The following is a 71288-nucleotide window of genomic DNA, read 5'->3' on the forward strand; positions in this document are numbered from 1 at the left end:
TTTACAAAGACCCAATAATTTCCCCGTTGAGTACAGTGGCAATAAAAACATTCCCTTTAACATGCAGGAACGTCCAACACACGAAAACAAAGAAAAAATGGACAGACAGATGGAAAAAGAGACACAAAGACAGACAGAGAGACACTTCCAGAGATGCAAGCAACAACAAAAGTAAGAGTAACGATAATAATATCTATAGTAATGTGAATATGACTCATATGTTATAACAGTTAATATAGAAGAATAGTAGAAACAAGTACAGCTAAGGTGATGATAATAATTATGGTGGTAAATATGATCAATGATGAGTAGTGGTAAATGACTGCCTTATATATCATTTTGATGCCAAACCTTTTGTGTAAACTCCCATGATGTTTGTGAAAATTTACAAATAAATTTGTAAGAGAAAGAAAGAGATCTGATTAATTATATTTCCAGTGCAAACGTTATTCTCACTGTATCATCAAACGTTTTTATTTTGATAGCAGCTGTTGCAAAATGGTGTTTCCTAGTGTTTAGACATTGTTATAGCTGTAAAGAAAAAGAAAAACCCAGCACTCAGAATTAGTAGAAGCAACACCACAGTGTAGATATACACCAGTGTAGTACAACTAAAAGAAAAGTAGAAGTACTCAAGCATAAGCATCCAAATATACTTAAAGTACAAAAAGTAAAATTACTAATTTGTCAGAATGACTAATTTCAGAATAATTCATAGTATAATATTGCATTATGATTAATGATTCAATAATGTGTACATTACTTTATTGTTGCTGCTTCTAAATATGAGTCCTACCTCAAAATTGTACTTAGTTATATACTAGTTATAAAATGCAGAGAGACATTAAATTGATTCAAAATTTAAGTCTGCAATTGAAGCACACTGTTAATACTGATTCCAGCTGTGGTTAAGTTATTATACATTTGGAGAATATTTCAATCACATTACATTTGCGAAGAAATTGGGCAAAATGAGACGTACATCAAGGCAATGCCCACATATGAATTGGCATTTAAATCTATATTTTAAAATGCAATTATAATTTATAGATTTGCTGGGTTACAATATGCACATGTCATCTGAATTTGATTGCAAAATTCAAGAAGTATGCAATAAATGTTATTTTTTTTAAAAAGCTAAATGGCAGCACATTTAAAGAGGTGCAACTGTGCACAAAAAACTTTATAACTTGGTAAAAAAACAAACACACGCCTGCACTAGTCACTTCATACCTCATTTTACTGGTCACCATAGCCTGTCTGACTACTTGCACCTTACTGCATACATAAATATATCCTTCAGGCCTATACCTAAATATCCTCAGACATACAGCTACTGCACAAATTACTTTATAGACTCTCATTGACATACTTTATATACTCTCAGTTATATTTTGTATTTATACTTCTCTAATCTTTTATAACACAGTTGTGTAGTTCAATAACTACGCAAAAATGTATGGTAAAAAAAAATCTTTAAAGTTTTTTTATTGTCCCAACAAATGAATATTTGACACACTGATGATGCATTATGGTTTACTAGTTTTCCATTTAATAATTATTATCCAAATAAATCCTAACATCCATACTTTCAGGCCCAAAATTGTGCAGGAATCATGTTATTAGAGTTACTGCACTTAGGCTTTGTAGGGCAGTACAGTTGTGTTGCGCATTGCACTACATGTTTGCACCTTGTTTTGTGTCTTGTTTACCTTGCACCTTATGTTAATGATGTTTTCTTTACTCCCACTGACTGTTGCATCATCCTTTCTGTTCCTTGCTGTATACAGATGGATAACAATAAAGTCCCTCATACAGTTTAGTTTTCAACTGAATGGAGTTATATTAGGAGCAGAGAGCACACAATTCACAATTTCCTTCGGGATTAATAAAGTTCTGTCTTATCCTTTCTTCAAAGTACCACCACAGGTATGGAAAAATGTTGTTTTCTGGGCATAAAGGACAGCCACAAATTGAACAAACACCAACAAACCCAAAGAAAGAGCCTTTACCCGTGTTCCTTATAAAACTAGATTGACATAACATCCAATAAGTATGGGGTGAATGTGGACTAAGGTAAACATTCAGGTCTCACAAGCCTTATGTAATAAAAATGCTTCTCTGGCTGGCTGCAGGAATTCCAAAGTTGCCGGTTGCTGATTGGTGCATTCAGCTGTCAGTAATCGCGCTGACGGCCAATCATCTGCGCTGAGCGGGGGGCGTTACTCCAGGCGTAGTCGTTTCCAGCCCGCTGATTGGCGCGGCCACACAGGCCGTGTTTGATAACATTGAAGACACAAACACTGGGACGAGACCAGGGTGGCGGTTATACTCAGTTATTAACAAGTTCTGTTCAATAAACCAACATAGGACTACGGCTTTTTAACGAAGCAAAACATCAAAGGTATGTTTTTTAGCCGATACACCAATGAAAGGTGAAGGAGAATCGTCTTGGTAATTTACAAACCGCGAACTTCGGGTTAATGCTAGCTACCAAGCTAGCAGGTCAGCTAAAGAAGGCTGTCTCTATGTAGCTCGTTAATGCTAACGCGGCCGACACAGAACGACACTGACTGTAACGTTTGTTCAATTGCGTTTTTCATAACTGCAGTATGTTCATGTTACACATGTGACACTTGTGTTATTATTATCGGGACACTGGCGAGAGAAGGGGCAGATTGTTGACTCGAGAGTTGCGTCATTCATGTAACGCCAACGTTCATAATAACGTTACTTTACGAATATCCGTTAGTAATAAATGTTATACTTAGTGCAATGCTTCAACTAATGAAGTGAAGCAAGACTATCAGGATTTGTAATAGTCCCTTTTTATTAATGGATGAATATTAAAAGTCATAAATGGACCAATAAACATATAAGGAATTACTTCTACAGCAAAGGAAAATCGCTCCAGGGGGGAAATATATAAGTATATATATATATATATATATATATATATATATATATATATAAATTGAAAGAATTACATTATAAAGTCATGCACAATATTTATCCCACTAATAAATGTGTTTCGAGGTTCGCAGATGGGGACAACAAATGTGAATTTTGTAAGATTGAAGAAGAAACTAGTATTCATTTGTTCTGGGAGTGTCAGTATACATAAAAAAATAGCTTTTTTTTTAACATTCAGTACATTCATTCCATTAAAATTGTAGGTAAAAGATGCTATGAAAAAAACAAACAATACAGTGAATTGTCAACTTAATAATTCTACAGGGAAAATTTCATATCCATAAAACTATATTCTCTAAATCTTGGCCAAACTTATTATTATACAATAATATATATACAAAATTATTTTGAGTCTATCCAAATTATTAATAATAAGAAATGTAGTTATACCGCTGATATATTACAAGATTTTTGTAAGGAAATGTAATAATATGCCCCACCATTTTAGGTTCATTTCTTTGTTTTTATCTATTTATGCTTCATATATTGTACTCTCTTTTGCTAAATTTACTTATGTATTGTCATTATAATTTAAGACTGTAATGTTCACTGAAAGGAGAAATGACTGCCTCAGATATACCTTTTTTTTGGTCATGTATGTTGCCGAAAAGATCTGCAATGTTTGTAATGTGATAGTTCTGAAAATATGCAAATAAAGTTTAAAAAAAAGTTACATTACAAAATATCTATCTGTCCTATGTATTTATTAGCAATGTTTGCAGACACATTTATAAAAAAGCATTTATTTAATAATAATAATATGAGTTTAATTATGATCAGTTGACAAACAAAGTGCTTATCCCCATCATTAAGACAAGCACTCTACGTTAAACATGTGTAATAAGGTTATTTGGGGTTCACCTCAAGACCTATGGGGCTGTAGCTAACTATTTTAATTATTATTGCAATAATTGGAGAGAGTGTACATAAAAAAATAGTATAGTATATTATACTCTACGTTTTTTGCAATTTTTTTACAGTTACTGAAAAGTTTTCTATCAGTCAACGCGCTGTTTCAGCTCTACTACCCCCCACCCTCCACACATCCTCTATTTGTCCTTTTTTAACTAGGTCACTGTTTTAAGAACCTTTTGTAAACAAGTATGTGTTTGCGGCATAACCTGTTGTGTTCCTATATATTTTGAGATAAGAGGAATCTCATTTACATGAGGATTTTTAGTTTTCTGAGGCAAAACAAGTAACTCAGGGCTGGTGGCATTAGCTGCAACATTTTAGATGTTCTGGTACTTTGGGGCCCTCCTGAACAAACAAACAATGTTTTTTGTTACGTTTATTAAAATTCTGCGTCGAGTCTAAATAACCCATTCTTCTTTATGTTTGGACAGCCGGTCACTACCTCTGCATCCAGTGCTTCTCCAGTATTTGTGTGGTCAGGGGGATGTCAGCAGCCTGCCTTGCGCGCCTGGCACGGTGCAGTGGTCCTCATATGGGACGTAGTGGTCTTTTTCCGATGACACTAGTCCCACTCACATCCCAGCAGGACAGCCACCTCCAGTTCACAGTCTTCCGGAGACGGCTTTACTGCCCTTCAGAAAAACGGAACAGCAACACACGCTTTGATGCAGACAGCAGTGGGCGCCCTACTACTTGGGATTCATTTGGCATCTGGGACAATCGTATTGATGAGCCCATTCTGCTGCCTTCCAGCATTCGCTATGGCAAGCCCATTCCCAAAGTCAGCTTATCAAGGGTAGGCTGCGCCTCACTCATCGGTAAACGCAAGGAGAATGAAGACCGCTTCCAGGTCTCACAAATGACTGACAGCATCCTCTACTTTGCGGTGTTTGATGGGCACGGGGGGCCAGAAGCAGCTGACTTTTGTGAAAAATACATGGAGAAATACATCAAGTAAGGAATTAATTAAATGTTACTTAGTTAGGATCTTTATTGTCCCCAAGGGGATAATCGTTTTCACACAAGTCAGTTCTTTTTTTCCTGGCAGCATACATTAAAAGAATTTACCAGTCATTGTCACATGATTGCAATGTCATAACTTTGTAGCTGATATTCTGATCAAGGAAGTGTTTTATTTTCAGGGATCTTGTGGCAGAGGAGTCCAATCTGGAAGTAGTTTTAAAGAAGGCCTTCCTTGAAGTAGACAAAGCGTTTGCAAGGCACTTGCACTTCTCTCCAAGTGGTAGGTTCTTTCATGTTACATGTACACAGATATACTGTGTATATATACACACATGTATTTATGTAATGACACTTTTTTTCTTCTCTCTTCGAAACCTAACTAGGCTTTGAAGCCTTGGATTGGACATGGCCCAAGCACTTTTGGTTAGAGATCTGTGATTTTACCCAAAGCTACTTAATAACTGATGAACAATAAACCAGCTACAAGTAGAGCAAACACTAGTACTCCACCGCTTCACTACACATCTACACATACAGAAAGGTAACAAATTAAAGGGAAAAAAACATGTGTATGTGTGAATAAACAAAAGTATATCTTTCCATGAGGGGGCACTGAATGGGTTTGGATTATTGTAATGAAAATCATGTAAATCATAAACTATGGTCTTAAGAGTCACCAGATCTCCAACCGGTTAAACACCAGTGGGAGATTGTAAACTGGTGTTCAGACAGTGTGCTCCACCTCTATCTGCAACCCCAAATGAGAGAATATCTTTGGAAAGAATAGCATACACTTCTTTAAGTGTCCGTTAATGTTGTTTTTTTTCCTTTAATTTGTCACCCAGCTGTTGATATGTTGTCAATCTGCAATTATATTGTTTAGCATTGTCTAGGGGTGCAACGGATAAAAAAAACTCTCGGATCGTTTCTCAGATCAGAGTCATGGATCGGATCAGCAAAAAAAAAATTAAAAATTCAAGTCAAATAAACATAATTTCGTCTTTTCCACTACATGTGCGAAGCACCCTATCTTTGGGCCTAATCCTGCCTCATTCAGGGCATTTGTTTGATTTTTGGCATTATCAGTTGTGACTGGGATATTAGTACTGGGCCTCTTTATCTTCCATTCCTCCACTGCTTGTGTCAGTACCTGCACAAGATGAGTGCCTGTGTGACTCTCGTTGAGAGGGGGCATGTCTGGAGCACCAGACTTTGCATCTCCCAGTCTGCTGTGATGAAGTGTGTGGTTATTGTCACATCTGCGTTCCCCTGGATGTCCACCCATCTGGCGTGAGCGCAACAGAGGATGCTCGAACACACAGATAGCGTTTGTGGTTGCTTTAGCTCGGTGGGATTGTGCAGCAAGGGGCTGCTTAAATGCCGCATTGATAAGCATTTGTTGAGCAGCTTTCGTTTTCATTCCGGTCAGAGAAACATTGGGGTGATGTTGCTTCAAATGCATGGCCATGCTTGATGTGCTTCTTCTGTAATATGGCTTTCTTGTGCCACAGTGCCTACACACTGTCACGGTTTTATCCACTAGCCTCTTTCCTCAAACATTGTACTTGACAGGGAAGCCAAAATGCTTCCATGCAGGGGATTTAAATGTCGTGGGGCATTCAAGCTCCTCCGTTCCTCCACTCGCCATGACCACGCTGCTCTTAACAAGTGTGTGGACTGAACATGCGCACAACGTTTTTCTTCATAAATCAATCCGCGGATCACGTGTGTTCCGAACCAAAGATATTGATCTGAACAGATCATGGATCAATGATGATCCGTTGCACCACTAGCATTGTCATTGAAATTGATATGAGGTGTAATTTGAGCACCGCTCAATCAAATGAATGCAAAACATTTTTCTTAATAAATCATGTGGTTTACATGTTTGCCCTAGTCATACAGAAATTCAGCTTGACTTTTCTCAAAAGGCATTATGTCTAATTTAAGGTTATTTGTTGATATAAAAGCTAGTATACCTGTAATGTGGCCATTCATCGGCCACGCTGTGTGAAATGTCCCAATATGCCTGTGTGTGTGTGTGTGCATGTTATCTACGGCAGCTGCTGACCCAGCTAAGAGCTGGAGGCCCTTGGCACCAATGTGGATGACGAGAGACTAGATATTGAAGGAGAGTCCAGCGGGTCCTAAATCCTGGACTACTGGAAGGTTCCCTATCTTTCTCTCACTCCGCTCTCTCTCTTCCTTTTTCTTCTCTTCTCTCCCCAAGTGTATGCAACACTTCTTGTGAGACAGTGCGTCAGTTTGACACGTTGTATGAGATGTCTGTTGTCAGTGACTGATCTAGTCCATGAGATGCACCATGTTTAACGTACAGATTATCCTGAAACAAACGCACACATCTTAAAATCTCCAGCTAGTCATCTTATTTACCTCTTTGGAGAGAGCATGGTCTAATGCAGGTCTCCATATGTTGGCAGATAAATCAAAGTAATGACATATGATGGTGTTTTATCAAATTTTTCACCCTTTTAAGGAACTAAAGTTAGTATTTATATGTAGTTAACCATTCTCCAGACACATAACGTTGGCTGTAACCATGCTGCCTAGTTCAATTTTAAAATGATCTTTGCCTGCATTAAAAATTATAGTTACAAATGACCATGTACCGAATAAATTATATCTTTTTATAATTTACTTATGAGAGATTAGTAGTAGAAGAGTACGGTATAGACGTTAGGAATTTGCGCTCCTGCTATATGGACTTTGTGTGCTTCTGCATCGCTCCTCTTCGCGCCTCTTGTTATTCTTGGAATCGTTTCAGTCTGGTTAAATCCGTGGTTAAATATCCACCACAATGTCTCTTTCTACACTGGAAAAAAACACCACAAAACAAACCAACAATTCAACAGAGAAGTATTTGTTTATAACTGTCGCTATGAAGCCTGTGTGTTTACTCTGCAACAAGCGTAAATCTTAATTGGTAAAGAAACTAGTGACTTAAGTTATCAGATAAATGTAGTGGAGGAAAAAGTAGGATGAATTGTAGTGTATTATATATATATATATATATATATATATATATATATTTATATATATATATATATATATATATATATATTTATATATATATATATATATATATATATATATATATATATATATATATATATATTTATATGTATATATAATAGCATGAAAAGAAAATACCCACCTAAAAAACAAGAGCCTCAAACTTCTCCTTAAAGATAAATATACATGTACCGTGGTATTATACGGTTATGTCTATGCTTTAAATTATACCGTGATATAAATTTTAGACCATACCGTACAGTCCTAATTAGTCGTCCATTTTTCACATTTATAACTAGATAAATGCACATAAACATAGTAAAACAAAACAAATCTTAGTATAAAGAATAGTAGTTAAGTAATTTAGAGGAGTGTATAAGATGTTTTTTTAATATTAAGATCACTACTGGACACTGATAATGCTGTGTCAGTTAACATTTATTATTTTTGTTTCAGACTTAGACTTAGCTGTAAAATTGGCTCTGGACCTCAACTCTGTTCTGAAACAGTTTGACCTGCATGTGTGACTGGCTCCTCTGTTTAATGTGTTATCTCTAGTTCACTATATGACTTCCCAGTTCCCTCCCATGTGTTAATGTTTTGATGTGTGGATGTGAGAGTGTGAGATACTCCATGTGGTTGTTGTGAACAGTGTGAACTTTTGGTGTGGACCTTTTTTATGGCGCCTTCCACCTCTGATGTTTCCTTTTATGTCTCTGTAGTACCTGGGGTGAATGTAGGGACCACCTCCACTGTTGCCCTGCTGAGGGACGGCATTGAGCTGGTGGTGGGCAGTGTGGGTGACAGCCGCGCCATGATGTGCCGCAAGGGAAAGGCCCTAAAACTCACTGTCGACCACACTCCTGAGAGGAAGGACGAGAAAGAGAGGTACCAAGTTGTTGTCATCTTTTGTTGTGTTGGCAAAGAACATCTGTGGGAGATGGTGGTATGAAAAGTCTGTAAAATAAGTATAAAATTTGATGTTGTGCCTGTTAAAAAAAGCATACATCTTTATATTACTTATTATTACCTGTGTAAAAGGGAGTAATAAAGTAATTAAAGTCATATCTGTGAGAAGATAAACATCCAGTGGTTAAAAGCAGGTACTGAACTGTATTTAGGCATTTTGTTTTTAGTCCCCATTAATTGTTTAAAAATTAATATTCCCCCCTGAGTAAAACCAGACCAACTGCCATAATCCCTTTTGTACCCCTCTCCCTCTCATCCTGTCTCAAGGATAAGGACAAGTGGAGGTTTTATCACCTGGAATAGTCTGGGACAGTCAAACGTCAACGGCAGGTTGGCCATGACGCGCAGCATCGGAGACTTTGACCTGAAGAACACGGGAGTCATTGCTGAGCCTGAGACCAAGAGAATATCGGTTTGTTTTACAAATGTATAAAATGAGAATACTTCACATTTGTTGTTTGTTTCAGGCTAATCTATACTGTATTTGACAGAATTATAACTTTAATCATGTGTGCCGGAATTCAAGAGATAATACAAATTCAGCTTCTCTTTTTTTTGTTAACACCGTACGTACGGCCTCATAATGGCAACACAGACTTGTAACAAACATGTTCACAGTGCTGTTTTTACAATCTGCATCTCTTGACATCCACCTTGAATGTGTTGGTGTTTATATTACAGTTAATATTGCACATCTGGATATATTTTGTATAGCTGTTCTTCTGAATAACCACTGATGCATATTTTCACATCTGCCTCAACTTGTTAATGCATAACTGGTTCACTGTATAATTAGGTATTATTTTAGGATTTAATTTGTTCTCTGCTTACGCATCAAAGTAGTTTGATGCTCAAGCATTGTCGAAATGTCTGCTTCCCTTGTCCTCAGTTGCACCACGCCCACGACTCGTTCCTAGCGCTGACCACAGACGGTGTTAACTTCATTATGAATAGTCAGGAGATCTGCGATGTCATCAATCAGTGCCACGACCCCAAGGAGGCAGCTCAGAGAATATCTGACCAGGTAAGATGTTCATACTTGGCTTTTAATACGCCAGTAGGGAAGCAGGAACTTCCTGTGTTTTGAATGGCTTTATGCCTCGTTAACATAAAGAGGGTGCTTATTGGCAGTTATCTTTGAATGGCATCAGATATTTATTGAAATAACGTGGATTAGCCTTCAGTCACAGTCATCCTCCTATGAAGAGAGTATTTTGTACAGTGTTGAAAGTCTTTCAAGAAATACTTCATGTTAGGGCAGTTCGATATATGGGGAACATACTGTATGTAATATGCGATAACAATATCAGTAAACTGCTTAAATAAATTTTAATTAAAAAATTTAATACATTCACGAAAGGCACCATTAAAAGAAGAACGATACTTTTATTTTAAAAGGCAGTTTTCTACTGATATTCTCTTCCAGCGGTCTAAAAAAAAACCTGCGTGTCTTTCCTGATGTTGCAGTCTTTTGAGATGTTTTTATTGCGCACGTTGATATCGCAATTAGTTAAATTATTTTTTGTGCAGCAATACTTTGTCTATCTCATGTTTTGAAATGTCCTACATCAAGTTAGTATTTTGCTCCTTTAAGGATAAGACAGTGGGCCACCAGTAAAATCCGCTCCTGCATCGTTTCCCTCACCGTGGTTTTGTGGTTGCTATGGTAACACAGCAATCTCAGACCAGAGACATTTTGTCTCCCCAGTACCCAAATTTACAAAACTGCATCATGAATTCACGCGATCTGAAGTAAAAGAATCACATGTTAAGTAAGGTTTTTCAGGTCAAGGTCTGCGAGAGAGAAACGCAGCATAAATAGTTCTGCACATTGCATCTGAGCTGAACGGACCAGCGTAGCAAAAAAGAACGCTCCTCTAGTTTATTTAAGAAAATCAATTCACATACCATAGCATTTTGATGCATTTTACTCTGCTGGTAGGCAACCCAATAAACATTTTGGGTACCAACCCTGACTTTGGGAAAGACTCCTAACTGTTGATGAATGTTGCCAACACACATATTGCTATACCTTGATTTAAATGTAAATAAGCCCTCATAAATATAGAAAGACCTCCAAGCTAGCAAATTTTACACATATGTTAATGTTTCTTTTTAATTGTTCTGGTCCTCTGCTCTCTCAGGCTCTTCAGTATGGCTCAGAGGACAACAGCACAATAATCGTGGTGCCCTTTGGTGCTTGGGGAAAGCACAAGAGCTCGGACGCAAGATTCTCCTTCAGTAGAAGTGTTGTGTCCAGCGGTCGCTGGGCCTAATCAGCGGGGCGTTGGATGAAAAGGTTCTGGTCTGTGGACCTAATTAATGTGTGCAATACAATCAAAAAACAGTGCCCTTGTGGAGACATGATTAGTGTGGTTTGCCCAAACAATAACACCTTAGGGTTACAACATGTTATTTAGAGTAGCATGATATTTATCAGCCTCTGTGAAGTAAGCGGCTCTAAATTCATGATGTCATGAAATTTTAAACATCCTCTTTATAAAAGGTTTTTATCTTCTAGCAAGCCAATGACCTTATAGGTGCTAAAAGCTGAGAAGTGTTTGATTGGCAGACAGGATAACATAATAACATGAATACTGACACCAGTGTGTATGTGGCCTGCTCTACATTAGCTAAGATTTTAAGACTTTTATTCCTAACTGTCTGCCATTCAGATATATTTTTACCTATTTAGCTGTAATGCCCCAGTTTGCACATTTTTATTTTCATGGTTAACTTCATGTGGACAAAGTCACAAAAATAATCTGTATTTTACCAGTTGTTTAAAGCCTGCAGTCCTTCCATGTCTCAGTGTTAAGGGTAGGACCGTATATAAAGATGAATGACGCATCTCCGCTTCCTTTAACTTTATAAAAGTGATACCAAAATATCCTGAATATGGATGCAGCTTTTAAAAAAAATTTACAACCAGAGTCTGCACAGTAGTGATACACCCGCCTGAACAATTGTGAGTCAAATCAGAGCTGTCAATCATGACCAGGAGTATTTTTTCCAGTCATGGAAAATGAGATAAAAAGTAAAATATCTAGGAAAACACTTTCAACATTGTTCTACCTGATTTGAAATGAGAATGAATTACTCGTCTATCGATCAGAGCTCCCCGAATGTTCAAGTGATGGTTCATGAACAAGAGTATTTTATATTGTTTTTTTATTATTCTAGTATTCTATGATCAATTTGTCATAATTTCTAAGCATGTGAGAGACAATTTCATATGGAAGTTTAGACATAAACTAATCATCTTTAACCCTTCCACACTTGAAAAACGAACAAACTTGAACAAACATCAACGTGGTGAAATCTTTGGGTAAAATATATATTTGACATGAACTTGGATTTTTTTTACGTTGGTCCATGTATCATCCGCTTACACGGAGGGGGAGGGTTATAACCATTACTGCAGTGAGCCACCAGGGGGCGATAAAGATGTTACGGCTTCACTTTTGGGCCAGTGTTTATCCAATCCTTCTATAAGGTATGTAAACAGCAGCACATGCAAAGACGAGAGTGGGAGAAAAACACAATAATAAAACTCCATTAATTTGTCAAATGATTAAAATGAATAGAACCCACGTATGAAAATAGAAAATCTACTGAAATGTACATAGAAATGTCACGACTTCTGGAGCAACTGGAATATAAGCATCTCGACCAAAGTAAGTCAGTGAGTAAGTCGTGATGGAGTTTCCTGTTCGTCTTTTGGGTCAAAGCATCCCATGGATGCATTGAAGCCCAATTGCACAGCCTTGATGGTTTGGGAGAAATAAACCCTGAATGATCTGTGATCTGCTGAACTGGTGTGAATGGGGTTGCTTAAAGGGATAGTTCTGTACGTCAGTCTGTTTATGTGAACAGCATTTCAGTGGCTGAATCTGACATTTATTTAAATGACACAAGAGATCCGTGTTTTTTTTTTCAATTTAAACAAGTGTTCATATCTATCGATTTGAAAAAGGTCTCTGAAGGGCACTAAGAAGTGTTCGGGGTACAGAAGTGTACAGTTTATGTTTTGTAAATAATTATATTTATGTACATCTGGAAAACTGATGGTCGACGATCTAAAGAAAGTCTCATATCAGAATATTTCACCCACGCAGGTCATTTTGCTTTGGTGCTCGTGTTGTGTAAAGCTACGTTGTTTTTGATTGTAACTCGTTTACAATCAGTAATTCCTCATTTACACCGTTTGTGTCACTCTGAAAGATAAACGCACACTTAATAAATCACTAGAGTTGTTCATCTAAGAGCTACGTTTGACAATGTGAATGTCTGCTTAAATGCCCTCCATGACTAAATATCAATCGACCCTGCGTGGTGTTGGAGTTATTAAGCTGTGTAAGTTGTCTTGGTTGACCTCATGTGAATGGATATATTTCCAGTGTAAGGCAGACTTTAACCATTCAATCGACTGTTTTTAACTGTTGCTTTTGTTTTGTGGTTGTTAAAGCTAGACAAACGCACCACTTCATATTTATCATCATTGATTTACAAGTGTTGTGTAGCCTACAGTTTTCCTTCAAACTCCATTTATAGGTGTTTTGTAAATACGTATGTTTTCGCGCTCTTTCACATATTTAATGAAACCTTGATTTATTGTAAGGACCTTGTCTTTATAATTAACACCTCCTCCTTACAAACCTCATCTGTTGAAGATATCTATGAGTGTATTCAGTTTTGTTTAATGGGTTTTGTTTCACTGCCTTTCAAATACAATCATTTTAGCTGTGGACCTGTATCTGGGACCTAAATGTGACTGTTTCAACAACACTCTGTTAATACTGTATTTTTGGTCTGAATGGATTGTGACACTTCAAATAAAAACTATACATAAACAAGTATTTTGTCTATGATGAAATTTACTGTATGTAGTGATGTCTTGTTTTAATGTACCGTGTCAGTCATCGAACCAAAATGATTTACATTGTATGTGTCGTGAACACATTTACCTTCTTGTCCAGTTCATCTAGGAATATATAAAAGAAATGTTTGATGGGTGTCACTTTTTATTTACATTCAATGGAAACTATTATAACAATTATTATCTTTCTGTTGCACAATCTGAATGAAGATTGGCACCTCAATTCTTCAGTGAAGGGCATGGTCAAAGGGCTTCACCCCCCACCCCCCAAATGCACGCCTAGGCTGTGATGTCAATTGGATTTGGGTCTTGCATGTTTGCTCTTTAGCACCCTTTCATAAATTTTAGCCTTTGAGTGCATTTTTGACATCAGGCGAGAATATACAGCGCCATGTGTTTATACATGTGCAGTTGGCTCCAAAGCCCCCCCCCCCCCCGACGGTCTTATGACAGAGTTGCTCCGATATATACAAAGTTCAGTACCCACATACTGTAGCTCTGATCATTTCTCACATATTTCACGCTGTCATTAGCTCGACCCAACCACAATTCGCCCGTTGAGTTTTTTTATTTAAAGATTCATTTTAAAAAATGTATTTTGGCAGTTTATTAAAGCCTTTTATTAGATAGGACAGACAGGAAATGGGGTGAGGGGGGGGGCATGCAGCAAAGGGCTGCAGGTCAGAGTCGAACCTGGGGCCGCTGCCTCGAGGACCTTCAGCCTCTTTACATGGGGACTGCTCTAACCACTGTTCCACCGTCCGCCCTAAGTCGGCCATTTTTAATTTTGTGTGTTTTTCATGTGGTTTATGCAAACATTTTTGCGCTCCTCCTCGAGGGATTATAGGATTTGATTCATATTTGGTTGGTATAACCCCCCGACGAATGTAATGCTCAATTGCAAAACCTTAAACTTGATATGTGTTGAAACTAGCTTGATTAAACTGTTGAGTTCAATAGTTTAAAGCAGTCCTCCCATGTCATGTGATATGCTACTTTAGTACACAACAAACATATATTACTGGGTCGAAACAAACACTTATTTGTCATTTTTATTTTTAAAAAGGGACAACGCACATTAATTAATAAGAGCAACAAAGTCACACATGTAAATGTGCCAGATTTAGCCATACAGGCTAATTTCCATCTGCAGTCCCTGGCAGGTTGAAGACATTTACGAAAATATTAAAAAGCACATAGACACAAGAACACATGAGCATGACAAATTACAGCAACACAGCAATTTAATATCCAGGGATTCACATGATAGACACCAACGCTGACTGTCCCTGTAACAATTTGGCTCCAGTTATGCACACTGTCCATGCACGGTGCAGCGATATACTAAGTCTCACACTAGTTTAGTTTTCAAACCATGATGTCGTGTTTGAGAGTTTGGATGTGTTTTTTGATTTCCATGCATTTGTGTTCAACAACAAATGAGCAGACTTCTGAAACTTGCTTAACTTGTGTCCATCACAGTCTGCATCAATAGTTCTAAATTACTTTAAAGGTCTGTTCTGCTCTACCAGGTATTCACAATGTAACCAAGACAAAAACAACTAATGCAAACTTGAGTTTCAAATGGCACAGATGTAGCACGTTTCATGTGTGAAAGTCAAACTGTCTCAATCATTCTGTTTTGAGTGGTGAATCAAGGGTTAAACCGTGGTGCAGCTTGGAGGCTGGACGGTGAGGCACCTGTCCCTGCTGTCATGAGCTGATGTTAGTCCGCCTGCACGGTCCCTCTGCTCTGCCAGTCTGCTGCTCCTGAAGGCTGCAGCAGGATCTCTGGACCAGCGGCCTCTCACAGTCTCAGCCTCACAGCCCGGTAAGTCACTGCTTAACCTTCCATTACTTTGCAACAGGATTTAATTAATTGTTTTAAATATCGACTCTGCAAAACTTGGTTTGTCTAATTCAGGATGGAGCAAGAGGAAATAGATCCTACAAGTTAATTAATGTTTTAAATCTATAATGGTGTATATTAAAATTAAGTAGTGTAAGAATTAGTGCTATAGACAGCATTTATATGTCCTGTGTGTAGTTTTTATTAGTTTTTTCCTGCTTTGGCTTAGAATAATTAACCCGTAGGCTTACACTAACAGTATTACTACTAGACGTATTTCTTTACTTCCTAAAGCTCCTTCACTGTAAAAACAACAACTTGTTTTCCAAATCGGTGGCTATTATCTTTCAGCAGCACACAAAATAACAAGCAGAATTTAATCTAGAAATCTAACATACTGGCACTGATGCCCTATATTTATCAAATATACCATTATGTCACGTTCCTCTAATAATAATGAGAATAAAAAGGGAGTGGAGCCTTGTCTTCTGGATATAACATATTCTGCAGGCTTAAAATTAATTATAATAAGTCACAGTCATAGGAAGAAGAAAGGGAGGAATTTGGAGCAGTTTATTAGTTAATTAGTTAATTTATTGTAGTTTCTAATTTATGTTTTCACTTATGACGCTATATTAGATCTATAAAATATATTTAGAAGTTTCAAGTCAACTCATAGAGTTGAGTACTATTTTTTCTATTTTAAAACTATACTATGGACACAGATGTACTCTACTTTGTTACTTTATTATATTAGTTAAAAATCACCCCATTTAACCACTTTTTCCTTGTTAACCGGCAAATGTCTATCCAGTGCTGACGTGAGGCTTTTTCTTTACTGCTCTGTCCTCCTTCAAAGTCTTTCATACATTAAGTAAACACAAATGTGACACCTCAACTGAGGATATAATGAAAGCATTTACTTCTGTTATGATTTGGACCTATAAATAAAATAGAATTGAATTGAATTGAATTGAAACGTGTTAAATATTTTTTAAATAAGGGTTATACCATCTGGGTTTCACTTCACAGCGTCCTTAAAACAATTAAATTCAAGGAATATTGTACAGGCAAACGTTGAAGAGAGACATTTGTTTGAAATTATTAATATCACCATAATGAATGATTGACCCATGTCTTTATTAGAATAAGTATGTTTCCCTTTGAAGTGTTAATAAAGGTAGATAAACATATTTTTTAACTGTGCTCCCTTTAAGGAGGCGTGAGTTTGAACATGAGAACATTTTACACTATCACGGTAGTTTAATAGCATTTTGGAAAAACTAATTTGGTTTTGAAACATTGGTAAAAAATTTGTGGAAGCTGAGTGTGTTTACTATTATCCTACTGTGGTGTGTGTGTGTTAGTGTGTGTGTGTGTGTGTGTGTGTGTGTGTGTGTGTGTGTGTGTGAGTGTGGTCCTAACCCATGACATGTTTTGGTTAATTTAACTAGTACTTCTGTGTCTTAAATAGTGACAATATATATAAATTCCATATCCATGTCTGTGTTGTTTTGCATCACTTCACAAATCTGTAAAAGATGGATTTCTATTAGATCCCTGTCATTTCACAGGGCTGTTCGCTCCACAGGATGATGGAGCGAGCCAGTCACGTCAACATTGCAATGATAGAAGACATGGGCACCAACGGGACGGTCAGGTCGAAGGTGGTCGCAGCCACGGACCAGAACAAGCAGCCGTGCGGCTCCATCGTGAGCTTCCACAACATCCAGTACAAAGTGAAGCTGAAGAGCGGCTTCCTCTGCAAAAGGAAGAGCAGTCCCAGGGAAATACTGGTCGACCTCAAGTCAGTTGTAAAAACAAAAAAAACAATAACACTCTCTTTATCTGTTTGTCTTGTCAGTTGCATCTGTCTCGTTCTGTGCCCGTCTTTGTCGGTTCTTAGCACTCATACGCAAAAATGCTGCAACTGTTACAGAGAAACAAGAGCCGACTTTACATAGAGATGATCCACACGTTTTTTGAACTGTGGCACATTGATCAGTCATTCTTTTCTTTAATTAATCACATAGACCAGTAGAAACACTATTAAGTTGTTATTGATATGGTTTTACAGGTTGTTGCTTATTTATTCTAACTTAACACATATTCTCACTCCCAACTTGTCACATACGGCGGCTTAGTGTCAATTTTCTACGCTCTGGGTACCCCTCTGGTGTCATTTTTCAGCATCCATGGTATGGTTAGGTTAAATGAGGGTACATATAGGTACACAACGTTGATGTAAGTCACATAAGTAACTCACCTAAGTTAAGTATGTAGCATTTTGGTTTCACATGGGACCTGAACGGTGGTCTCCTGAGTAAAATACCTGTGTTTGTTTGACCTATCTGTCTAATCCATCCACCCTGACATCCTCCTCACACAACGTATTCTCATCAACAGATCCGTATGATATCTTATGAAAACTTGTGCACAAAAATGTGCGTGATATCTTACAAAATATGAAGTTGAGGCAACAAAAGAGGACAGTTAGGGTTAGGCTTCAAAACCACTTGATATGGATTAGAAAAAATTGTTATGGTTTGTCTTAATACTTCCAGGACACGAACACTGGTCTCTCGGGTGAAAGTTCTGTGTTTTAGGACCCATCGATCAGCCCAGCCTCCCTCCCTATGCAGATTTAGTGCTCTTATACTACACCGCCTGATTTCCTTCTTTGCCCCGGACATAACTTCTACAGTATTAAATACGTGGATAACACCCAAATTATAGTTCATTACGGTTCATAATTATGTGAACGAACAGGGAAGGTCTTTATCACTCTTGATAATACGTAATTTTACAGTGCAGTGGTCAAAGACCAGTGCTTCTCATACAGACGCTCAAAAGGGCCTTGTGCGTCTGCATCAAAAAAAGTACTGTACATGCTGTCTTTGAAAGGCTGGAGAACGGGCTTCTACATGCACTCAACACTTTCAGAAAGCATTTTCTTAACAAACGAGAAAGAAAATATCATTAACATTAAGTAACACATAGCTGTTTTTATCATTCTTTTGCTCGATATGAAAATATATTGCAGTAATTCTTAATTTAATCTTAACATGTTAAAATAAAAGAGCGGTGGTTCTTCAATGCATTTCAATATGGATCATTGTATCCTTATTACTTATACAAAAATGGAATAACAGTGAATAGACTCTTACATTGGTTTCTTTCTGGTGGTATTAAATACAGTTGACATTTCCCATGGAAGAATGAATAATTTCACACAAGTTCTTGGGCCTCAGTGTTAATTATATGATATTAAGCATGGTTTCTTGCATATAATCTCTCTGATGCACTAAAGAGCAGTCTGCCAGGGAAACGAATTAAACACTGTCACGTGATCCGCTGCCAGGCTTTTATTCAAGACTTTTAATTCCGTTTTATATCACTGACTCTTTCTGGTGCTTTTGTTTAACTGTTCGCTCTAAAGACAAAGGATTTGCTTTTGAATCTTTGACACCCCAGTATAGGTTTCTTTTATTGTGAATGCAGCTTTCATGTAATTCAATTCTTATCGTGTTATCTTGTTCTTATCTGATATGAATTAAATATCCGTAACAACTGCAAAATCCTTTCGAGAACATTATTTTATTTGGGATAAGGGAGGGAGAAAAAGTGCTAAGTGCTTCTAAGTTTTATCACATGTCCAAGAATGACATTAATCCACTTTGTTTCACACTCGTCACTCTTTGTATCGTAAAACTGACACAGTGAAGTGAAAATCTAAGATTTTAAACCTAAAAAAATAATGTAAATCCTTTAACTAAGTCCTAATCGTTGTATTTAAATGAATTCCTCCATGTGAACCAAAATTAAAATGTAATGGCCCATGTATTGACCAGCTTATCCTATCTTTCTTCTTTATTTTTTAATCTTTATTTTTCATTATTAAGTGCTATTATAAGGACATACTGTCTCATTTTCATCTACCTTTTACTATGTTGGTAATTATGTTATTACAGTATTTTTTATTGTCCTTTATTATCATTATTTTTTAATGAAGTTAAAGTTTCAATTTGTCAGTTTTACTATTATTATTAATTAATTAATTAATTAATTTATTTATTTCTGATGATTTTTTCCCTTACATAAAGATATTGGTATTGCATTTTTCCAGTGTTGATGCTTATGTTTTGGCATGTTCTGTTGTGTTTTATTTATATTGTATGATAAAATTGTTCGGTTTGTTTGTATCATGGAGAACAAAGTATATGCATTTATGAAATGAGTCAGTAAATAAAAAGTAACAAAAATAAATACATTGGTCACAGATGTGTGTGTAACTGTCTTGCAGTGGGATAATGAGACCTGGCCTCAACGCTATTCTTGGACCTACTGGAAGCGGAAAATCCTCGTGAGTATCAAACTCATCCGCAAGAAATAAATATAGTCCCTGAGCTGCATTTGCTGTAGATATATTTATTAAGAAATGTTTAATTTTTGTTCAAAGCTTCTTGGATATTCTTGCTGCAAGAAAGGATCCTTCGGGTCTCTCAGGAGAAGTTCTAATTGACAAAGCTCCGCAGCCTCCAAACTTCAAGTGCCTCTCTGGCTACGTGGTTCAGGTGCTTTTTAATTATTTTAAATACTTAAACCTGCATTAAACTACATTTTCTGACCACCTGTTTGTGTCCACCTGATAAAATGTAAGTCCTATATTCTCTCTTTGGTCTCCACCAACTCCTGACCTTAGACAAATATCTGGCTCTTCAGCTGACACTATGTTTAGCAGCTTTAAATACAGAGTTCGCGAGACCACAAAAAAAAAAGATCTTCCCAGCCTTTGACCTCTGACCTCAAGCTCCTTACTCGTCTCATAGGAAGACGTGGTCATGGGCACCCTGACTGTGAGGGAGAATCTGCGTTTCTCTGCAGCGCTGCGGCTGCCCAGCTCTGTGCCTCAGAGCGAGAAGGAGGCTCGAGTCAACCACCTCATTAAAGAACTGGGTCTCACCAAAGTGGCTGACGCCAAGGTAATATACACACATTTTTTATCAGCCAAAGAAGCTTTTGCAATATATTGATTCTTTCCACCTGTATTGTCCATTATGATGAGTTAACAATATCTATTAAATTAAATATCCGTACAAAATGCAGAAATGTTTTGGTGTAATGACGATGACGGATGCTGTCTACCTGGTTGGAAGAACATCAGGAGGTGTATTTGTTAGGTATTATTAGTAACTTTGGTTGCTACTTTGGTTTCTGTTTTTTTTCTAAATGATGGTTTATTATTTATGCATGACATATAATAAAACTAGACCTGTAAGCAGGTATCAACGAGGTCAAAGTCCCCCACACAAGTTGTTAAGATATGCAACACTTCCTTGTTTTCCTGCAACCTACAGAAAGTCTTTCCTCTATAACCTGGGCATATTCCTTAAATAACTTTTGATTTTGATTTGGCACAGAGCTCCAATGGAGCCTGGGGAAGTCCTGAAATGAGTTTCGTATTAATCAGAGAAACTTTTCTGAATATATACAGTATTGAATTGTTGGGTCATCCAGCCCTTTCAGGCTTGGACCCCAAAAATCAGCAAATCTTACAGCAGAGTTAACCCACTTCCTTTTCTGCGACATCATCAACTACCATAACATCACTGGGTGAGAGTCAGGACAGACTTATGGACTTATGGGTGTTTTCCTCAGGTTGGCACACCGGTGACGCGGGGAATCTCTGGAGGAGAGCGAAAGAGGACAAACATCGGCATGGAGCTGATTATCGATCCCTCGGTTCTGTTCCTGGATGAGCCGACCACGGGACTGGATGCCAGCACTGCTAACTCCGTCCTGCTGCTGCTGAAAAGGTAAGAAACGAGCTTCACTGCCTTTCCTCTGATTTTATACTGGATTATGTTCAGCTTTGAGTCTCCAGCTTTGTCTGGACCCTAAAACTTCACCTGTCACCAATTATATGTCATTTAACACTTAAACACACTTTTAAATTTGTAAATTGTATGTACACGTAAATCACTTTATACTAACTTTTTTCTTTTCTTTATTCATTTGTGTATACACATGAAAACAATATGAACATACTAACAAAAACAAATACACTACAAAGCATAAGAGGAATCATATCTAGCTGGTCAGCATTTAAAAAATAAATAAAGTATTTCTAATTTACTCTCCAACACTCTTGCACACATATACTTGTTTCCTCAGTTAAATACCTTCTTTTACATTTATACTTGAGTCATGGCGTTAATTCACCAGCAGCAGGATGGATCAGAGAATTGTTGATTATATTCAATTGAAATATATTTAATTGAACTGTTTAATTTGTTTGTTCTGCAGAGCTGATTGTTGCTCCATTGATATTGACTTTATTACAATATCAACTAAATTTGGTCCCAGTCTAAAGCATCAATTGCAACAGTTCTTTGCCCTTTTTTCTTCCAGAGAAAGCGATTATGGGGTTCAATGTACTATATAATTAATTATATAATATGCTTATTTAGAGCTAAATATTAGACGAATGTTGAAGCAAAAAAGTTGCACTGAAAAGAAAATATGATGCAACAACTTTTACCATTTTCTTTAAGCTTAAGGGATGTGAAAACTGAGACAAAAGGAACAGGTGAGGTGTGTTTCAATACGTATGTGAGGAAAGGGGTTATGTTCGAGGCCTGGTCTTTGTTCCCGAATCAAATAATAAAACTTAATTTTTGGTGTATTGATAAATGTAATGTACTTCCTGTTCAATCTATGTTAATTGTTTATAATTCTCACCGAATTTGGACTTTTTTCAAAACAAAAGAAAAGTTCAATTTACATGCCTTCTCCTGTATGGACGGTGGAGTGTGAGATAATTACAAATTTTACAGAATTTTACAGTGTTTGATTATAATGCATTAACTGATACAGTTAGCACCAACAGCCACTTGTGAAAACATTGACAGTATTAATTGAATATAATGAAACAAAGAAGTTAAACACAGGCTGGTGTGCGAGTGTTTTTTAGTTTTAGCTTTAAAACTTGAATTAATTAAACTCTTTGTTTTTGCCGTTGGAAGGCATCTTTATTGTATTTTCTATTAATATATATTTTCACTATGTATCTTTTCAGAATGGCCAGTCAAGGAAGAACCATAATTATGTCCATTCACCAGCCCCGATACTCCATCTACAGACTGTTTGACACTCTGACTCTGCTGGTTGGCGGTAAGATGGTGTACCACGGACCAGCGCCAAACGCTTTGGACTACTTCGCCAACATCGGTGAATATGTGAAAACTTATTATCACCACTAACATCTGCATACTGTTCCTCGTATTGTGCTGATGTCTCCTGGTTGTGCAGCTTTATTATGGCAGTACATTAATCAGACAATGAAAAAGAAGTCTAAATAAAACTTTGGACATGTTTTGGTGTTAAACACGGATCACTGTGACCTGTGCGTGTTCCAGGATATCTCTGTGAGCCCCACAACAACCCAGCAGACTTCTTTCTGGATGTTATTAATGGAGACTCCAATTCTACAACCATGACCAAAGTGCACGGCTCTGAAGGTAACGCCATTTATGAATCCCCCCATATGAATACTGCTGTCACATTTTCTGTCTTTGAATTACATTTACCTATTTAGCTGAAGCTTTTTTCCAAAGCAACTTACAATAAGTGCATTCAACCATGGAGATACAAGAATCACGCATACCACTACCTTCATAATAGGAACGATTTGTCAACATATAAAAGCTGTCTGTCAAATAAAGTCCAAAATACCAAAAGAATCTTTAAAAAAAACAACTTTTAACCCATCGTCCCCATATGATGCTCATCTAATGATCCTGTACTGGACTGTGTGTTTTACCTTTTGTGTTTATTGCCTTTATTCACTACTTCAGCCATCAATATCAAGACATATTTGACCAGTGTTTTTAATAAAAAGACCAGGTGAGTTTATTTGTAACACCTTTCTACAGGGCCTTTAGATCAGAGATCAGATATAAACGACACGCAAGGAAATATGAAAAGACACACAAATTAGATGCTGAAAGAGTAGCAGTAAACAATAGCCTAAACAATACAAATTACTATTCAATTCAATTCAATTTTATTTATAGTGCCAAATCATAACAAGAGTTATCTCAGGACACTTTACAGAGTAGGCATAGACCCAACAATTCCCCCGTAGAGTACGGTGGCAACGAAAACCTTCCTTATTACAGGCAGGAATGTCGGACAGACCCAGCTCTGTGGAGGACGGCCATCTGTGTTGACTGGTTGGGGAGGAAGAAAAGGAGAGAGAAAGAGAGAAAGACAAAGACAGACAAAAGACAGAGAGACTGACACACTTCCATAGATGCAAGCAGCCAACGAGTAACAGTAACTATAACAATATCTATAGTAATGTCAACATGACCCACATGTTATGGCAGTCTGCACAGCAGGGCAAGAGCAGCTACGATACAGCAAGTCATACCACTGATGGTGTTTTTATGGCTACAAATTTTATAATTTAAAAGACTAGTGACAGAATAAATTACTAGTAGTTATAGAAGTAGCAGGAAGCGTCATGCAGGACCACGGCAGCAGGCACCACCACCTGAGGAGAGAAGTCCTAGCCATATAATTTAGTCAGGTTATTGTGAAGTAAACATGAAGAAAGTGCTCGCTGTACCACAAAAATATTTCAAGCATTTTTTGCAAATGGAAGAGCGAACTTGTTTTCCTCATAAGGCTCTCTTGTAAAAATAAACAAACTTATATTCATTCATTTCAAGTTGAGTCCACACCATGATTGTTTTTTAAATCCAATGCTTTATGGGAGTATTGGTGTCTATTGTATTAAAGTATTTCCGATGTATGAATCTGTCATTTTCCACCTCTGCATGAGCAGATTTGGAGTTTGAGGAGCTCAGTAGCTCCAGGCAGAGCATTGAGGAGCGGCTGGTGGAGGAGTACAAGAACAGCAGCTACTCCAGCGACACAAGAGATGAGCTGGACCGCATCGTCCAGGATAAGAAGTGTATCTCGTGTTCAAAATCCCGCACCATCACCTACAACAGCTCCTTCCTCCATCAGCTGCGTTGGGTTCTCAAGAGAACCTTCCAGAACCTCATGCTGAACCCCCAAACATCTGTGGCCCAGGTAAACACCTCCAGCTCTCACTTAAACACACACAACTTATCAGCTGGCAGTCATGAACTTAAAGCTCTGTGTTGTTTGAATTACAATGGCTGACTGGACATATACATACAAATAACAGTAAAAAAAGTGCCTCTTTGATAAATTCCCCTTCTCTTTTCCTACTTTTGTTCCAGCTTGCAGTTACCAACTTTTGATTCATACGCAGATACTTCTTGCAAGCCGCCTTCGTTCACTGTTTGTACGTCTAACTTCGAAAAGTAATTCACTGTAATCCACGTATTTATTACGGTAGAAGCTAAGCTAGGCCACGCAGGCTGTAGCTTTATATTCAGAGTGGTATTGATCCATCACCAAAAAATTAATAAGCGCACTTCCCAAAATGTCAAAGTATTCCTTTAAAGTAACATTCTCTAATATTCTCATTCAAATAAATGTCTGTTAAGTCACTATCTATCGCCCAATGACGTAACACAACGGTGATTGAGTCTGGCCCACTGATGAAAGCCCTTTCATTTGCAGTATTATGAACTTGGTGTCTATGGTGGCATTCCTGGGAAAAATCACAAGCGGTGCACATTTAGTGGTGTGTTTTCCATCACCAGGCAGTGGTTGATCTGCCAGAGAGGGTAGGCAGAGCTCACTTGTGTGCGTTTGGCCGAACAAACACAGAAAAGAAAAGAGCAACGACTACAGATGATGAAGCCTTTCAGATCGCAACTTTAAATCACCTGTTTGTATATTGGGTAATGACGCCATCTGCAAGTGTTTTAAAAGTGGCATCCCTTTTACGAGTTTAGTAATTTTTTATATGTATATTTATTGATCTGAGGTCAAGTCTCAGCTTTTTTCCATCAAGTCTCAAATAAGTAATGTATTTTTTTGTCACTTTACTGCGACTCAGGTCCAAGTTCCAAGTCTACCGCTCGGACAGATAAATATCTTATTAACATCTCAATTTTCTAAACATGATTTTGTGCCATTATCACTTTGACTTTGTTCTTACAGTCCAAAGAGAGAAAAGAGCCAATAAATAATCAGTGCTGGGCTGTTATCATCATGAAGAGGATGTAGACAGCACTTTGGAAGGGTCAAGACTTAATGCTCTCATTAGTCACCCCATGGCGACAAAAGGCCGTCAGAAGTCTACTCACTTTAAGAATTATTAACAGCTTATTGGCCCCAAATAAGTCAAAATAATCCTACAAGGGGGGCTCTATGTGCCGTGGGTGCCGTAATCGGCTTTGGTGACTGTTGTGACCCCACTGTTGCCTCTTTGGGCCAGGATCTGAACTGATATCATATCTGGCCAAAGCCCCTTGGCTCTGGTCTGGGACTCATCACATGATGGCATCATGACCTATCAATCCACTGTCCCGCTTTCACATGAGGGGCTGCGGGGAATGAGGTGAAAAAGGCTCAACCTTATTAGCTTATCCCTTCACCCTGGGAACCGCTTAGTCCCGTCATAATCTGTAAATTGTTAGGATTAAAACTTGTGTCGCTTTAACTTTTCTCACTCTTTTCTGTCGTCCTCCCCCACCATCCGATCTGGTTGTTCCCTCAGATAGGCCGGTGTGGAGGAGGAGCAAGGTGTCCACTTGACCCCTGATCCAGAAACATCGGCTTTTCTGTCAAAAATGACACTACTTAAATTTTATTTCCATTGGACTGAATCACTGCACTAACCTTTGATCAACTCAGTTCCCTCATCGTGTTAAGTCTCTGAGCGGTTTTCCAGCATTTAGCCATTTACTTATGAATGTAGATAAACACAAGTATAGGGGGGGTTTTGGCACCTCCCCACCTATTCACAAGGTGCATGAAGTATAGAAAGTTGTCGAAACTTTAGCAAAACTTTTGACTGTGATAAAATAAGACGAACATCAAAGAAAAAGACTTATTCTTTTGTTTCACACTCATCATGCTCTTTGCAAAGGGTTGCATGATGACATTAAAGAAGGCTGAAGGCCGAAGGCCGAGTGTCAGACAATACATTTATTACAAGCATTGTTAGAGTTTTGACCCTGGCACAAAGAGACAGGCGCTAAAACATTAAAGCATGTAAACATGTTCTAGTAGAAACCCAAAATACAAGTATGAACCTTAAAATTAGCTTAATATGTCATGTTTTTATCTGTGCAGCTGGGAGTCCACATTTTCCTCGGCCTCATTGTAGGAGCCATTTTCTTCGGGGTCAAAGATGACCAGAGTGGTATCCAGAACAGGTGAGAGAGGTGTTCTCAGAAATCCTCTGTTTTTAACATCCTAACATCAATCCTAATATATTTACTGAAGTCATGTACTCTGTATTTTTTCTGGTAACAGGTGGGGTTTTGATTTGTGGCTATTTTATAGAGTAATGCAGTATTTTATTTTGTGAAAGGGGTTGGCATGGACTCATGACTTGAAATTCTATAATAATAAATAATACATAATATAATAACTAAAAAGTAATTCACTCAACTGTCAGGTAGCGAAATCAACAGGTTGACCAAAACTGTTAAATGTTTATGAAAGAAACAATAAAGAAACATGTTTCCTAATAATTATTCAGTCTTTTGAGTTTGTCACTTGCTTTTAATAAGGAAGTGTGAAACATAGAGCAGGTACTTCAAGGCTAATCCGCTTATTATGTTTTATTGGGCACAACCTGGTACTCACAAGCCCAGTGAGCACTTCAGAAACCTCAATGGCCTCCCTCTTTATTTCTGTGCACGGTTCAGTGAAATATAAGGACCTAATGTCATTATATTCATGATCAGTGCATAGGCAGTATGGCAGACACCAGTGTATGTGGCTTAAATGTCTCAGCTTATTCACCCCTCCTCCCTTTTCACTGGGTGCAGGGCCACAGTGGAGTCAGTCACCTTTTAAGTTCCTGTATGTACATATGGACCACATTTAGTACCATAATCTGTTTGACTGTTCTTGAGCCAACTCTCCGTTTAGAGCCAGCTCTCTGTCAGAATAATGGGCAAATCTATTTAATTTACATATAATTATACATTACAGTTAAAACAATATTTCCCACTCAAGAAATATCATTTCTATGTTAGTTACTCGACCCCTTACCTTGAATTCTTGAAGAAACAATTGTTTTCTCTGGCATGCCTCCGCGGTGAACAAAGAATCCCAAAGTGGAGCATGGAGACGTGAGAAAATGAGAAGATAAGATTTACAAATCATTATGAGTGTGAAGTATTACTTTAAACTCAACAGTGGAGGAATTTAACTAAGTACAATTTTTCAAATACTGTACTGAAGTTCAATTTTGAGGTTCATGTGAACTGTTTTTATTTTATGGTACTTCTACTTAGTTAAGACTTTTAGAAGAATATTGAAATTTCCTGCAGTTTAAAGACAAGACTCCAGGAAGTTACTGCAGCTGGCCAAGAAGTAGTAGCCTACCGCCCATAACACCCTAAAAATAAACAAAATGTGTTGTTTTATGCACTTTTAAACATAAAAAGTTTTTGTTGGGATTAGAAAAACAAGATTGGATTCCTCTAGTGTCATATTAAAACACCACCATATCTTCACTGTGTCTGTAAAACACCCTCCTTTGTTGGTTTGAGTACTCTTGTAAACTCACTCTGGTCAAGATCACATATCATTTTAACATGTGGTGTGTGTGTGTGTGTGTTCCCTCTCTATGGACACCCGTACCTACATTACATGAGATATAAGATTTTAAAAAGAAGAAAAAACACATTGCCGTAAAAGCCTAAAGGTTTTGTTTTTGTTGTTACAGGATGGGCGCCCTCTTCTTCATCACTACCAACCAGTGTTTCAGCTCTGTGTCCACAGCTGAGCTCTTCATCGTCGAGAGGAAGCTGTTTATGTATGTAGTGTCACGATGACATCTATGAAGATAATTCAGCATAAATTTAAGTGGGTAAAGCTTTTCTTGGCTTCTTTTGTGACAGGCACGAGTACATCAGTGGCTACTACAGAGTGTCTGTCTACTTCCTGTCTAAGATCCTCGCTGACATCACTCTGCGCACCGTCACCTCTGTTATCTTCAGCTGGATCGTCTACTTTATGATCGGTAAGATCTGTAATGTATAATAACTGTATTTTTTATTTAACATTTATGTAACCAGGAGTAAAACACTAATTGAGATTAAAAATATCATATCTTGTGTATTTTATTGTCCATTGTGTAATGAATGATTTAAAGAATATATTCATGGAAGAAAGATTTGCTTTTGTCGCATGCGTTAAACGTATGCATATTAAATTTGTGAGTGTTCTTTGCAAACAAAATGTGTCAACGAGTGTTTATGTTTGTGTGTGTGTGTGTGTGTCTCCACTCAGGGCTCAAATGCACGGCTGCAGCCTTTTTCGTCTTCACGCTGACCGTGACTCTGGTGGCCTACACAGCCACAGCCATGACCATGGCCATCTCAGCTGACCAGAGCGTCGTGGCTCTCGCCAACATCTTCATGAACATCATCTTTATCTTCATGATGGTGAGAGGCACAGCAGCACAGACCATTAACACAGAGATGCACATAAATGGATTTCTAGTAGAATTTGTTGGGAGTTAATTTAACTAATTAAAAGATACAGTAGTTTCAGATAACAGGAAATACCCAGGTGAGACGAATACAATTAATCAAATTATAATACATTGTTCCATGTAGATGTGCCAGTGCAGCCACAATTAACAGTACTCATAACACCTGAGCTGCCTCTGCTGGGAAGAGCTTCAGTTTGTGTCGTGTTTGTTTTAGATTTTCTCAGGTCTCCTGGTGAATCTGCCCAGCATCATGGACTGGCTGGCTTGGCTGAAGTACTTCAGCATTCCTCGCTACGGCCTCGCAGTGAGTCACAATTATAGAAAGGTTTTGACAGGAATAAAAATAAATAGTAAGAAATACATGTGTATAGTTCAAGAGAAAGGAATTTGAGGTCTCTAAAACATTGGGCTGTGCATACGCTACATTAGAGCTTATATTTATAGCAACATTTGCTATTTATGAATCAAAATCAGGTTTATTGCCAAAAAGGTTTTAACCTACAAGGAATTAGCCTTGGTATTTTGGTGCAAATGTAATTTAAAATGTACTTCAAACCTCATGAATCCTTAATAAAAGGAATTTATAATAAAATAATGTAAAAGATATATGAAAATATGGCAAATATAACTTTTTAAAATTAAACTGGAGACCACCCCCTTGTCTTCTTCCTACCCCCCTACGTCAGGTGTCCTTGCTTGAACAACACCCATCTTCAAACTCAGCTTTCATTTTGAACTCAACCACACAAATGTAAAGTTTTGCAACATTATGCAGACAAAATCTGAATGCAGACATAGAAACACTCTCAAACTACTCGCTTCTGTAGCCTTTCCATGATGACACACAAGGTGAAAACAAAGCAGCATTGCTGTGGAGGATGGTTAAGTTTGCACATTTTGTGGCTTCAACGTTTGACAAAAGCACCGCAGCCTCCAGCTGCCTAAATACCAAATAATGCCTAATGCCTAAACACTGTAGCTAAAACCCTCTTATGCGGCACAAGACTACCTTGTTGGTCGTACAGTTAAAATGTTGTCATTTCAAGTTCCTAAGACAAATTTTGGAAGTTGGCTCTCAGGGTAGTGTGAACACCCTCCTAACGTAGTTAATCTGCTGACCCTACTAAGGTTAGGGTTATAGATGCTCCTCCATTGATCGTCCCAGTCTAGTCTACGGCTTGATCTACTATATTTACTTTGATCTGCTCAGCCTTCATTGTCTATGCCGTCTGTGTCCAGGCCTTGAAGATCAATGAGTTTGTGGGTTTGAAGTTCTGTGACGAGGCTGTAATCCGAAACACCAACACGTCGGCCGCGGCAACAAACTGCAGCGTGAGCACAGTCGGTCTGACGTGAGTAGGCCTGCGTGCTCTGTATGCTCTGGTTGTGTCTTACTGGTTTTTAACACCTCTGTGATCATTTATAGCATTTCCAGTCTCGCTAGTCCACCATGCATTATGTTAAAAGTTGACTTTTTTACAATCACAAGCATAATTCCAGTTCACAAACATTTATGCTCTACAAAGAAATTAGTTTTATTATTAAAATCGTATGTGACCAGTTGGGGCGTGTGTTGTTTCAGATGCACAGGAGAGCAGTACCTGGACTACCTGGAAATAGAGTACACCACCTGGGGACTGTGGGAGAATCATGTGGCTCTGACCGTTATGATGTTCATATTCCTCATCATCACCTATCTGAAACTCCGTTACGTGAAGAAATTCACTTAAATGTGTCACCATGCATCTTTTGTGTTTGTTTTCAAGGAACCAGAAGAACAGTAGATGTTCCCCATGAAGTTAACCATTAAAGGAAAAGTACGCAATTATTTGCTTATTTGCATAGAGTTAGATAAGACTTTTTCCCAGACTGCTGCACCACTACATTCCCTAAAACCACTAAAATACTGCTTTGCCCGACTTGTTATCTGGGTGAATGCTAATAAATCACTTTTCTAACTAATGTAGGTCACTCTACATGAACAGCAGATCAAAGTTTCCGTCAAGTTACATCAGGGCTGCCCAATCCTGCTCCAGGAGGGTCACTGTCCTGCATGTTTTAGGTTTCTCCCTGCTCTAACACACTTGAGTCTAACGATTTTCAAACCTGTGACAAGCTTCAGCTGCTTGATAACGAGCACATCCTTAAAACCGGGTGTGTTAGGGCAGAGAGAAACCTAAAACATGCAGGACAGTTGCCCTCCAGGAGCCGGGTTTGGCAGCCCTGCTCTACATGGACAGCAGATCAAAGTTTTTAAAGCTTTTTCAGTGAAGGCAGCTGTCTGCTTTGCCCAAAGATGACAGCATGAGAGCAGTGAGTGAACCAAAGGTTACGTAACATGAAGCCAAAACAGTGAGTTGATATTAATTTGATCCATTGTTAATATAAAAATGTTGATTAGAGTAGCCTTAATGTACAGATGAGAGATGATTGAGCTTCTCATCTAAGTGAATATGCCAGTTTTCTTTGATTATTTCTTTGATTGTGTCTACGGTTTACACCCTTTATACTTGGGTATTTAGTACAGGTACTTTACATATGTACCTGATGTAAAGATCTGTTTTATCGTCTTTGGTATAAAGAAAGTGTCTCTAAAAATGTTACCTTTTTAGAAACTAATATGACAATATTTTTCCACACTGTTTTCAATTTTACAAACTCAACAGTGAAAAGAGTCGTCTGTCACGTAGTAGTTTAAAGGCGTTCACACGACAGTGACATGCATTTACAGTATGTATGTGTGATTTGTTTCTTATTTATGAATATTTACATTTGCTGTATTTTTTCAGTATTTTTTTTAAACTCAGTTTTGATTATTCAGCTTTTGCACAATTTTCAAATTACACTTGATTTTAACTGATCACTGATTATTTGTAATTGTAGATATTGTAGATCACATCACATAGCTATAAGTATGCATTCACTTTTTCTATTGTTTTCTAATGTCTCTTTATACTTTTATATTATGATACAGCTTTTTGAGAACACGTATAAACATTTTAATGTAACATTGGTCTTTTGTTGTTTTTATCGGTGCAGTGTGTTTTGATGTTGACGTTGAGTAACGATCATATCTAAAAGAAATTAAAAGAATATTTGGCAAAGCTTTATTGGACAGGTCTGTAAATTACTAATATTTTCTAAGGAAGTTTTCAGTAATTTAGTAGTATTACAGTTTTTATTGGTAAACTTCAAATCATTTGATTCCAATAAACGAGGAGTGCAACCTGAAGTATTTAAGTGCACAGCAGGTCAGCTGCAGAGCCACACATTTATCTACAGGTTAACAAACAATTTAACATATTTAAAGAAGAATGTTTACAATAATACATGAAAAAAGAATAAATATTGACTTTGACATAAATGGACCTTTCAAGGAAATCTACAGTCAACTATAAACTCAAGCCGCTTAATACAGTAACTCAGAATTTTGTCTGTATTTCTTTCATATTTAGTTCCAGATTATTCGGAAATCATCCATAAAATAAATTGTGACTTTAATCAATTAAATCACTTGTAAAAAAAGATCTTGATTAAATAAAAATAAATATTTATTATTATTTAGCATTTGCACATCAGCTACATTTTTAAATGGTTTTCTCTGGTGTACCTATTATCATACACAACAAATAGAATTATTTCCCTTCCCAAATTTATCTCAAATTATAAGCAAAATTAAGTAATTTGGCTCTAATGTAATATAATGTTATCATATTTAATGCAGACTTCATCCTAAATAGATAAATATATATAGTATGTGGTAAAAACAATGGTAAACAAGACATATGTATGATCGTTGTCTCCTAAACTGAACATTAATCCAAACCAGAGAAAGGGAAACAAATAAAACAACCTTATATTTTAACAAAACTTTATTTGGCATAACCAATTTAAAAAATAAATGGATTGTAAAAAAAAAAAGGCACAGAGAAAAGTAATAAATGCATGGGTTTCCCATGAACACTAGATGCACTCCAAATCGAAGTTTGTTTTAAGTTACAATATGTATCATAAGATGATAATAAGCTATTTAATTTGAAGCTTAACTGATGTACAGAGGATGAGTAAATATGACAGAATGTGCCATAATTGTATCTACTGTGATTAACATGATGAAAAGGTAATCAGCAAAATTAACAGTCATAGAAATGCCTTTTTCGGTATTTGTGGATACAGAAATCATAAGCAGGTCAGCATATTTCTCATGTAATACTAAAATCATACGCTGCATGTTCTGAGTACAACTGTGGATGCGTGCAGGCTGGCGTATTATATTTTACTGTGATGTAAAAGTGTATCCTTCGTTATTATTCTTCCCCTTTACCACACTTTCCCTTCATCTTCCTGTTAATTACTAATACTTGATAATAGCTTTAGTGAATACTTAGATGTCTCACAGAGGAACCTCACTCACTTTCAGTGCATTAAAGTATTTGAGGTGAAGTGCGTTTGATTTTGTCACCTCCTTTGTAATACTTCAAGAAATGGTTATCTTGGTTACTTGGCTACTACCGCCGCAGGGGAATTTCCAGTGGAGAGTTTTTTTTTTTAGCCAGAGTTGAATATTCTTCAGCGGACCAAGTCTTCACACATGGCTGCTCCCGTTTGTGTTTGTGTCGGGACCGTCGGTGGACAGGGAGGAGGACGGGCGGGGCCGGGGGCCGACAGGGGTGGCCGGCTGTGGGTGGCTGACCTGTGAGACCATATCATCAGATTCCCAACGCTCCAGTTCCTCCCTCACCAGCCTTTCCATTTGCTCCCTGTGGACGTCTGTGTCCCGTCCCAGACGCTCATCCTGTCAGACAACAACAGATGAAGTTATACAGTTTGTTTACATGCACAAGAAGAAGCCCGGTTATGCAGAATATCTGAGTGTGCAGTGTTAACAAATAAATCTGCATATACTGTACATGCAGCAGGACAGTATTCCCTTTTTATCCGTCATTATGAAAGCATTATGTATTCGTAATTGCATTAGTGACTTAAGATTTAAGAAGAAATCGTCTTTTTCCAGGAGAAATCTAGCTGAGGAAATCAGGTTTTTCTTTTCCTCAGTCACAGAAACAGCCAGTTACCTATAACCCAGTTACTTAAACCTGCAATAACTGACTTTTTAGCCACTTAGGGGCAGGGAAACACGCTGTAAACACACCACTGATATATTATCATCTTTTAAGCATAGACTGTATAACAGAAGTGAACATAGCCTCAGGGTCTGAAAAGATGAAGCCAATGCAGTGCCTCAAAACTGTTCTTTCCACAGTGCAGCAGGGGGTGACTTAACTGGTTGCAAAAAAGAAGTCTGATTGTATAGAAGTCAATGAGAAAATGAAAGTGACTTCTCACTTGATTTATTACCTCGGTAAACATTCTAATGAGTTTATGGCCTCAATCGCTAGTTTCAATTCTTCTACAATACAGCATGTTGTTTTTTTATAAATTATGGCCCCATTTAGAGTAAAATAGAGGCTAAAGCAGGGGATGAATGCTAATCTAGTTTGCTCTGTTTTTGGTCTCTACCAGCTCTTCAGTTACTAAATGCTCGACCATGAGCTGCCTGCGTCTCCCCTGCATCTCACCTCCATGACTCCGTCCAGCAGTCTGCCCAGCACATCTCTCCTTTTGAGTTTAGCTCTCTCCATAGTTTCCAGCTTCACGATCACAGCGTCTATCTTGGACACTATGCTGCCGATCGAATGCTCCATCCTGTCCACACGTCTCACCAGCCTGGAAAACAGAGGGCCGTCAAATGTGTCATACTACTACAATCACAATCATGCAGATGAATATGAAAAACTCCAACGTATGGATGTAAACTGTGTATGTATGAATATGACACTTGTACTATTATCAGTTATTAGTTCAACTTTCATTCACGATTAACCTACATGGATGTTACAGTATAATAATAAAATAACAAAAGCTCCATACACTTGAAACTCTTCATAGGAGACACCCCCTGAGCTGCTGCCGCGTCGACGAGAGCTGTGGCCGCTATCCTCGTCATCGTCTTCCTCCGAGTCTTCCTGGGTACGAGGGAAGGTCCGCCCACTGTTGGGTCTAGTCAGCGAATTGCGTTCCAGATCCAAGTCCTCCTGGCGAGCGAGCAGAGACACACTGAACATCTGCAGGCTGAGTGGCTGAGTGAACGCTAACACATGCATGCAGGGTATGTTGTTGTTGGCATCATCACTCACTCTCTCTTTCTCCAGGTCGTCTCTCATCTGCTGGTGCTCATGCTCCGTCAGCTCCTGGTCGCCATCGTGATCGTACTTGGCAAAGATGGCCTGAATCTCCGCGTCAGTGTGGCCCTTTCTGAGCAAAGAAAAAAAATGGAAACAAACTCACTCAGGATACGTAGCATTTTATATTAGAAAGCCAAATATTGACATTATATCATAAAAGTTTTTAGCTGTATTTGAGGCTTTCTTTACCCTTTAAGATCCTGGCGGAGTTCATCAAAGTTCAGTTTGCCCCCGGCCTGACGCAAACTGTCGGAGATGTCGTCTACTGCCGTCTTCTTCAGTCTCAACTTCATCAGAGCTTTGTTACAACCCTAGGAGAGATCAATAGTTATACCTGGACCTATACCTTTACAAATTAAAGTTTAAAGTAACACACAAACTACTCTTCTGCAAGACTAAACCAAGCATGTTCAGATGCTACCTGCTCCCACTCATCAACAGGAAGTCGGCATCTTGTTCAGTGTTCGGTTGCACCTTGCACCTTGGAAACTGTCGATTTTCAACCGGCTTTATGTCACTGGAGCGAACCGCACCAGCAACCGGAGCTCCCCGCTTACGCACCGTCAGTAGGGTCAAAGGGTACAGATGACCACGACCCAAGGCCCATTTACTTACTGACTAACCGTATATGACTGACAATACAAGCTGTATACTTACATGGTAAATATATTTATTATCATTAAAACAAATTTCATCTTTACTCTGATACCTCTATCACTTATAGTTCACAGATGGACCTTTCCTCAATGGCGTGTACTGGGAGGTGTTGTAAAAAAAAGCGCTCAGTTTGATACCATTCTGGTGTGTCACCTGAAACATTTAACTTGAGACTCTGACTCACATCAGAAGAAATTATTTTAATTTTATGAGTCAAGCTTCAGGGAAAACAACTAACCACTCCACTAACCCCTTCCTTTGGATAAACTCTGACATTTTCTGACATTCTTTTTTCTTCCAATATCTGTATCTGTAAGTAGATACATACTTGGACTAGCTTCTGGAGGGGTTCTGTTATTATTGCCACTGCGGCTACTGTTGATTTAATGGATTTAACCTGCCCACCCAAAAACAATATCACAGGTAGTTCGATACCTTCTTAATGAGATCAGTCATTTCCATCTCAGACCTCTGCTGGGACATGTCAGCCTTCACCTCAGAGTATGTGTCATTGATGATGGCCAGGAACATGTTCTATATAGAAAGAATGAGAAAAGGTGTTCTTGTGTAAGTGAAGGGGCAAATAAACGTGAATTAACTTTGACACAACAGGTGGCTACACCCTACTCACCATGAGAATAAAGAAAATGAAGAAGACAAAGGTTGTAAAGTAGATAGGTCCGAGCACTGGATTTGCCTCCTCTATTTCGGAGAACTCAAAGTCTCCCAGGATGATACGGAACTGAGTAAAACTACACAGAGAGACACAGCATGTTTAAACAACAGGAAACATCAGTTGTCAGAGGTGTTTGTACAAGTGTGGACTGTTTTTTGAATCACATACATGCTGGCTTGGAAAGTGCTGAAATCGTTGACTTGGGTTCCAAACACCAGGTAGGCTAGCTGAGCATACGCCAGGAAGATGATGAAGAACATGATGGCAAAACCCACAAGGTCCTTGGCACAGCGAGACATAGTGCCGGACAGCTGACTCATGGTCTTATTAAAGTTGATGAATTTAAAAAGCTGCGAGAATCAGAGAAATTATTAATCTGTAGTACGGTATTTGGGTTCTTATGTTTGCAAGTTGGTATTTTAGGAGGGATTATGAACCAAGGGGAAAAGATTTATACCTTGACCCAGGAAAAAAAGACGATGACTGCAGCCACGTTGTTGAACTGGACCTGCAGGTTGGCCAGAGACTCAAAGCTGGGGTGAGCATTGTGGTTCTCCAACAGGCTTTTCAGACGGTTGCCAACCATGGCTGTTCTGGTTATGTTCATGATAATGGCAACAACACTCAACTGAAAAAAGAGCAGACAGAGCAAACAACAAACTCAGTTAATCTTGTGAAAAAATTATTACTTTAATAATCCCAAATACAACTTTGATACAGACCACGATAATGAGAACATCCAGACAGTTCCACAGGCTCTTGAAGTAATGCAGGCGGTGGATGCGGATCTCCAGCACCTCCTCCACCACGTAGTAGAGGATGAACAGACAGAATGCCACCTCACACAGACCCACAAAGTAGTCCCAGCTGGACACGTATCGTATCAGACGCACTGTTTGAAACTGCCAGGAGGTCACCACTCCACCAGTAGCAGGGAACTCCACCAACAGCCTGACAAATGCATCAAATCATATCAAATATTAGTATTTATACAATGGTACTGTAAATCAAGATTGTCACAACACATTTGTAATGGTGAAGTATTCATTTCTCCCTTTTCAGACTGTTATTGAACAATCAATTTTGTCGACTGAAGAAATTCAACAGCAATTTTGATAAACAACGAATTATTTAATTATAATATTATTATTATTATTATTATTATTATATACAATATATACCAAACATCCACTGCCTCTGATTCTTCAAATATGGGGATTTGTGCCTTTTCTCTGTTTCACATTGTTAGAAATTGAGCATCTTTGGAATTACAAATGTTTGTCAGACAGAAGAAGATGTCACCTTGGGCTCTAGGGAATTGTCTTGTGTCTATCAAAAAAGTAGTAACAGATTTATGAGTAATGAGGAGCTAGGAATATACCCACTGTAACTATTTTAATTGTTAAATATGCATATTTTCAGCACAACCAAACTTCAATTTTCTCCAGAGAATTTAAACTTTCAGGGGTTTGAACAACACAAAATTAACCACTATCTGCCACCAATCTTTGCATGAAAACTATTAATTAAAAATAGTGTTTTTGGGAATCGACACAGACATCATCGATACATCACATAACATAACATATACTCAAGTGTATCGATATTTTCTTACACCCCTATGTATAATTAGGGGCCTTCTTGAGCAGAAGAATTTGTGTTGCCTTTCATTCCTACTGGGCGCCATTTTTCTGATATTATTATACTGTATGTTCTTTGTAGTCCATACTTGCTGAATAAACCTTAAATCTACAGATAATCATTGGTCACTAGATTACATTGGAAATGGATATGTTTCGATTGATGATTGTCACCTGGCGATGCAGAAGAGGTTGATGTTCCCATTGTAGACAGAGAAGTCGAGAAACACTGCTCTGGTGCCTCTGTCCAGCCACAGCTGGTCTTTGAGAAACTGCAGTTTGGTTGCTGACTCCTCTTTCATACGAGACAGGTCCTGGTAGTATCCTCCACCTCCATATGTGGATATCTGGCCCCAGTAACTGCTCCCATTCATGTCACTCTCTGGTGTATACACCCACCTAAGAGACACCACCATAGAGAAATGTTTTAGGATGTAGACATCTGTGAGTGTAGTCTCTAGTCTCCTCTAAAACTGATTAAATTATATAATCATACTCTATCAGACTCTAAAGCATGGACTTACGCAGTTTCATTCTTGGGGCCAAAGGAGGACGTGTCCTCATTGGTTGGGGTGTACATGTTGTAGCAGTCCTGAACCTCATCTCTCAGATCTTCGTGGATAAAGCAGGACTCGTTGCGGACTCTGACCTGTCGGATCCGTGGAACCCCGAGGAGGAGGTTCTCATAGTAGATGAGACTCTGATTCTCTGGCAGGCTCTTGTTGTTGTACCACACCTCCCAGTACATGCCATTGAGGAACGGTCCCTCTGTGAACTAAAAGTGTAGAACATTCGGGATTATGATGCAGAAGAGGCATTATGACAAAAGAAACACCCTGGAGGTTCATTTATTGTGTTTTTAAGTGTAGTCTTTGTTTACCACCCAGAATGCCTGGTATCATCATCTTTTCTAGAGAAAAACCCTCTGTTTATTGAAGGGTTGCTTGTTCAAATCCCACATATGAAGTATAGAGCTGGAGAGGGAGATGGAGCTCAAGGATACCCTTGAGCAAGACACCGAACCCCCAACAGTCCCACTCTAATGCATGTGTATATGTATGGGTATGAGTCCTATTTGCATTTGTGTGTGTCAGACCTGTGTGTTTGAGTACAATAATAACAGAGTGAAATCATGTATCCCCCCTCTTCTTCTCAAATGGAATTAGAGCTGTGACCGGAATTTTCCGTTTGTGCTCACATGAAAAAGCAGCAGTGTTGCCATTATTATATACAGTATAATGCCCTGATGAAATTCTACTGATGACTAAAAGCTACTTGCATCCAACCTTTATGGGCAGAGGCTTCTTTTCTCAAAGTGTAACACAATGATAACATCTAAAATGACATTTTTATTTACAGATTTACCTTCCAGAAATCCTCCATGGTTGAGAGGCTTCTAAAAGAGGAAGTGTCCTTCGCAGACAGTGGCGTGTCCAGGAAAAGCTGAGACATGACTTTGGTATAGTAGTACATATTGGCACTCACCATCCCATAGGTCACTGCAGAGCAAATCACAATATAAAATTACCATTACTGAAAGTGATTTCCTATTAGCACAAACTACATAACAAGGCCTTGTTACACTGCAGAATTACTAAAAAAATTAACAGGGAGTGAATGCTTTCTGTGTACATAAATGTGCTCTTTACATCTTGTAGGACAAAGCAAAGGCTGGACAAACATAAAAAATAAACTCATTATTACCCTTAACCTAATTTTGATTCAGCTATGTATTACTATTCTCTGCAGCATTCAGTATTCATCAGGGAGCAGCTCTGGAAACTGCGCCGCCTGGCAGAATATGCCTCAATTCAGTCTGCCAGGAAATCATTTCCTGATCCACCCTAAACCACAGTTTGGCATTTTTCGTTGCAGCAAAAAGAGAGTAGAGAAGCTTTATGATATGTTTTCTAATCACACACATTTTAAATGTGGGTTTTGCACCATCCCAAAATGCAGCCATCAAATTTTTGCAACTGTTCTCTCTACGATTAGTCTCCTGCTGAATGTCAGAGGTTGGATTTTCAGATGCCAAAACCATTCAGCATACACTCTGAGCTTGGAAAATTACTTTTCACCAACAAAAAAGGTGCCGGTGTATTTTGTGCCACATTTTAAAGAGCGTTCTCTGAGTCACTTGGATTAAATCTCAGTTCAGTGCATTCCAGGACTAACTTTTACGGCCCAAGCATTTACTTTGAATATATGTCACCAAAATGGTCCACGTATTATGGGCACCCTCTAAAGCTGTGTTTAGGCCACAGGTCCTGATGCCCAGTGTGAAGGGATGGAAATCAAGAACCGGTTATAAATTGGAATCTGTGTCGTATGTCTCCAAGCTTATTCCTCTTGTCAATGCCAGCATGTTTTTTCTGACAGTTGTGCATGTTAATAATAACAGACGGGCTCGAAAACCTAAATGAAAACAAATGCAGCACAAATGTTCTGTCATCATCTACACTGTGTTCAGACTCGGATAATAAAACAGTTGCGTTGATGCTGAACACCTGTATAGGCCTATTTTTTGCAGCACAGAAAATTGATCAGGAATCAATAAGGTAATTGATAAAGAATGGGTCAGATGAGCATAAATCTTATCAACTCCCATCCCTACTAATGTGTTTCTATGGTATTGATTGTTACAGTATACTTTTTTTTGAACTAACAGGGAATGATGTTAATACTATTTTTGTTTTATCTTCAGTTGTCACACTGCCGCCGGGAAGCGAATTTTTGCAAATTTACACAAATCTAGGGTTACCATCTAGACACGACCCTGTCGAACCACCGTGGATGCCTCATTTGAATTTTTGCCACTTCATAAATCAAGCTGATTTAATATGCAGACTAACTGAGAATACCTGATTTTGCCATACCTTTTTAGTGGGAAAAAAACTGATATCAAGAATGGAATCGGGACAGTTTAAGACTGGAGGGTGTGCTAAGTCGTAACAGGGCTTTATGGCACGATAAGACTCGACTAGCATGTTTCCTCTATGTTAGTTAGTTACGCACTTGATCCGCAGGCAATGAAATTGAGTCATGATTGCCTCAACATTCACAATAGGTTTATTTCTCTGACAACTCTAGTTATCACAGATGAATCGTATGTAAAGGGCAACCTTGTGCATAAACCGTATCTCTTTTCGCTGTGTTTACTTACAGATACAAATAGTGATGAGGAACATGATATATGTCAACATCTCCCTCAGTACGTTCCTGAGGTACCTCTCTCGACTGTTGTCACTGTCCTCTATCAGCTCTGTGCCCCACAGAACTGCAAAGAAAACACAGAGATGCAACAGGACATCAGCATATGTATAGGAATACATGATTACATAAATATTGTAGTAAAACTTACAGTATTTACTGCCTTAGACTCAGCTATGGAGCTAGAAAGAGCAGAAGTGCACTGACTACACTAGGGCTCACCAAATATATAAATATAAGACCCTCATAAAATGTGTTTTGATTTAAGATTATATATTTAAGATATATATATATTCATTTCTGACCTATTTTATTCTGGTCCAGTTGAGGCCTTTCTTACATAAGCTCTCCATTTGGTTTGCCTTGTATGAAGGACTTTGTAACCTGGGTTTTGAAAAATATTCTTTAAAGAGTGTTATTAGTCGTGATAGTAGTACTATTACTATTACTCAAGTAGCTGTTTACTGTACTAGGGGCAATGACAACAATATAAAGGGTGACAATTCTAATGGAAAAAGTAATCTCTTTAAACTAGTGACATAACTACAAATTTGGGTAATTCCTGTGTTCCCTCAAGGATTTCCCCCTAAATTAGGCTCTATATTCATAGGGAACATATGGTTTAGGGAACATAAGGCTGAGGGAAAATATGGTTGAGGGAACAAAGGGTTAAGGGGGAACATAGGGCTGAGGGAACGCAAGGCTGAGGGAACAAAGGGTTGAGGGACCATATAGTGGTGAGGGAACATAGGGTTAAGGGGGAAGATAGAGCTGAGGGAACATAGGGATGAGGGAACAAAGGGTTGAGGGTACACAGGACTGAGGGACCATATAGTGTTGAGGGAACATAGGGTTTAGGGGGAAAATAGGGCTGAGGGATCAAATAGTTGAGGGAACATAGGGCTGAGGGAACAAAGGGTTGAGGAAGCACAGGGTTGATGGACCATATAGTGTTGAGGGAAACATAGATTTAAGTGGGAAAATAAGTCTGAGGGAACATAGGGTTTTGAGGGAACACAGGGCTGAGGGAACATAGGGCTGAGTGAACACAGAGCTGAGGGAACACAGAGCTGAGGGAACATAGGGCTGAGGGAACAAAGGGTTGAGGGAACACAGGGTTGAGGGGACATAGGGCTGAGGGAACAAATGGTTGAAGGAACACAGGGAGGAGGGGACGTAGGGCTGAGGGAACAGAGGGTTGAGGGAACAAAGGGTTGAGGAAGCAAAGGGTTGAGGGTCCATATAGTGTTGATGGAAACATAGGGTTAAGTTGGAAAATAGGACTGAGGGAACACAGGGCATTTAGTTGAGGGAACATAGACATGCCCCCCTAAAAAGTATTAGAAAAACTTCCTAAACTTTGGTAGGCTTGATTCCAACTCTGACTACCATTTATTTTTTTAGCATCATTGTGTTACTGGTGTGTAGATAATTTGTCCTATGAAGTTTACAAAGCATGCAGTGAGTGACTAACTTCTGATCTTTTGGAGGATCTGCTTCATACAGCTGCGGTGGTCATGCCTGTCCTGCTGCCGGGCATCCACAGGCGGGGTCGGGTAGAGTCCACCTCGGGGGATGTGGGTGCTGCTGCTGCCCGCGCCGGTGTAGCTGCCCAGGCCGCTGCTGCAGCTGCTGCTAGAGGCCGTGGACACCGACCTCCTCCCGGGACTCGCTGGAGGCCAGTCGGCTTCCATGATCTCATCCTCAGGCTCAAACCCCGGGTTGTCCCGACTCCACGCTTGTCTGGACGGAGGGGAAGGGACCGTGCCTATGACTCCTCCGAGACCGAGGTCCTGGTGCTGGATGTTCTCCATCTCTATCCCTTCGCTTGAGTCTAGTTTCTGCGGCAACCTGCCAGTCTGGCTCTGCGGTGGCTGCTGCTGCGGTCTGACTCGGGATGAACTCATGGCCCAAATATCTGTTTTAATTATCTAATGTGGGGCATCTGAAACAAGTTAACCGTTATTCAAAAACGCAAAAAAATAAACTGATATATATATATTTATTTATTTATTTTACAACGGCTGAAGCATTTCGGGCATTCGATTCTCAACCGTTAACAACCCGGAAAAAAGCAGATTGGGAAAGTTAGTCCAAAAACGTAACTAATTAACTAAAGATACACAAAACGTTACATTGTATGTAAAAGACACAGTCGATACATTTAAATAACGGTATCATGCTCCTCATAAGACAGCGTTGCTAAGTTTAACTCAACAAACCGTTAAGAAAACTTTACGATCTTCAATTCCGTCTCAAGAAACGACGTCCCCCGTTATAAACAGATGCCTTTAAAGCGTTTAAAGTTGTTACCTAGTTAGCTCTTATAAGTTGTTGCATAATAAACTATTTACATGACACTGGTGGTCGCGTTAAACTGCCGTGTTTATGTGGAAGAAGAAAGATGCTTTTCTTTGCCCCAGGACAGCCATCTTGTTCTCGGTCTGTTCTCCCCTACAAAAAACTCTCCGTTTGTCCGGGACTCAGATTACATTAAAGAAGTCATGGCGTCGCAGAAAAAGGATGGAAAACACTTATGCGGAAAACATTTTTCTTTTCTGACATAATGCTTTTTGCTCCCTTTGATATTATGTTTCCTTAAAGTAACGGTTTTGAAATTACACTTTGTAAAAACATTTTTTTCATTTTTTTTTTTGGTGATTCTTTTAGAACAAAAGTTCCCTAAAAGTAATAACATTATTTAAAAAGTATTTTTAAACATTTTATTACGACCAATTATAAGCATTTTATTTGTTTAAAAATGTTTAGTAGATTAATATAGACGTTACATAATCTCTGTATGTTTGGGTCAGCGGTTGCCATGACAACAAGGCCCTTAAATGAAAAGGAGCCCATTGAAGCCTGTTCAGATATAAACCTGTTACTCCAGACTAGAGGCGAAACCAGGTGACCTCGGTTTTGCTCTTTGCAATACAAGTTTTGCACGTTTAAACCTGGTTGTAAACACTAAATGAAAGCCATTTTTTAAAATGTTGTATGAAGTGTGTGAGGATGAAACCAATTGCATGGGGTTTCAATTACACCAATGACAAAGTTTGGGGCTGTTAAGAGTTTTCTTTTTCATTAGTGCATCCAAGCATTATGTAATTGTATATCAAATACATCCTTGTTCTCAGTTATTTCACTCACCAATGTACTGAATCATTAGATCATATGTTATATTAATGTACCCAAATCACAGGTGTTATATTAACCCCCCCCCCCCCCCCCCCCACACACACACACACACACACACACACACACACCTTTTTCACTGGACACTTTAACTTGCACACTACCACCTGCACTGGTCATACAAATACAGTCACTGATATTTCATGTATATAATTCAATGTCATATGTTTAGTTTGCTTGTGTTCAAGTTTATATTTATGTAGGCACTGTCAAATCAAGTCAAATTCCTTGCAATGAAAATTGCCTGGCAATAAACCTGATTCTGATTCTGATTCTGATTCTGATTATATTGTTTCCACCCCATATTTGACTCTTCATTTTAACCAGAGCAGCGAAATACATAAAGTTACACATGCTTATTCTTTTCAAATGTAAGGGTTTTTATTTCGTTGGATGCTGCTTTTTAAAAAAACATCATTACTAAAATGATGGTGCATGAATTATCTGCTTTACCCAAGTTATAAGACACAAAGCTTTTGACAAATTTGACCACTTGGTGGCACTGGATAGACTTGTTAAAGCGGGGCCTGCAGTGACAAAAACATCAGGAACTTTTGTTTATAATGCTTCTGTTTTGCAGTTTTGTGATAATTATGTTGACATTTAGATTTTGACATTGAGTTACTATTGAATTCAATATACTTCATACCTGTTTCAAACATATTTTACATTAAATTACTCTCCCTTGCAAACTCCATACTATTATATTAAACGGTAGGTTCACATTTTTCGTTAACATGTCTTAAATCAATAGTCAGGAGTCAATACGAACATGGAAAGGGGTTTTGCCCGCTGTAACCGTTCCTCATCAAAATATTCCTTCCTAATATGCCAACAGTGTAACAAGTAAACATTATCCAGGATAACACAAAGAAGGAATTGATACTTAAAAGACTGTTAGTCTGCTTTGTAAGATTTCTGCTTGATTTGTCATTTTAGCTTCAGATAAATGTCTATATACATTTTACCTTGGAACAAGGATTGTGGCTTTTGTCCTTCGTCTCTCACATTAGGGAGCACTCACACTGTCTAAGACAGGGGTGTCAAACTCCAATTCACAGTGGGCCAAATTTAAAAACTGGGATAAAGTTGCGGGCCAAACTCAATATCTACTAAAAAACAAAAAAAAAAAAGACTGCAAATGTGCATGTTTTCCCTTCTCTCCAGATGTGTAACGTTGAACCTTTTCTGTGCAGGTCCTTGTTCTTGTCTTGGTGTTTCTGCTGTTTTATTCTTTTTACAGCCACGGTGACTCTGCAGACGAGAAAAACAGCTCTTTACCTTCATACACAGATAATCTGCCTCCCGCTGGTGTTGAAAGCTCCTGTTTTCCATCTTTCTTTGGGCCGTTTTTGGGGGAGGGGTGGATTAAGTTTGTCTGAAGAGACTGATGCATGGATGCTCATGTTTTGTCAACAGAAAAGTAGACGTGTGTGTGCTTTATACTCGTGGGCCTGCTCTCATAGAACCATGATATGATCTTGGGGGCCAAATATAATTACACTGGCCCACGGGCCGGAGTATGACACCCCTGGTCTAAGAGATAGCTCACACTTAGAAGAGATAGCTTGTAGTGGCCATTACAAACAACCGAGATGATTACAGCAAGAAAACCCTGTTTCAATTTTAATATGGGCATCAGACTGTTGTTTTAATACAGACTTTAAATAATTGTGAACCTACTCTTTAAAAAGTGAATGGTCAAAATCAAAGCAACAGACACTCACATGTTCTGACTTTTTAGTGACGAGAATGGGTCAAACTCAAAAAAAAATTAGACCCAGCTCAAAAGCATCTTTAACTATCTTTCCCTCAGAAACGCACATTTCTTTTCAATCCCACACCTTGTTTGTCAAACTGACTCTCTGTTTAAATAGTTTAAACTCAAAGCAAATCGGAGATAACCCTGATGACATATTCCGGGTTATGAGGTAGGCCTAACTATTTTCACACTTTATGACATATCTGTAAAATCCAAGAGTGCACCTTTAAAACCATGGGATGGGAACCAAAAAGGCCGTTTACAGGAACACTTCATTTGATATTTAAATGTATGCAATTTGAATTACAAACTGGAAACTACATAAAATTACACTTTTAAAACTGTTTTTGTATTATTGTATCTCAAGGCACTGAAGATTAGTAGGAAACATGCAAAATAACACCAGTGTGATGATCAAGTCAAGCGTTTTTTTATGGAGGACTAAACACAACTTTAGTCTCAATAAATAAAATAAATAAATACAGGAATAAATGTATAAGTGCATCAATAAATACATACATAAACAATAAATAATAATACAAAAATATAATAATAAATAAATGTATAATAGAAAATAATAAATAAATACATTTTCAACATTTATTTCAAAATTTTTGTTCACCTGCATTTATTTATTTATGTATTTTTGTGTTCATATGTTAATGAGGTAGGAGGTCTATTTATTTATTTATTTATTTATTCATTCATATATAACATTTATTTATATATTACTGTATTCATTTGTCCATTTATTTATGCATTAATTTATTTATTTATTGAGACTTAAGTCATGTTTAGTCCTCCATAGTTTTTGGGGCAGCATTAATAGAAAGTTATTTTTTGTTTTCTTTTTCATCATCAACTTTTGTACTGATTTACATAATACACTAACAGTGCTTTAAAACATGTTAATAACAATTGGATAACAAATACACATAACAAGCAAATAAATACATAGATAAATAGAGATAAAAAATAAAATAAAAAATGTAAAAAGGGGAAAAGGTAAGATACACCAGGGGACATGAGTAATGATTGAATTAAAGATATTAAAGAGGGAGCACATATTTATAGTTTTCTTAGCCTTCTTGCTATTAGCAGAGGATATTGACTTGAAGATACTGTAAATTTAAAATACATGGAAAATTCTGTATATGTTGTTCCTGTTATTCTTATATTTTATATTTCCCTGTGTTTAGATTATATGTTCCACAATTTAATGTTTCTATTGATGCTTCTTCTACATGTGCTAATCAATTTGCTGCTGTGAAAAGAAATCCCCCCTTTGTGGGACTAATCTATCTATCTATCTATCTATCTATCTATCTATCTATCTATCTATCTATCTATCTATCTTTCTATCTATCTATCTATCTATCTATCTATCTATCTATCTATCTATCTATCTATCTATCTGCTGTATCTATCTATCTATCTATCTATCTATCTATCTATCTATCTATCTATCTATCTTTCTATCTATCTATCTATCTATCTATCTTTATATCTATCCATCTATCTATCTATCTATCTATCTATCTATCTATCTATCTATCTATCTATCTATCTATCTATCTATCTATCTATCTATCTATCTATCTATCTATCTATTTATCTATCTATCTGTCTATCTGTCTATCTATCTAGCTATCTATCTATCTATCAATCTATCTATCTAACACTTCTTTCACCTTATTAACCACAGCAAAAACTTTGAGTATAAAGTTTTTGGGGGCGGGGCTTGTGTGTCGGGCGTCATAATTTATGTGGCCTAGTGTAAACAGTCCATTGGCTGAGTCTCTGTGATGGGGGTTCCCTGCCCCGGATTGCAGGGGTAAAACAATAAATAGACCCTATCACTTTAAATTTTCAATCTCTGGCAACAGCAGAGATCATAAACTGTTAGTTTAGTGGAGCGAGGGGGAATATCACAATACACAACCTGTGATATTTCTGAACCGTTTTACAGCCGGTTTACTCGTAGATATATTTATAATTCTGTCTACATAGATAGGTCTTTCATAAGGTAAGTGAGCCATCCTCCCAACATTAAGCTAGGAGACGACTGACAAAGCTAACGTTACCCGTGCCATTGTCTAATCAAAACCACGGCTTCTCGACAGACAGGCGGTAATCGTTAGATGTGTCGCTAAAGTACACATAAACCACATTAGCTATTAAGTTCAAAATCACAAGTGTCAAGCAAATTCGTCAAATCTGCCTTCCTTTGTTGTTTCTTGCAGCTAGCACAGATAGCACTCAACTTGTTTCATTGATAATGGTTCCTGTAAGTTGGGTGTAATTTATTTTAAAGTTTGAGTCAACTTTATGTTATTCGGGGTTTGTGTCGATTATGATATATATAAATGAGCAGCTGTCAGATTCCCAGCCTCACTGGTGTAACATGGACACACTTTATTGGTGCACCACAATGGCTAACTAACGTGATCGCCGTTAGCTCAACGGTGTGTCGGCTTCATGGTTTTCAGTGTGCAAGTTGTGTTAATTGTGTGATAGCACAGCAAAGTAACATCCTGCCTGGCGGTCATTTTGTCTGTTTAAACGGAAAAATACAAAACGCGTTTCTTAGAAATACGTTGCTCTCGCACATTGTAAAAGAAGTGAAAGCCCGGCTGAAAGAAAAAACGACGACGCCACAAGTTAGCTTTGAGCTAGCTGTGAGCTAACAGCTAACCAGCAATGTCGCAAGCTTTGGCGATGCTTTCTGTTTGCCGGCAAGGCTAATGGGAGAAGGCTGGGACATCAAAACATGAACGTCATCGCTTTGGCGTATAACACATGCGCAGTAACATCTGTTCTGTCTCATTATTATTATTATTATTAATATTAATATAGTATTATGTTTAACGGAATTTAAATTCTGGAAAGTAATTATATTAGGTTTGTATAGCACTGATTTTGTTACATTACATAACCTTATTTTTGTTATTAATAAAGATAAAAAAAAGAAAATGTATTAAAGCAATCGTCTGAGTGGAAACCATCTCTTTTTTATTTTATTGCACAAGCAAAAGGCATACATAATGTTCAAGATTATACCAGTTACATGCAATTTAATCAGAGCGAGGGTGACAATAACGGATAAAGAAAATAAAAATAAACATACTACTCCATAAAGATAAAATAAATACTGAAATAAAAATCTGTCAAAATAGATACAAGATGTCAGCCAGGAAATAAGATATTCCTTTATTATTCCCACTAAGGGTACATTTCTTATTCACAGCAGCAAAGTGGATAGCAAACATAGAAGAAGCGCCAATAAGACAAACAATCTTAGAAATTGTAGAAAAAAATATGAACAATATAAACACCGGAAAATATAAATATTTAAGAATAACTGGAACAATATGTACAGATTACCCGAGTATTTTAAATTTACACTAAGGCACTGAGGAAAAATAAAAGTATTGCAAAGGTAAGCTACATAAATAATGTAATGTAATATCATAAATGCAGGGCTTTTGCAATTTTTCAAAATTTTACATATTGTTTTGTATAGTTTCATCTCGTTTATAAATGCATGGAAATTTTGTGACATTTGTGGAAAACAACTATATTTCTAGATCCATGTGCTACAACCATTCAGTAGCGCACCTCCAGACCCACTGCGCAGATTTTTCTTTATTTGGAGTCTCAGCCTCCTTCTCTTAGCCTTGGCTAGCGTTAGCCATTTTTAAGATGACAGCGAAGAGGCCGGTAGTAATTGTCTATATATTCCTTCCTATGTGTTTACAGTCTAGATAACGTTAACCTCGCTGACAGCGGGGGCGCACAACCTCTAGGACAGAAAGTTATGATGCAAAATACGAATCTGCCATGATGTCAGAGCATGGCTAATAAACATGCGACAAATGTGGGGAAATTGCAAAATGTTAGTTAGCGTAGACATGAAAGGCCTAACTCGCACAGTAGGTCATTTATATACAAAGGGATGTACACATGTGTGATGTTTTTTTTAAAAAGTAGGGGTTCATTGTAAAGTCGTTTTTCTCCGCCTGCATCAGGGGCTTCCCTTTTTATCCACAGCCGGTTTCCCTCTTTGTCTCATTGGATAAACGTGATGGCGCAGTTGTGTGTTAGCTAATGTGTTAGCCAGTCAGCTAAACAGTCAGCTGTGTCTGCTTCTGCAGTATGATTGATGTGGGACAGATGAGACGAGGGCCGAATGAGACAATGAAAGTAAAACGATGTTGTGTGAAAAAGGAGAGGTGATTCACCTTCTGTACTTCCTGTACGTGCTACTCAGCAAACGTGCATAAGTACTTACATGGGCTTCCTTCAAGTGGCCTGACCTCTAATAATTGATGACTCAAAGCTTGATTTTCCAAGTCATTATCTATGACACTCATTTGCCAATTCTTTAGGTACGCCTAGCAAAACAAATGCAGTCCAAACAAAAGTGCTGCACCAAATCAACCTCAATGAAAGTTGAGATTTTCAGTCTTTTGTTTAAACTGGTTTGGCGTTGCTCTAGTTAGTATGTGGTGCTGTTGAAGTGTATTGTGTTAGACCAAATTACAATGACAATGAGGTTAGGATAAAATATTAGTTAACACAATTGACCTGCAACATACACTGCAGCCTTCAAAATGACCATACATTTCAATCATCCCCTCTCTTGAGCAAAATCTAAATGACTAAAATAAAAAACTAAATAACTTTCATAAAGGTAGGGTTCATAGCAGGTTAGTCGACTGCATCACTATAGTGAGCCCAATAAACTGCCAACTATGTGTGTAATATTTCTTATTGTTACTACAATTAATTCCTTGTTTATCTTCTGTTTCAGCACTTAATATTGTTTACCAAAGAAATGGTGATGGAGAAGCCAAGTCCCCTGCTTGTAGGGCGGGAGTTTGTGAGGCAGTATTACACACTCTTAAACAAGGCGCCAGATTTCCTCCACAGGTAATTATCAAAATGTGATGTGGAAGACACTAAATTTCTAGGTCTTGGTAATGCTGTTTAGCTTTCATGTTGTTGTACCATTAGGTTTTATGGGAGAAATTCTTCCTATGTTCACGGAGGACTTGACCCAAGTGGGAAGCTGGCGGAAGCGGTATATGGACAAGCGGTAGGTGCTATTGCCCAATTATGAGGATTTACATTGAAAATACTGTGTAGTAGGAGTCTGGTACACAAGTGTTCAGTGGTGATAAAAAGTATTCCTTTTAATTAAAATGATCATTGCAAAAAATAAGTCATTGGTAGCATTTGAGGAAGGCATAAATGTTAGAGGAAGCAATGCTGACATAATTGTCACTTTTTATCAAACAATTTTTGTAACAAACCTTATTTCCATTTATCAGTATTTGTTTTCATTAAGTCTGACTAAAATTGAGTCATTAAATGTCTCGCCCTGCTTTTTAAGGTTAAGCTAAGCAATGAATGTGAAAAGAAACAATACATTGTCTGACCTCAAATTGATGCTAACGGCCAAATTCTTGACATAAATGGCAATTGGATTTTATAGCAGGGAATATCTTTTTAATTACAAGCTTATGTTGATTTTTCTTCATCAATTTTTCTGGTTATCCATTTGTCTCCGCATCTCTCAGGAAATCCACAAAAAGGTCATGTCCCTGCAGTTCAGTGAGTGCCACACAAAGATCCGACACGTGGATGCCCATGCCACACTGAGTGATGGAGTGGTGGTTCAAGTCCTCGGAGAACTTTCCAACAATGGTCAGCCTATGAGGAAGTTTATGCAAACTTTCGTGCTTGCTCCCGAGGTGAGTACCTTTTAGCTTTCAGAGCTATTAACACACTTGCACAACATACATCAAGGTTGAGTGATAATAACAGTAAAAAATAAATATTTTCCAATATTTATGGATTAATAAATGTTGAAAAAAATGGTCATCATATTGATTATTATTTTATTGAATAGATCTGGTAACTCGAGATTGGTAATTGTTGCTATAATGAAATTACTCAAAAAAGAAGATAATTTGAGTCACCAGTATGCCCAAAGATTTTTTTGTAGTTCTTCAGTTAGTATGGAATTGGCTTTGATTTTAAAAATGGACACCATGTTTGCATTTCTTTAGGGTTCAGTGGCAAACAAGTTCTACGTCCACAATGACATCTTCCGCTACGAGGATGAGGTTTTTGGAGACTCTGAAGCTGAGCTTGATGAAGGTAAGATATTCACAAATAACCCAAACAGACCTTGTTTTTTATGTGTTAGTTTTTAGTTAATTTTTTCTGGTTAAATGTGAGGGTGCTAATGTTAATGTCCAAATGGTTTTGCTTTCTCTCACTTAGAATCAGAGGAGGAAGTTGAAGAGGAGCCAGAGGAGAGGCAGCCATCCCCTGAACCACTTCAAGAAAGCCCCAACAGCACCACCTATTACGAACCTCACCCTGTCACGTATGTAAAAACCTCATCCTATCTCAATATTATGTGTGTGTTTTCCTTTTGCATATAATATGTTGTTCTCTGTAGTAATGGAGTGGAGGAGCCAATGGAGGAGCCGACTCCAGAGCCGGAGCCGGAGCCTGAACCAGAGCCCAAAGTAGAGGAGATAAAGCCTGAAGCAGATGAGAAGGTTCTGGAAGAGATGGAAGAGAAAGCCCCGTCACCCGTCCCTCTGGAGTCCCCACCCAATACCCAGGAACCTCCCAAGGTAAGACTGATGTGTCTCTGTGGTTTACTCCAGTGGATTTCCTTGAATAAGATTATCGGGGGCCATAGTAGCCAGAGTTCACTGGATCTTGGTTTATCTAAACTGAAGTGCCAAAATGACTCTCCTTCAACTTCTTTAAAATGTTCTTTGTTTGATGTATCTGCAATGCTGTTTATACAAAAGAAAAACATGTTTGTTATGGATGTTTGGCAACTTTAGGGAGATTTGCTCTCACAAAGGAAGAGCTTTTTATCCAATTTTTTACAATATGATGAAAAGATAAAGATTATTTCGTCTTTAGAATTTCAAGTCTATTCAAATCTCAGTCATTTTGTGATTTAGGAGCGTATCACACAATCCAATGGAGATTTCCACGACAGCAGCAACATGCCCAAAGATGCACCTAATACTATAGCACGGTGTTGAGTTGGTTCATTACTGCATCCCTCACAGACTTTCTCGTGGGCCTCGGTGACCAGTAAAAACCTGCCTCCAAGCGGCACAGTCGCCTCCTCTGGAATCTCACCCCATGTTGTTAAAGCTCCGAGCTCACAGGTAACCAACTATAGAGATCTTTCTTATAAAATGAACTGCCTAACCGCCCACTATAAAATGACGATTTCAATTATACATTACATAGAAGATTAGATGAAGGTTAACAGCAGCAACAGATGAAGTTTGTGCAAGGAGCACTTTAGACAGAACTGAGTGCTGGTTCATTATGTGTAATGCCCTTCTATTGTGCAAAGTTTAGGGACATTAGGGAGTTCCAAAACTCTTAACACATACTGAGAAGGTGGGGGGCCTCTTAACGGGTTGTAGTGTTGATGGTGTCTTCGTGTATCCATCTCTGGCAGAATATATTTCCTTTGCTAGGACTTTGTGAAAGCATGTTGTAGCCCTACTTTATAGGAATGGGAAATAGGGTTTAAAGTCCTCTATCACAGTACATGTCATTTATCACCATAGTTCCCGAACTTTGAAGCAAACGTTTGGAAAAATCCAATCAGTAATCAAATCAATTAATGGATAAACGCCTAATTAGGCATGTCTGTTTTTGCATAACATTCATGCAAAAACCAAGTGAAAATGTCTTTAAAATATTGTCATATTGCCACACCCTTCCTCTCAATATTCAAATCTAAAAGATAGCTAGGAGCATATTGTCAGTCCAATTGCTAAAACCCAAGATTGGTGAGGGCAGTCATTTGCAGGCTGAGGTATATTGTGACTAGGGGTGGGAATTGATAGGATGTTATTGACAAATGACTCAATGCTGCTTATAGGTCCAATTCTTATCAATTCTCTTATTCATCCCTGATCAGTTTTCTGTGTTGGAGGGAAAAAGATGTGTGGTTGATTTGGTCTTTTTTTTTTTTTTCGTGGGATGCCCCTCCCCACACAGCCCAGAGTTGAAGCCAAGACGGAGACACAGACTGCACCTCTTCGGCCCAGAGACCAGCGCACACGTGACAGACCGGCATTCACTCCGCGGGGTCCCAGGCCTGGTAATGCCAACACGCCTTCCCAGATAAATGGTTTATCACTTTTATTTAGCTTTTCATGTGGTTTATTTTTACGGCCTGCACGTCTCTGTCACTATTAGATGGTGTTGCATCTTCGGAGTCACAAACGGGGAAACCACACTTGAGTTTTGTTAACAAAGGTAAACACAATCCTTTAAGTCACATCTAAATTGATCTATAATCGTGTATCTTGTTCAGACATCGTCTTACACGTGGTATGAGTTTCACTTTCTTGATGCTGGGAATTTAACTTTCTAGGATTTTGATGCAGACGATACATGTGCCGATCTGATGTGTTTTTCTGCCTGTTGCTCTGACCTGCAGGTGGACGGGGAGATGTTGAATCTGGTGACATGGACAGCAGGCGGATTGTCCGGTACCCAGACAGTCACCAGCTTTTTGTTGGCAACCTCCCACATGACATTGATGAGAGCGAGCTTAAAGATTTCTTCATGAGTATGTTAGAAAAAGCTAGAAAAAAGTTAGAAAAAATCACATTAAGCTGTTTTTTGGGGTGTCCGAATAAATATTAGTTGAATTAAATGTTTTCTTTTTTTCTTGCAGCATACGGCAATGTTGTGGAGCTGCGGATCAACACCAAGGGTGTTGGTGGGAAGCTTCCCAACTTTGGATTTGTGGTCTTTGACGACGCTGATCCTGTGCAAAGAATCCTGGGGGCCAAGGTAGAAGGGGCATGTATTGAAATTTCATTACCCACTTTCATTTGGTGGTGGTTTGGTGGCACACATTTCTACAACTAGTCCACAATATGACACAGTAGGCATATAACCCCACAGGAAATGCCTTAATCCATTGTCTGTTATAATACAGTAGTAATGTTTGATTTTCATATCAGTAACGAATCAAGCTCTTAAACAGATCCCTATGGCTGTATTCAGACCAACTATTGAGTTAAAAACAAACGAGCTAAATCGCTGCAGGTGAGATAAATTAAATACACTGTTTTGTCTCAGTCACAAGTCCCTTTCACACCGGTTCAAGGTGGGAAAATTTGTTCTGCCATTAAGCCGACAGCGGTGGTCATAACAGAGCTGAATCAACATCTGTGTAAAAGGGACAGCCGGCATGACGGGACTACGTACACACTAGAAGCTGACGATTGCCATCGTCATCTAAAATCCCACCCTAGGGCAGCGTAATGCCTGCAGTGTTTGGTCCAGTGTAAATAAGCAAAGCCAGCGCAACAGAGGAATCTTCTTTATGGCACTATTGCACAATCTGTGTGAAAGAGGCTACTGATAATAAAAAAAACAAATTCTGCTAAAAGTGGAATGACTGTGTGAGAGATACTCTGCCCATGTTACAAAGTAACCCACCATAAATGTGCACTTGCATGTTTTTAATTGACCAATGCGGCATCTTACCCTATGACCTTCTGTTGCGGCAAAGGTTTAGCCAGCTTTAACTTTTTTTCTCTGCGTCCTGCGTTGACACCGCAACTGGAACACCAGATTGGCCTAATTCAAATGAATGAGGGCACTGCATGTTTTTGATGTAGGGCTAAAGTTGGTCTGAACAGCCTGAGAGATGAATTAATTTCACTGGCAGGGACACAGAACTTGTCAGGTCAGACCACTGTGACACATGCATGGGGTCTGGGACAGATTGACCAACGTGTGTGTGCAAACCAGTGAATGATGTGGGTTGTGAAATTGATGGGGGAACTAATTCAGATTTAGGTTTCTCCTGTAGTGACCACGCTTTTCTTCCTGCAGCCCATTATGTTTAGAGGTGAGGTGCGTCTGAATGTGGAGGAGAAGAAGACTCGGGCAGTGCGTGAACGCGAGACCCGCGGAGGGGACGAGCGTCGGGACATGAGGCGCAACGACCGGGGCCCTGGAGGTTCGAGAGGCATCGTGGGAAGTGGAATGATGCGAGAACGTGACGGGAGGGGACCCCCACCTCGAGGCGGCATGGCCCCCAAACCTGGCATGGGCTCTGGAAGAGGCTCTGGTGGCCAGGGAGAGGGTCGCTTCACAACCCAGCGCCGCTGAGAAGAGCACCACCTGCAGTGTGGAAGTAGTACCGTGTTCTTCATCTTCAACCGTTTTCGTTAACGAAAAGAAATCTTCATGTATAAACGTATATATTTGGTTTTTTTTGGTTTGTTTTTTTAGTTTTTGTTCCCTCTTTGCTTTGGAATGTGACACAGCCTGTCAACTTTGTTTGTGAAATAGACAAAACAAAATAAGCAAACAAAAAATTTCACTTATTAGTTGTGAGCTGAGCATCCTTTTCGGGTATCTCAAGAATTCACAAACTTTAATTTGTAAAATTGTGAAAAAAGGCGAACCAACCAGGAGTAATCTGCCACATTAGGAGGGACTGATGAGACTTTTAACTTCGATAATACAGCCCATCATTTGGAAAAGAGATTATATGCCTTGACTTAACTGGGGCGCTGCTTCACGAAATCCCTCTATTGCACATTTTATATGGTAGTTTCCTGCCCGTTACTGTTGGAAAAGAGTGAGGTGCAAAATTTGTGCAGTTCCAGGGGAAAAGCTTGCCTTTTACTTTTTTCCTTTTGAGAGACCACTGCTTCAAAATTGCATAATGCACTCATCAATATGCACTAATGGGTACTTTGTCGTATTACATTGACATCCATGCTCCGAATGCAGCTGGAGAGACCCGTTTTGTCTCAAAGCGATACGACTTTCCGGGGCAGGCCTCGCTCACAGCCTGTCTGCTGTGACCAATGTACTTTTCACACTTTTGACCCAAAACTACGCTTCAATTACTGCTGGATGGACAAGATGACATGCAAATCTACATTATATTTTTCCTCATTTATAAATCAAATTTAAAAAGAAAAAAAAGCTCCAATCCTGGACTTTCACCAAACGAGTGGGGGGACAAAGGACACACAAGCAACAAAGTTGAACAATAGAAGAGTGGTGGTAATGATGGCGGCTCGCTCAGTTTTTTTTTTTTTTTTATTCCAAGTTTTTTATTTTTTTTGTTTGTTTTGTTTTTCTTCCCCCTGCCAGCTCAACCGCAAAACTGGGATGGACGACACCCTCCCTCCCTCTTCCCTCCCTTCCTCTAAATGCGGAGTAACAGAATAAATGTACAGCAAAAATCATAGTTTACTGTATGTTTTGTTTTGTGTATATTTTCATTTCTCTCTCGACTTGATAAAAGCATGAATGGTGCCTTCTATTTCGCCTTTTCCAGTCTTACTAAAGCGGTTCGGGGCTTTCTGCCTCCTAATACGGAGCTGCTCATTTTGAACTATTGTTTTTGGGAGCAGGTAGGAAGGAAAAAAAATTGCAGTATTCACAAGTTCTAAGTTTTTCAGGTGCATATTTCATTTTTCCATACTGTTTTACTACCTAAGATGATCTGCTGTGAGTTTTGTACATTTGTTTTGTATTGTGTCTGTTGTGGGTTTTTGTAGAGACAGTAGGTGCCTCCAGTTCTGTTTGAGGTTAAATGGTTAAGAGGTGCATCTGAAGAACAACCCCCAAACAAAAAGGTACATTAAAGATGGTGGCAGTGAAATGCTTGCTCCTTGGTTAAAGAAGTCATAGCTCTACACAACTGTGGTTGCAGTGAACTAAAGGTTGCTTTTTAGAAGTGTAATTGTCTCACAATGTGATTCAGATTCTGTTGATCCTTACTTTCAGTCTGACCATAGTTTTTGCGACTCTTGGTAAAAAAGTTGTCAGACTGTTCTTTTCTCAGCAACAATTTTGTAATGATCTGTGTGGGTGGGCTGGCTGTAGTTCCAGCCTACAGACTAGCAAATTATTGTGCTCACTTTTCTAGCCGTTTATGCATTGTATTTTCATATGCTGATTATTCATTGTGCTTATTTTTGTTACCGTAATATATTTTCTCCATTCAAGGCAAGTTTGACCTGAACGCCATACTAGTTGTCTCCTCTTGCGTGTTTTCTTTTTACCACTCGGGAGGAAAGACCTTTGGGTTTCAGCGGGAAAGGAAGACATTACAAACATGAGATGTTATCTTTTTTTCCTATATATTTTTTTGTTATCTTGCACTGAAATGGGACGTGAAATCGATGTAGCATTTTTCTGGAAAAATAATACGATTGAGGTCTTCCGTGTCTGGTGGTATTGCACTATTTACAACCTTTCTAGGACAATCTGTCATTTTGAACACAGACTCCAAATTTCTCATCTGGCATTGAAAAAGAAAATATTAGTGCTAATGTTTGTTATAAGCATGAAAGAATATTTGCACTTCTTAACTTGCAGTTAAACAAGATTGGATGTGGCATATTTTATGTAGTTTTCCACAGCAATGCTCGCCTACTCTCCCTTTGTAGTTGAGATTAAATATTTTTCCGATGTGAGATTAGTTTTCAATAGAGACTCTTGATTTGTTACCATCAGTCTTTTTGACCTAATATTACAGAAAAAGTACAGCTCTTTGGTCCTGGAGTGTTTTTAACAGTTTCTCATGGGTGCCTCTACCCCCGAATGTTTATTTGTCAGGTAAAAAAACTTGAGCACTTGACTGCAATCATACTTTTTACAGCATTGGTCAGTGAAGAGGGTGCCGAAGAAGAAGAGCCATCATGCTTTCATGCCAATTTGTGCTGTTGGTGGTAAAATGTTTGAGGGTATAAATTTACGGTCAGATAGTCCTTTTTTTTTCACCAAGGTTCTGAATGACCCACCCTTTTTCCAAACTTTTTAAAGGATCATTAAAAGAGAGGGGGGGGAAACTGTAAATTAATTTTCCTGTAGTTGGAAATGCAGTAGAGATGATCCTCAGTGTGAATCATTCCAGTCCTTTTTTGGAAATAGAAGTACCTTCTTGGCTTTAGCAGGTGTGGTAAACAGTTGGCTGCCATCTTAATTTTACTGTGTTTACCCTTTACTTGTTGCTAGTACAAAAGTGTTGCAGGTGGAGAATCTTATTTTTTTTTTTGGTTCTTTTCTTTCCCTTTCTATTTTGAATGTGTTGGACTTAACATACAATAAACTACTGATATCAGCACCACTCATACCGTTTGTCGTGTTTGCAGGTTGCGTGCTTATAAGCTCGTTAAAACCAAGGTAGAAATCAGACTTGCTCCCAGGTGATAGGTTTTGATGCGAAGGAGCGTCTTTCTGTGGTGAAGGTTTGATAGCTGAAGTTGATTACAAAGTCTTTGCTTATATCTCAAATATTTACACCGGACATAACCTGATTTTTTTAACCTATTTAGAATTAAAGGGGCTCTTTTCAGACATCAATTTCTCATGGTACTCAAGTTCCCACGTACACAGGTATTGTTGAAAAGATTTTTCCCCTCCTCCCTTGTCAAAGATAAAATCTCATCCAGACAAGTACTGTTTAATAAAATGAAAGCATTAAAAACACATTGAAGGGCTTTAAATGGCACGCTAAACTAACTGGTGGCAATATATCCCAAACACGAGGGGACTGCGACCTTAGCTCTCAAAAGAGCCATTTTGCCCCTTTTCCACCAAATAAAGTTTTCTGAAGCCGCAAAATATATTTGATGTCACATCTTATAAAGGTTTATGAGTGGTCATATGATATATATATACAATAGTTTGTCACATTTATGAAATTATAGAACGACAGTGACGAAAATGTTGACATTTTATTCCTTTTATTATCAGTTGTTCGCTAATTTCTCACCATATATCAAGCACAAAGGTAAGCCATCGTTGTGTGAAAGCAAATTAATCTGTCCAGGGAATATTATTTTCCTCTGATCACTTTTTTGGGGGGATTTATCCATGGTTCGCATACCGCGGCATGGGTCAGAAAAATACAGATTAGCCCGCTGCAGGGAAAGGGTTGTCCGTGGACGTAGGATGTGACTCGTATTTTAGTTTCACGTAATATTTTTTTTTAAATCACCTTGAACTCCAAGATAACAGGTGAAAAATTGTCCACTGTGCAAAAAAAACATTTATTTCCATGTTTTTTTGCAAAGCAACAAGGAGCCACTGAAAAGGGGCTAAAGAGCCGCGGGTTTCAGACCCCTGCCCTAACACCACGTTGGCCAATCAGAAACCTTAAAAAAATACTATTCCTGGGAGGCTACATTCTACACTTACATTCAGAACAAACACAGTTGTTGCCACATTCGATACTGCACTGAAATGCCCCCCTGAGCACTGGCTCAGTCCATAGGGACTTGGCTTGGGAACCGAAGGGTTGCCGGTTCAAGTAGGCTGGAGAGGTGCCATTTCCCCCCCTGGGCACCGAACCTAGAAACTGCTCTGGGCACTTCTCATGGGGCCACCCTCTCGCTCTGACATCTCTCCATTAATGCATGTATACAGGACCTGTGTGTGTGGCGTTCAAACAACAGAAAAGAGTGAAAAGTGAACTAATAAAGGCATGCTTTCTTTCTAAATTGTGATGCTTCACAAAAGAGTTAAGGGTGCAAACTGACATTATAAGCCACAAAGCTCTGAAAATTCAAAAGGTCAGTTTTCAGTGTCCCAACAGATGAAAGGCCGTATTTACCAACATATGTGTGGACTGGGCCTGAGAGAGAGTGTGACAGGATGCTTGTGCCTGGAGAAACCGGACGCCTGTTGAAATAATACAATAATGAAGAGGAGCCCAGATTGGACTGAAACAGGAAGTTAAGGAAACTCAACGTGTTTCTGGTCATGCACACACACACACACACACACACACACACACACACACACACACACACACACACACACACACACTGGTAAGCTTGCGTGAACTTGTATACCCAACGGTGTGTTAAAACTGAGCTCTGTCCCCAGAGGAACACATATGAAGCATGGGGACGTGTTTAATTCATCTACCGGTTTGCTTGTGTACATTTATTTTGTCACAAATAAACCTGCATTAAGTGAACGTACTACAATCTCTTATGATTTGTGAGTCTTTGTCTAGTTCCCTCCTGCTAAGGAGCCTCAGGTAGTCAGACTAAGTGCTGGAACTACTTTCAGTTTCACAAGTGGCACCTTTAATATTTTTTTATGTCTTTGAATATTTGAGCATTTTGTGATGTGTTATGGTTGAACTTCAAAAAATGCCAGATTACATTGCTAGATTAATTCTTTTCAGTAACTGAATTTACAAAATAGATGAAACACTGACCTTTAACCATGAGTTAATGAGAGACGTGTTTCGCTCTCACATTCTCTCGCTGGATTGTGGTGGAGCAGGAAAATAACTGAAAGAGTGTCTAACTGCATTTTTATTAATTAATTATGTTTAATTACATTTTTAATTTTACATTTGTGTATTTAGTTTGAATCTTTTTGAATTTTTTAAGAAATCATTTAGATATTTTTTGTAATTTTAATGAAGAAAATGACTGCTATGGTCACTAGGGGGTGAATTTTTGAATGGCCTAATATGCAGATTTGTTTGAAACATATCCACCAAATTTTGTGCTTCAATCACAAAACAGACCATTCTTGTGATTTGTAATCCGTCCCACAGGGGATGTACATTTTTGGGGGGCGCTACCCACACGTTTAGCCCCGTTGCTCATTCCATGAATGCACGATCCTTACAAGCTGTAGCTCATTGTAAAGGTGACTAATCAGGCTTTCCAACAATATACAATACATCAACAGTTGGTATTATTAAAAAAAAAAATTTTTTTATTCACCATTCATTTCGCATAAAAAATGGCTGCCACGGTCACTAGGGGCGCCTTTGAGGTGGCCCAGTATCCAGATTAGTTTGAAACATATTCACCAGTACATCAACCAAATTTCTTGCTTTTATCGAAAAGTGAAACTGATTAGTGTAAAATATGAAGCTAATAAAAATAACTTCTGATTCTGATTCTGATACTTCCATATTTTCTTTTATATTTTACAGATAAAACACCTGGTCTCTCAGAGTATTCATGCATTTTTTTCTCCTGTTATCTCTTTTGTATTATCTTTCATACAGTGATGGTGTTGGATGAAATTGGTCTTGGTTTAATCAATAACTTTTTCTTGCCCTTTAAATCAGTGAACTCAATTGTCTGCTGTTCAGCCACGTATCGCCACGTCTCCGCGCATGCGCAGTGCACCAGCATTTGTGTTCCGGGTCGATCCGTCAGTGTACACAGTAAAAAAAAGAAATCACCATTGAGTACATTTTCCCCTTTTCTATACACGTAGTTTCCACACGGACCAGTGAGGGGGGAGTCTGAGGGTTTCTTCAGGAGGAGAGACGCTTTGATCGCGGCACCGAGAGCACGTCTGTAGAGATGAACTTCTTCAGAGGAGTGATGGGGGGGCAGGCAGCCGGGCCGCAGCCGTCCGGAGCGGACACGGTAGGAAACCAGCCCTGCTAGCTGCGGCTAACTGCGGCTAGCATGTTTAGCAGCACTGTGTACCTGACAAACTGAGACCACACACACACACGTCAGCAATAAACCGTGTGTTTATACACTGAGGGTTTCTCCCTCTCTCTCTAAAACACTATGGTCTGTTAATTAAGAGGCTGGGGCCTCCATAAATCACAACTACAAGCTAGCCAGAAGGCTAATTAGCTAACGTAGCATTCCTGTCAGTGCATTTTCTGACACATCTGCTGTTTTCGCTCACTGGTGCAGCTGTAAGGAATTAAAGAAAACTGACAATTAGGACTAAAGTCATGGGGAGTATAAGCCCTCAGTCCCTCCATTTACGTCTTTCTGCAATATCTTTATTCTCAAATAACCTGCAACAATGCAGAAGCTAAATATATTCACACCCACTATGAAGGTCTGAGTCTAATCAGTCGGTCGGTCCATAACGTAGTGAACATTTCACATCATCATCCAAGGTCCAGGGTGACAACTTCAAGGTGCTTGTGATGTTCAAAGATATTCAATGAATCCTGACAGGGTGTAATAATCCCAGTATGACACAATCAGCATCTAAATGCACAGCAGCATATGGGATGCATGATAATATTCAGATCTTTGTCTGTGGACATTCCTGTTTGGCAGCATGCCCCTGCTGCAGAATGCACAGTACATTCATGAAGAAACTGTGACATTTTCACATCATTGATATCTTTCCTACTTCTGGTAATTAAACAGGAACGAATCATGAATCCGCCCTTTTTAATTAGTAAATCATATGTACAGTTTGCAGTCAATTACTGTTATCAATAATTGACCCATGCTACAGCAGTAGATGCCTGCCCCATTGTGGTTGACGCTCTTTACCCTTTTCCACCCTTCCATTCTTTTTGTCTTCTTAAATTGAAATAATGCAGCATATGTTGAATATATCTGCTGGTTGTGATTGTGTTAAGCAAAGAAAATGTTTCTTTTTCCTTTTCAGTAATTCTTTTAAAATGGATGGAAGATTAGAGGAATATTATTCTAGAAAATATGGATTTCTTTTCATCTCCTGACCACTCAAACAAAAAAATGCAAGCAAAGTAAATAATGATTCCTCTATTGACAGATCCAGAAGTTGTGTGACCGGGTAGCCTCCTCGACACTTCTAGAAGACCGCAGAGACGCTGTCCGGGCTCTCAAGTCCCTCTCTAAGGTAAACTTTAAAAACAAAGCATTTAGAAACAGGTGCTGAATTCAGGTGCTGAATTGGGTTTGTGTTTTTAATATTTAATCTTTCTGTCTTTGATATAAATGGGCTGGGCTGTAAGCCTGCTAGAAACATCGCTCATTATAAAAAGCAGTTTGAATGAAAAATGTACATTATAACCTTCTTAAAGGTTGTATTTAGATTTATTTAGATCTGGCTGCATTCATTTTTATCTATGTAGGGTTTGTGTTAAGCCACATTAGTGCTGCTTCCAGTACTTTTTTATTGAGCTGGTGTTTAGTGTATTAACATATTTAACTTACAGGAGTAGCTTTAAAGGAGGAAATAGCAGTGGAATTAAATCCCTGTTGCTTTGTATTCATGTCATGTAAATTAACTGGGACATCTGTGAATGTTTACTCCTCTGTCACACTGTCGTGGATAAACATGTCATTCGTCAAACTCTGCTGATTAAAATGAACTGTCCATGAACAGTTGTGTTCATGGACAGTTTTGTTACCGACTGCCACATCAGCCATGAGTAATGAGTTTATCAGGCATGAATAAGGGGTTTAGGAGGCACAGGGTTACACGTTAACACATAGTCAGAAACACAGGCATGGAATTCATTCAATGTTCATGATTGTTATTTTTCTTTGTCCACTTGGATTGAAATTTCTTTACTTTGAAAAAATGTCTTGTCCTTTCAACAATGGATTATTGATCTTATAAGTATTATTAAAATACTGCTATTGGTTTATAAAGCATTAAGTAGTTTAAGGCTCCAAACCATTTCTGATATGAAAGCAGCATTCATTTTGAACATTTCCAGAACAAACTTCCAGAAAACTGTGCCTGTTGTTTAAATAACATTTGGGACTATTCATTAATATCATGCAGCTGTTATTCTTCTGTTGTATCAATTATAACTTATTTTTAATCGTATATGTTATTTAACTCTTTCAAAATCCTTTATATTTTCTTGTGTTTCTTGTCTTTAATACCTTTTCATGTCTTATACACACCACTCTGACTTTACTTGTTGCTGAAAGCCCTTTACAGAGAGTTACTAACTCGCCTTGCCTTCCCTGTCACCTTTTGTAGAAATATCGCATGGAAGTTGGCACACAGGCGATGGATCACTTGATTAACATATTGCAAACTGACAGGTATGCTGATGTAGTATTTGTGTTTTTGTTTGGTCATGTTGTCCTAGAAAGAGCTTTGTGTTTTGTTTGGCTCAATTTTTTTTTAACAATGAAACCCGTGTTTTATTAACTCTACTTTGTCCTGTAAATTGAACAGGTCTGACTCTGAAATCCTTGGCTATGCTTTGGACACACTTTACAACATCATCTGCAATGATGAGGAGGAAGAACAAGGTATTATACCCTCCCATTCTTATGGGAATATTCACCTGAAATTGATTATCCTTTAACGCTAATTCCTCCTAATCTTGTGGCTACTGTCAGCGGTGACTGAGCCATTGTTTTGTTTGCATGTGTAAATGAGTTTAGTTCATGTCATCCTGGACACCAGTGAATTTGCATTCCCTCTTCTGTACACCGATGATAATGACTGCTATATGTAAAGATTCTCGTTTCTCTTTTCTCTTCCATGTTTTAACTCTACAGATGAATCAGAAGGTAAAACTCTTGACTGTGCATGACCCCCCCCCCCCCCCCCCCCCATTCCCAACCCCCTAACCACCAGCAGCACTTACAAATCATGCATTGTTCTTGGTTGGGTTGGTTGGGTTGTTGTTTACACCTGCTGCAGTACACAGATTGTACATAGCGGATAAAAGTCAAGGCTGTTTTTTATTTTGTTGTCATGGCACATCTTCTTCCACGAGAAATGAATGCAAGCTTTTTTGGGTGACGCTTTAAACTTCCTCTTTGCCCCCTTGCCCTCACAGACGCAGTAACCCCTATCCCTGCGTCAGGGAAGCATAAGAATGTTTCCATGCCTGGTCAGTACTGAAATCCAGACATCCCTGCTGTAGTTATAGTACTGCTATTTAACTAACTTCAGTAGAATCAGCTGGTATCAGAGAAGTGACTGGGAGGTTGTTTGGGTGATAACAATAACGCTTCACTAATACCATCACATCCCTGAACCTCTGTCTGCTAATATGGCATTTCTCTTTGCTCCTGTGTTTCCCTCACATTTTAATACCTGGTTGTTTTTGCACTGGTGTGGTGAAATTACACTAGCCGTTTTCACATATGAACCCTGTCTTTAGATAGTTCACACATGTCGCACACAACAGGAGATGGGTAGAGCATGCAGGAAGCAGGTAATGATGCCTTTCACAGTGCCACATTGGCTGTTCGTAATTTGTTGATAAACAATAGTGTCTCTCTCCGAAACTTGAATTTGTCATACGATTTCAGCGTCAGTCCTTACCCAAAGAAGTTCCCAAAATTCGTTGTCTCTTCAGTAACACATTTTTGTTGCCATCTTTGTGTCTCATATCACATTACTTCTTCACCCTTGGAAGCTCAAGCTCACGCTTGCTGTGAATACACTGGGCAAAGAGTGGCTGTATTCACTAATGAGCACACCCTGACATTGCATGGACAGTACTATGGAGCGGGCAGGGTAAACCTAGTTTGATGCCCTGTCCCACTGACTCTTGACATTTGCGCTCTCACATACAGCCCTGCCGGGTAATGTCTAGACAATTTCAGTTTTGCAGTGCATATGTGAAAGGGGCTTCTTTGTCATTTAGTTTGCTTCTATTGGTTTTTTTTGTCCCCCAGTATCAGTTCATTCATAGTACAAAACAATCATATTTCCTCACCTGCCTGTAGTGGTATCTAGCTTTTTGTTTTGAGATCTGTGGATTGGTAGTTACAGGCACACGGTTTCTTCAAAGATGTATTTTAACCCACATTAATTGATTTAGTTTAGTTTTGCTATAAAGTCGTGTTAGCAAAGAGTTGCCTATTTACGCATCTAACTCACTGAGAGCAAATTTAGTATTACTTTGGAGTTGTGTTTCTGGCCACCTGGCAAATGTAAGTTCAATATTCACTCTCTATCTCGGGGCTCAACCATCTCTTTAGGTGTTAAATACCCCACTATGTTCACCAGCTAGTTTCTAGCTTTTTCTGTCTGTCGTTTGGTGCTGGGCTGAGTACAGTGGGTTTATCAGAGCATTTTAACCAAATAAAGCTTCCTGCTGGGACTAGAAACAGTGCTGAAAAGTGCGATGAGGGTGAACCAAAACTGTAAAGATGCGGGCTGGAAAACCAAACCAACACGCTAAAAGAATCAAAAAAGGTTCTTTAGATAACTCTGCGTGAGTTCATCACTATAAATGACCCTCTTCATATTACTCATTTGATCCATCGCTTATATATTATATATTGATTACTGCAGCTTTAAATGTGCTTTTCCAATGCCATGCCATTGATTGGCAACATAGATAAATACATCTAAAACTATAGATACAATTTAAGTTTAAGTAACTTCTAAATCATGGCCTGATTGCTAGGTGAGTATACTCACTCTCACTGTAATGGTGTTGCTAACCAGCTCTTCCCACTTTAAGTGTTTATTCCTGTGTGTACACAGTAACCCTACTGAGCTCACCCTATTCACCCTCCTGTCCAGCTGTCTCGCGTTTCTCCCTTTTATTGGACGCTTTACGAACTACAGCTTTCATTCTCCTTCACAGATGAGACTGCCCAGAAGCAGGCAGATGACCTTGGTGCCCAGTTCACAGACCAGTTCATTCAGGACTCTGAGCATGTAACTCTGCTTCTCACTCTGTTAGAGGTACTAAACCTTTTTTTTTTTTGCTTAAAGACGTCTGTGGTGTTATATTTGTCTAAACAACTGCCTGTTGATTTATGCATTGTTGTGATTTTTAGGAGTTTGACTTCCATGTACGTTGGCCTGCAGTGAAGCTGTTGACTGCTATCCTGAAGAACCAGGGTGTCCAGGTCCAGGGTATCATTCTGGTCAGTCCCATGGGTGAGTCGCTCCTCTCCATGTGTGATCAAACTTGTTTTCGACTGTCAGGCTTTTACTCGCCCTCAGTTTTACATTAACATTTCTGTTTCCCTTTACTGAGAGCACACACAAAGATGTTTGTCAATAAGGGGTTCTCTACTTCAACCAGTAATTAACAGCTGTTTTTATATATGTTTTCACTCTCAGGTGTTTCCAGATTGATGGACTTATTGGCAGACTCTCGAGAAGTAATTCGCAATGATGTAAGTACTTGTCACTGCTGCCACGTTCAGACCGACTAAAGCTCTGTGTGAAAAAACGCAGCCCTCTCGTTCATTTCAATGAGGCCAGTTTGTCTAACATAACATCATCCAGTAAAGGGCTGTGTTGACCAATCGAATACATGCAGGCGCACGTTCCTGATGGATTACTTTGTAACGTGAACATTGCATTTGTACTCCGTACCTCACAATTGTTACAACAAAGATGAAACAACTGCAGCTGTGATAACTTTCCAGAGTTGTAAAATCTTGTGTCAAGACGGACCAAACACCATTTGTCTGAACACAATGCTGACATTGTCGTGACACAGACCTGGATTGAGGTCTGAACCATAGATTGTATATAAAGATCGACTGCTTGATAGAAGTGACTCAAGCCAAAACATCTTACTTGCATCAGTATAAGTGTAAAGTCCCGCCCCACCATGTTAGCGGATGGGACATGGGCCAAGCTAAAAAATCAAAATCCACCTCAAATACATTCTTCTCTTATGTAGATAGTTTTAACACGCCGATGTTGATGCTGATGGCGCGTTGTCCATCTTTATAGGCAATCTATGGACTGAACACTTACAAGTAACACTTACACTTACACTAACAAGTACAGCCCTTTTTGTTATTTGAATGACAACATTTATTTTTTGCTCTCAACAGGGTTTGCTGTTGCTTCAACAGCTGACTAAAAGCAATGCTGCCATTCAGAAAATTGTGGCATTCGAAAACGCGTTTGAGCGTCTTCTAGATATCATCACAGAAGAGGGCAGCAGTGATGGAGGTAAGAGGATTTTGAGATGTCTGATCTTCAATAAAGAATTGTCTCTAAAGACTTAAATATAATTCAGTTTCTTGTATATTCTCTAATCAAAATGGTAAGATTATCATTTTACTTGGGAGATACGTTCTTAGACACACCCTTTCCCTCCTGTGCAGGCATTGTGGTGGAGGACTGTTTGCTGCTGCTGCTCAACCTGCTAAAGAACAACAGCTCCAATCAGAACTTCTTCAAGGAGGGCTCCTACATTCAGAGAATGAAGCCCTGGTTTGAGGTCGGTGATGATAACTCTGGCTGGTCTGCGCAGAAGGTCACCAACCTCCACCTCATGCTGCAGGTGAGGCGGAACGATCACGCTGAAGTGTTGCTAATTTAACAAGCCAAACAATAGTATGTTGTTTTGCTATAATCTCGTACAATGTTCTGGTCCCAGCTGGTGCGGGTCATGGTGTCTCCAGTGAACTCTCCTGGAGCTACAGCCAGCTGTCAGAAGTCCATGTACCAGTGTGGTCTGCTGCAGCAGCTGTGCACCATCCTCATGGCCACTGGTGTGCCTGCTGACATCCTCACTGAGGTAAACACAGAAAGTTCAACCAAATACAAGGAAGGGCTCCCTTTGAGACTTACTGCATTCAAGCTTGCGATGTGGCCACTTTCTTTCAGACCATCAACACTGTATCGGAGGTCATCAGGGGCTCACAGGTCAACCAGGACTACTTTGCATCTGTCAACGCTCCTTCAAATCCACCAAGGTAAGATGCAACCAATGAGCCGAGACATTAAGTCGCCTGTATTCACCTGAATCTGATCCAACTTTCTCTCTGATCTGTTTTTCTTTTGTCCATAGACCAGCCATCGTGGTGTTGCTCATGTCCATGGTGAATGAGAGACAACCATTTGTGCTTCGCTGTGCAGTCCTCTACTGTTTCCAGTGTTTCCTGTACAAAAACCAGAAAGGCCAAGGGGAGATTGTGGCTACGCTACTGCCCTCCACCATCGATGGTCAGTTACATTAAGCTGAAAACTTATAAGTGGACATTATCCGTTTGTTTTACTTTAATTTTCAGGTTGCCCTGATGAGTAATCATATGTTTTCCCCATACAGACAGTCCTCCGGTAGGTTAATCCATTTTGGGAATGCAGTGTCTTTAACTTTCTATATGACACCTTTCCAGAGTAATATTAAAGTTGGATCCGTACTAAAGATGATCAGTCCCTCATTGTAAAACCTTTTTTCAAGCCGTCTACTCACACTTTTAACTTTTAAATATTGACATCTCTGCTTTATAACTATTAAACATGTACATTTTTTTAATGGTTATGTTTTAGACCCAACACATTTAAAACACTTACAGGTTGATATTTAATAAATAAATGCATAAATAAAATAGTAGCAGTTGTGGGTGTAGGACAAGCGTTATTAGACAGTGAATCATCTGCATTGTTTTTTGATTTATGGATATTGGTGGACAAATATTATATATACAGGGTATTAAACTTTTTAAGTGCAATAGATATATTATTTTATTTCTTTTTAATTTGTAAATCTATCTTTTTATGTGTTTAGGTGTTTCTTTAACACCAGAATTTACACGATTCACATGCACCACTCACGCTTAGAGAGGGAGGGACTATTTTTTTCATCTATTTACAAGTATTTATTTCTTGACTTGCTCACTTTTTCCCGCAGCCAATTCTATCTCAGCGGGCCAGCTGCTGTGTGGAGGCCTGTTCTCAGTAGACTCTCTGTCCAACTGGTGTGCCGCTGTGGCCTTGGCTCATGCCTTGCAGGACAACCTCACACAGAAGGAGCAGCTGCTGAGGGTCCAACTGGCCACCAGCCTGGGAAAGCCCCCCGTCTCCCTGCTGCAGCAGTGCACCAACATCCTCTCTCAGGTAGGACAATACCAATGGCACTTAGCTGCTAGAATGAGGAAGATGCTCTGTGACTGGGTAGTGAGTTTTTTTTTGTTGTCAAATTATGGTTAATATTGAAATGTCAACCACAGTGAATA

The 71288-nt window shown here is 38.7% G+C and overlaps 5 protein-coding genes across 8 annotated transcripts in view; 4 read left to right on the forward strand and 1 right to left on the reverse strand.

Moving 5' to 3' along the window:
- The first annotated feature begins 2277 nt into the window (after nucleotides 1–2277).
- On the forward strand, nucleotides 2278–13676 carry ppm1kb (protein phosphatase, Mg2+/Mn2+ dependent 1Kb). The gene is made up of 7 exons (XM_083931106.1): nucleotides 2278–2404; nucleotides 4320–4842; nucleotides 5031–5131; nucleotides 8607–8772; nucleotides 9121–9265; nucleotides 9743–9877; nucleotides 10998–13676. The coding sequence occupies exons 2-7, from the start codon at nucleotides 4373–4375 to the stop codon at nucleotides 11127–11129; spliced, it is 1149 nt and encodes a 382-aa protein (XP_083787232.1). The 5' UTR covers nucleotides 2278–2404; nucleotides 4320–4372; the 3' UTR covers nucleotides 11130–13676.
- A 3497-nt stretch (nucleotides 13677–17173) lies between these two features.
- abcg2d (ATP binding cassette subfamily G member 2 (JR blood group)) lies at nucleotides 17174–30935 on the forward strand (the record flags this gene model as incomplete). Its single annotated transcript, XM_083931056.1, has 15 exons — nucleotides 17174–17388; nucleotides 19885–19944; nucleotides 20041–20155; nucleotides 20411–20563; nucleotides 21240–21397; nucleotides 22660–22811; nucleotides 23000–23101; nucleotides 24433–24683; nucleotides 26826–26908; nucleotides 28435–28524; nucleotides 28610–28731; nucleotides 29001–29155; nucleotides 29420–29509; nucleotides 30445–30557; nucleotides 30788–30935. The coding sequence occupies 15 exons, from the start codon at nucleotides 17174–17176 to the stop codon at nucleotides 30933–30935; spliced, it is 2007 nt and encodes a 668-aa protein (XP_083787182.1).
- Nucleotides 30936–33069: 2134 nt separating this feature from the next.
- pkd2 (polycystic kidney disease 2) lies at nucleotides 33070–44076 on the reverse strand. 3 transcript variants are annotated; one of them, XM_083931005.1, is made up of 15 exons: nucleotides 43856–44076; nucleotides 43108–43578; nucleotides 41587–41700; nucleotides 39789–39922; nucleotides 38948–39198; nucleotides 38598–38822; nucleotides 37506–37734; nucleotides 37241–37411; nucleotides 36952–37133; nucleotides 36739–36859; nucleotides 36543–36641; nucleotides 35640–35761; nucleotides 35137–35520; nucleotides 34785–34932; nucleotides 33070–34000 (listed from the first exon to the last, which is right to left on the reverse strand). In XM_083931005.1, exons 2-15 carry the CDS (start codon nucleotides 43538–43540, stop codon nucleotides 33791–33793), a joined length of 2823 nt encoding a protein of 940 aa, XP_083787131.1. In that variant the 5' UTR covers nucleotides 43541–43578; nucleotides 43856–44076; the 3' UTR covers nucleotides 33070–33790. The 3 variants fall into 3 exon arrangements, with proteins under 3 accessions (XP_083787131.1, XP_083787133.1, XP_083787132.1); XM_083931007.1 differs by having other exon boundaries at nucleotides 35137–35297; nucleotides 35403–35520; nucleotides 43108–44076; XM_083931006.1 differs by having other exon boundaries at nucleotides 35137–35300; nucleotides 35403–35520; nucleotides 43108–44076.
- Nucleotides 44077–48475: 4399 nt separating this feature from the next.
- g3bp2a (G3BP stress granule assembly factor 2a) lies at nucleotides 48476–57880 on the forward strand. Its single transcript, XM_083931079.1, has 13 exons — nucleotides 48476–48616; nucleotides 51404–51522; nucleotides 51607–51688; nucleotides 52173–52346; nucleotides 52665–52755; nucleotides 52882–52987; nucleotides 53063–53243; nucleotides 53697–53798; nucleotides 54649–54751; nucleotides 54850–54909; nucleotides 55094–55225; nucleotides 55334–55452; nucleotides 56506–57880. Exons 2-13 carry the CDS (start codon nucleotides 51428–51430, stop codon nucleotides 56782–56784), a joined length of 1524 nt encoding a protein of 507 aa, XP_083787205.1. The 5' UTR covers nucleotides 48476–48616; nucleotides 51404–51427; the 3' UTR covers nucleotides 56785–57880.
- Nucleotides 57881–62829: 4949 nt separating this feature from the next.
- The window catches only part of uso1 (USO1 vesicle transport factor), a 19304-nt gene continuing 10845 nt past the window's right edge, over nucleotides 62830–71288 (forward strand). The window contains exons 1-15 of one of the 2 annotated variants that reach the window (XM_083931039.1): nucleotides 62830–63050; nucleotides 64177–64263; nucleotides 65362–65426; nucleotides 65563–65639; nucleotides 65892–65903; nucleotides 66176–66229; nucleotides 67943–68043; nucleotides 68139–68241; nucleotides 68428–68483; nucleotides 69156–69276; nucleotides 69432–69610; nucleotides 69707–69847; nucleotides 69937–70025; nucleotides 70121–70275; nucleotides 70964–71169. In XM_083931039.1, the coding sequence (XP_083787165.1) occupies nucleotides 62985–63050; nucleotides 64177–64263; nucleotides 65362–65426; nucleotides 65563–65639; nucleotides 65892–65903; nucleotides 66176–66229; nucleotides 67943–68043; nucleotides 68139–68241; nucleotides 68428–68483; nucleotides 69156–69276; nucleotides 69432–69610; nucleotides 69707–69847; nucleotides 69937–70025; nucleotides 70121–70275; nucleotides 70964–71169 (1512 nt within the window). In that variant the 5' untranslated portion in view covers nucleotides 62830–62984. Of the gene's footprint in view, nucleotides 63051–64176; nucleotides 64264–65361; nucleotides 65427–65562; nucleotides 65640–65891; nucleotides 65904–66017; nucleotides 66230–67942; nucleotides 68044–68138; nucleotides 68242–68427; nucleotides 68484–69155; nucleotides 69277–69431; nucleotides 69611–69706; nucleotides 69848–69936; nucleotides 70026–70120; nucleotides 70276–70963; nucleotides 71170–71288 lie in introns of those variants that run through there. The other variant, XM_083931038.1, reaches the window with a different exon arrangement.

This window comes from Echiichthys vipera (genome assembly GCF_963691815.1).
Source record: "Echiichthys vipera genome assembly, chromosome: 2".
NCBI classification, from domain to species: domain Eukaryota; kingdom Metazoa; phylum Chordata; class Actinopteri; order Perciformes; family Trachinidae; genus Echiichthys; species Echiichthys vipera.

Bases quoted from the DNA above. Each gene is read 5' to 3' on its own strand.
- ppm1kb (XM_083931106.1), top strand. From the start codon at position 4,373: ATGTCAGCAGCCTGCCTTGCGCGCCTGGCACGGTGCAGTGGTCCTCAT. The intron at 5,132-8,606 runs GTAGGTTCTTTC...ATGTCTCTGTAG, and splicing joins CTTGCACTTCTCTCCAAGTG to TACCTGGGGTGAATGTAGGG. The intron at 9,266-9,742 runs GTTTGTTTTACA...CCTTGTCCTCAG, and splicing joins CTGAGACCAAGAGAATATCG to TTGCACCACGCCCACGACTC.
- pkd2 (XM_083931005.1), bottom strand. From the start codon at position 43,540: ATGAGTTCATCCCGAGTCAGACCGCAGCAGCAGCCACCGCAGAGCCAG. The intron at 36,642-36,738 runs GTGAGTAGGGTG...CTTTCTATATAG, and splicing joins TCATTTTCTTTATTCTCATG to AACATGTTCCTGGCCATCAT. The intron at 35,521-35,639 runs GTAAAGAAAGCC...TTCTTTGCTCAG, and splicing joins CTCCGCCAGGATCTTAAAGG to AAAGGGCCACACTGACGCGG.
- g3bp2a (XM_083931079.1), top strand. From the start codon at position 51,428: ATGGTGATGGAGAAGCCAAGTCCCCTGCTTGTAGGGCGGGAGTTTGTG. The intron at 53,244-53,696 runs GTAAGACTGATG...CATCCCTCACAG, and splicing joins ATACCCAGGAACCTCCCAAG to ACTTTCTCGTGGGCCTCGGT. The intron at 55,226-55,333 runs GTATGTTAGAAA...TTTTTCTTGCAG, and splicing joins GCTTAAAGATTTCTTCATGA to CATACGGCAATGTTGTGGAG.